We start from the raw sequence: 70,072 nt of genomic DNA on the forward strand, positions 1-70,072 counted from the left end.
CTCTTTATCACTACCTGGAGGAGTCTCAAAGCAGCCAACATTCTCCTTTCCCTTCCTCCCCCACAACAAACACTCTGTGAGGTGAGTGGGGCTGAGAGACTTCAGAGAAGTGTGACTGGCCCAAGGTCACCCAGCAGCTGCATGTGGAGGAGCGGGGAAGCGAACCCGGTTCACCAGATTACGAGTCTACCACTCTTAACCACTACACCACACTGGCTCTCAAGTTAATCCAGTATCAAGCTGATAAAGAACATGAACCTCTGTCAGGAATAAGAATGTAAGGATTGCATTGCTGGATTAGACCAAGGTCCATAGCTTATCATCTTTTGTTTCTGACTAAGCCACGCAGTTGGCGCTGTGGTCTAAACCACTGAGTCTAGGACTTGCTGATCAGAAGGTCGGCGGTTCGAATCCCCACGACAAAGTGAGCTCCCATTGCTCAGTCCCAGCTCCTGCCAACCTAGCAGTTCGAAAGCACATCATGTGCAAATAGATAAATAGGTACCACTCCAGCAGGAAGGTAAACAGCGTTTCCGTGCGCTGCTCTGGTTCGCCAGAAGCGGCTTAGTCATGCTGGCCACATGACCCAGAAGCTGTACGCCAGCTTCCTCAGCCCAGCTCCCTCAGCCCAGCACCGCAACCCCAGAGTCGTCCACCACTGGACTTAACGGTCAGGGGTCCATTTACCTTTACCTAAGCCCCATAGAAACTCACAAGCAGGACACTAGACACAGCAGCTAGCTTCCCAGCAGCCTGTGAAGAGTCTTTGGAATTAGAGTGACATGATCCTGCCCTGCCTGCTGGAGCTGGAGCATTTTTTGAGGGAATTCTTGAAATGTCATTTTGTGCTGCTTGTTTTGCAGCTTTTTTCAACTGCTCCGGGAAAGTTGAGGGAGGTGATTTTGTGGCCGACAGGCAGGACGATGTGAAACTCTTCTGAAAACCAAACAAAGATATTTTCCCTGAGTTTGAATCAAGAGGGAAGTCAGTATGAATGCTCAAAATGCAGTGAGAGCCCCTCCACAAAAGGCTCGTGGCTCCAATTATGCCTACCTGTGCATATACTTGAGTACATTCTAACATTCCCCACAGAGACCTTGTTAAGATAAAAGGGGAAGATCCTATGTGTGCAATTTTTGGAAGAAAATAATGATATGTGATAGATAAATACTTTTTTTTTAAAAAAAAGAAAGGTTTTATCATGTTTCCCTTTTTCACTGTATCTTTTGTGGCGTAGACTCTAGGTGGCAGTATGACCTTAGCAGAACTTTTATGGTGCTCAGAATCCATCAAAATTGCTCAGAAATCACACAACCAACACCTAAAACATGTGAAGTGTTTCTGCTGCTGTTACTATCAAACCAGGGTTTCGGTTATCAGCTGTGTGTCTGGGGTTAGGCCAATAATTTTCCACCTGCTGTCTTACCTTCTGATTTTCCTTCTTCAGCCTTAATAGGTAGGAAGGCTGCTAGGGTACCTATTAAGTAAATGGTCTCACTTAAGACAGCTAGAGAAAGAGAGGGGACTTGGGCCTGAGGCCAAACTAGATATGCAGAAGACACATTAACCATTTCCAAATATATGTACTGTATGTATATGTATCAATCAATCAATCAATCAATCCAAAAGACAGCCAGTTTGAGCAGAGTGGAAATGGAGCAGCTGTTTAAAACTTTGCCTTTCTGATTATTATTTTCTGGTTCAGATTATGTTCTTCAAACTTGGAAGCATAGAATTATAGAATTGGAAGGGACCCCAAGGGACATCTAGTCCAACCCCCTGCAATGCAGGATCCTGCCCACAGCCGTCCCTGGGTGGGCTTGAACCACCAACCTTGAGCTTGAAGGACATAATATGAAGCTTTCTATCCATCACCAAGCCTTGCCCCTGTGGTTGAGGGGGCCGGGGCCATGCAACATCATTCCGCCCACTATGTTCAATGCTCCCCATGCTCATAAGATGACAGGCTTATTGGTTGAGAGCTGAGTGCAAGTCATCCCCCAGCAGCTTCAGCACATGCCCATTTATTTATAGCATCTTTCACTGTCCACCCAGTGAATTATGGATATCATTACAGTAGGGGAGCTGTGTTAGTTTTTATTAATAAGCTTATTAAAAGAAGCCAGTTGCACCTCTAAGGCTAACTGAAATTACTTTATTGAAAGAGCATGAGCTTTTGTAGGCAATTACTTCAGCAAATGGAACTATGAGCTGCAAGGCAGGGAATAATAATATAACACTTAGGACTGATACAATTTTACTGAGGTTTTATTGAACCGAAGACATACCAAATTATAGCTTAGGCTGCAATCTTTACCATAGTTCGCATGAAGCAGGCCCCGAAGAATTCAACAGAATTTTCTTCTGATGAGACATAGTTCGGATTATGTTGCTAGTCTTGTTGCCGTGTTGCTACACCTGATTTTAATTGATATAACGTTTACATGCAGTCTTCCTCAATTTCTAAGGAAGTAGTTAGAGACATTTCAGAAAACATGCTTCTCTTTGCTTTTAGGTTGTGAGAAAAACTATACAGTGGTACCTCGGGTTACATACGCTTCAGGTTACAGACTCCGCTAACCCAGAAATAGTGCTTCAGGTTAAGAACTTTACTTCAGGATAAGAACAGAAATCGTGCTCCGGCGACACGGCAACAGCAGGAGGCCCCATTAGCTAAAGTGGTGCTTCAGGTTAAGAACAGTTTCAGGTTAAGAATGACCCTCCGGAACGAATTGAGTACTTAACCTGAGGTACACTGTACTCCCTCTTTTGGCTTTGAATGATGTAGATAAATATTTTAATTCAAAAATTATGGGGAGGAATCCAGTGTTGATCTACATCGCCATGTCAAACATTCCATCAGCTAGTTGGCATTCGTCTCTCTTGGGAGATAATGGAGGAATGTGCCTTTGGGGGTGAAGGCAAACCGTTGGAAAGTTACAGGGCCTGCTGTGGCTACAGAGACCAATACGGGAGAGACATGTTTTATTGCAGGTGGGGCAGATGGAGGTGTCTGGTTGTGCAGATGCAACCTGGCTTCTCTTCTCTCTGCACTCCTCCCAGCGGTCATTCCTTCTCTGGTCGTGAACCGACTGTCTTTCTCCAGGCACTGTGGTCATCTGCAAGGGATTCCCACATAGCAGGGTTGACGTTGCCAGTCTTTGTGTCTCATTTGCAGACATCTTTGTAACACGTGGGGCTACCTTTGAAGGTGACCCAGAAACTGCAATTAATCCAGAATGCGGCAGCTAGACTGGTGACTGGGAGCGGCTGCCGAGACCACATAACACCTGTCCTGAGAGATCTGCATTGGCTCCCAGTACGTTTCCGAGCTGTTGGTGCTGACCTTTCAAGCCCTAAATGGCCTCGGTCCTGCATACCTGAAGGAGCATCTCCACCCCCATTGTTCTGCCCGGACACTGAGGTCCACAGCCGAGGGCCTTCTGGCGGTTCCCTTATTGCGAGAAGTGAGGTTATAGGGAACCAGACAGAGGGCCTTCTTGGTGGTGGCACCCACTCTGTGGAATGCCCTCCCTTCAGATGTGAAGGAAATAAGCAGCTATCCTCTCTTTAAAAGACATCTGAAGGCAGCCCTGTTGAGGGAAGTTTTTAATATTTAATGCTGTATTGTTTTTAACACTTGATTGGAAGCCGCCCAGAGTGGCTGGGGAAACTCAGCCAGATGGGCGGGGTATAAATAATAAATTATTATTATTATTATTATTACACAGAGTTGGTCTGCCCACAGGCCTGGTGCCTCAGCCCAGCTCCCCACAGAGCACATCCTTGGGAACCTGCCATCTTCCATTCTTTGGACATGACCAAGCCATCACAAAGTGGCCGTCCTTGAACACATGGATGTCAAAGGGAGATTGCAACATAAAACTGCTGAATTACACTTGATCAAGAAGGTCAGTACCACCTCCTGTTGCTTAAATTAGGACACGCGTTTTGTTTTTGTTTTCATCACACTAAAGGTAAAGGTAAAGGTAAAGGTACCCCTGCCAGTCTTGACAGACTCTAGGGTTGTGTGCCCATCTCACTTAAGAGGCCGAGGGCCAGCGCTGTCCGGAGACACTTCCGGGTCACATGGCCAGCGTGACAAGCTGCATCTGGCGAGCCAGCGCAGCACACGGAAATGCCGTTTACCTTCCCACTAGTAAGCGGTCCCTATTTATCTACTTGCATCCGAGGGTGCTTTCGAACTGCTAGGTTGGCAGGCGCTGGGACCGAACGACGGGAGCGCACCCCGCCACGGGGATTCGAACCGCCGACCTTTCGATTGGCAAGCCCTAGGCGCTGAGGCTTTAACCCACAGCGCCACCCGCGTCCCATTTTCATCACACTACTTGTGTTAATTAGTTGACCAATGCCATGATCTCTGTGTAATAACCAATAGCTGTTTTTTGAATGGCCGTTGTTAATAACAGAATTATCACTGTCTGTAATTTCTGCATTTCATTTCCCTCTGAACCTTCCCCATGACCCCCATATGTGTGTGTGGGTGTTGGCCTCTAGACTTTTTGTTGATCATTTGTCATATTGACATGTCACACAAACTGAGATCATACTTAGCAAGAAACCATGGGAGTCTGCGGCTATCTGTGAACATTTCGATGGATCTCTGTGTAGCACGCCTTTAGTTAAAATAGCAGTGAAAAGTTAAAACAGGCAAAACAAAAACAAAGTCACGTAGGGAGGGAAAATGGATTTAAAAGTCAGTGTCTTCCTTTGAAGATGGAGAGGCCAGACATTTGAGATCATTTTATTGCCGCCTTTCTCATGGTGAAATCTCCTGTGCTGAGACCAGACATGATGTCAGTTTTGACAACATAGCTTGCTGTCAGCTTAAGGAAAGCTGCTACTGAAAGAAGTGTACACATGTATATAATGGGGAAGCAATGTATTAATGCAGAGGTGTTACAGCAAAAATGCAGCAGTTTCTCCTCCCACCCCCAAGAACAGGAGTTGTGATCTTGTGGAGGTTTTCTGTTCCCATGTTATGCTGCTCATGCAAATAAGCCACTTAGGAACAGCTATTTCCATTCATTCCCTTAAGGGCAGGTTTACACTGTAATTTTAAACCAATTTCAAACCTTTTAATTATGTAGGAAATAGATTGAGGATTAAATGTGTATCTGAACCTCCTATGCTACACATGTGGGAGAAACGCAAAAGAAATCTAGCTTTGGAGCTTTCTTAGCAGAGTAAAAACACTTTTTTGCTGCTTATTAAAGCTTAGGAATTAGGCAATTACACCTTTCTATCATTTTCACTTGTCTGCCTATCTTCCCATTCTCCACTCCCGTTGCAGAGAACGAACCACATGTTTTTAGTAAGATTAACTGAAAAAACGATTTACTTACATTTTAATGCGGGCAGCAAATATAGCAAAGTGGTATGCAGAAAAATATTTCTAAGTTACAGTAAAATAAAAGTTGGTAGTCTTGGCTAACATGACTGAAAGTAGGAGCTTTAGCCTTGGGTGTCTGGCCAGCTTGAAGGCATGGTGGAAAGAGAGAATTTCCTGACAGGCAGACGGAAATATCAAGGATTCCTTTGTTACATAGGGCATTGTTACATAGGACATAGTACATTGCCTCCAGAGGAGGCAAAGGAAGTGACCATACACAGAGGGTCCTTTGTAGGAAGCTCAAGAACTGTCTGTGCACTAGCCCTGTGCTTGTCTAGCAAAACATGCATTTGTGATTTTGGCTGCAAACCCCACCTTAGTGTTATTAATGTTTTTTATGATATACCCTGGGACCATTAAGGTATGTGCGGTACTCATTAGCAGCTTAAAACACAGTGAGGTCATTGAATGCATTTCAAATTGCACATCCACTTGCTGGACATACCAAAATGGTGGCAGGTGTTAGAATTCCTGCTCCATGATAGCAGTCATTGGATTCTTGTCTATCACATGACGGTGTATGTTTTGACTCCACAAAGTGGGAAGTGACGGGGACAGGATGTTTGTGTTACTGTGTTCCATGAAGTGGGACTATTGTCCTTTGTTCTTTTTCTCTTTGCTGTCTGATGCTAGAGAGAGAGGGAGCCATGGTGCAGTGCTCCGTTTGTGTTTATATGTAAATAAAGTAGATTAGCCAAAATGCTGAGTTGCTGAGGTCTGTCACGCATGATGTGCAAACTCTGCGGGTCCCTAAGTGTGCCGGTGTCGGTTGGCATTGGTCGCTGTGATGTTCTGGCTGAAGAAAGCTTTTGAAGCTACCGAATGAAAGCACAAGAGGGGGAGAACATGCCAGTCGGGCATGTGTCTCTGCCAGGGTCCTACTCGAGTGTAGGGTGAACTCCTGACAGCAGGGTGTCTTCACTTGATGCACATTACCCGATTTTATCCCCTGTGCCTGCCTGTACAAACCCTATTCAAGGAACCTGCACAACAATGTTCTGACCTGTACACAACCTAGCTTAACTGCAGCTTGCATTTCAAGTAGGAGGGAAGCTGGTTTGAGGGAAAACGCATAAAACAGGAATATTTTTCAAGAAGCTCTAGGATACAGGGGGATTGTGGCCAATGCCATGTGCACTTGGCTTCAAACACCATTGGTGGGAGTGCACTGGAGCCAGAATAGAGGGTATGCAGCCTTAGTGAAGAGGGGATTTATAAACTGAAATTATCAACCAGTCCTGCCAGTGGCATTAATTTTTCAGACAGGCTATATATCTCTAAGGAAGAAACCTCAGCACACTCATAAAAGTACTATTTCCCCTAGTTTTGTCATTTAAGCTGGTTTCAAACTGGTTTAGAATCTGTAGATAAGTCTTGAAACCACTGGCCTTCTGTTGAGAGTTCTTCTTTTAAAGTACTTGTAATTATACATAAGGTAAAGGTACCCCTGCCCATACGGGCCAGTCTTGACAGACTCTAGGGTTGTGCGCTCATCTCACTCTAGAGGCCGGGAGCCAGCGCTGTCCGCAGACACTTCCGGGTCACGTGGCCAGCGTGACATTGCTGCTCTGGCCAACCGGCACCAGCGCAGCACACGGAACGCCGTTTACCTTCCCGCTATAAAGCGGTACCTATTTATCTACTTGCACTTAAGGGTGCTTTCGAACTGCTAGGTGGGCAGGAGCTGGGACCGAACGACGGGAGCTCACCCCGCCGCAGGGATTTGAACTGCTGACCATGCGATCGGCAAGTCCTAGGCGCTGAGGTTTTACCCACAGCGCCACCCACGTCCCTTTGTAATTATACATATCTGGGATTATATCCTGTTTATGACAATTCTGCAATGCTTAGACACAGAAATTAGGGGCATTGCATCCCCCTGGGAGATCACCTGCGGGCATTCAGCAATAAGGGAATGAAAGGAGAAAGAAAATATAGATAGTGAAGGTAGCGGAAAGAAATTCCATCTTGCAGCAGTCATAGAGACACCCAGAGGCCAAACACTTAGGTTATTTTATTTTTTTAATCTTTTTTGCACGAAAAGAACATATGCAACATGCTTACAAGCCGCAAGGGCAGGCTAATAAAAGTATCTCAATGCAGACATGCCATCATTGCAAAGATGAAAATATTATTCAGTAACAAGCAAAAGGGGTATAATATCTAGAGTCAAGAGAGTCTTCTAGCCTCTCCAGTCATGCTGCTAGCCTTCAGTCTTTCGCCCCTTTTTTTCAAAATATGCCAAAGGGGGTCAGGAAGACACAACACAAGCAAGCAGAAACACTTAAATACACATAGGGTCCTGTCATCTCCCAAAGTGGTGTCTTTAAGAACCTCATAATCCCTCGTGTGCCCCCCCCCCCACCATATACAAACTACAAGGAAGAAGATTCCACCTAAACATTAGGAAGAACTTCCTGACAGTAAGAGCTGTTCGACAATGGAATTTGCTGCCAAGGAGTGTGGTGGAGTCTCCTTCTTTGGAGGTCTTTAAGCAGAGGCTTGGCAACCATATGTCCGGAGTGCTCTGATGGTGTTTCCTGCTTGGCAGGGGGTTGGACTCGATGGCCCTTGTGGTCTCTTCCAATTCCATGATTCTATGATTCTATGATTCTAGTATCTGGCTGAAGCTAAGCTTTTGATCTATGTCACACAAACAATTTGGCTTTGCCCTTCATGGAATCCTTTCCAACTTCTGGGCCCCCATGAACCCAGCACCCAACCGACCACCTGTGCCACTCACAGCAGAACATGCAGGGATCCATGTGTATATATATATATATATATATATATATTTGCTTTCGTAGATTTTCACGGGTACAGGAATGCAGGTTTTGGTGTCCTCGGGTGTCTTCCCGTGTAAAAGTTGGGGTGTCTAGGCGACGTTTCGACGAGGTCTCACTCGTCATCTTCAGGCTGGTGCTTTCGGCTTCTTGTTACTGGAACAGAGCAGGATCTCAGTGTTTGAGTTCCTATAAATACTGTTGAGGAGGTGTGGTGTATAGCCTCCAATGTTCTGGGCAGAGAGGAGGTTCCCAGGCTAGTGTGCCTTTTCTTCTTTTGTTCCTTAATTACTTAATTATTAATATCCCTCAAGTAATTAAGGAACAAAAGAAGAAAAGGCACACTAGCCTGGGAACCTCCTCTCTGCCCAGAACATTGGAGGCTATACACCACACCTCCTCAACAGTATTTATAGGAACTCAAACACTGAGATCCTGCTCTGTTCCAGTAACAAGAAGCCGAAAGCACCAGCCTGAAGATGACGAGTGAGACCTCGTCGAAACGTCGCCTAGACACCCCAACTTTTACACGGGAAGACACCCGAGGACACCAAAACCTGCATATATATATATATATATATATATATATGCAGGCCAGCTGATGCCCCGTGCAAAGGTCTGTGGAGCAGGCCACTAACAGGCGAAAGGGGAATAGAGCAAAACTCTCCTGCTCCTTTCTAAACCCACCACTAGGGGAAAGCTATGTTATAAGAATTCTAAGGTCTCAAATACATAACAAACGTACAGGGCAAAAACATACATAATTAGATAAACCACATGTCTGAAATAGAACAGGAGAGCAATCCTGAAGCCATTTTGACTCTCCCAAATTGACCTCAAATATTTCCCTGCAAGGAGGAAGGAAATGGAAAAAGCTTTCCAATTGTCACTGGACTGTAGGGACTTACACCTCCCTTTTCAAATACAGTCTGGCAAGTATCTGTTAAGCTGAGCGGAACTATCAATATGTGTAAGAGATTCAGAAACTACCATATCAAAGGAATGGCCAAGCTACCCCGAAAAGGCATTATCAGGTATCCTGGCAGACAGGAGAGAAGCAACACTCTCAAATTTCTGTGGGAGACCACCTCCTTCTATGATGTAGGTATGTTGGGTTTTTTTTGGGGGGGGTCTTGGGTTACAGGGGGGTCAATTTCAAAAGTCTTTATAGGGGCTTCCCACCACTACTGGGGTCTCTCCTACCTCCTTGCAAGGAGGGGAGGGAACTCTGTTAAACAGAAAAATAAAGATCTGCCTTGCTTTCTATGATCTTGCCTCCATCCTTTCATCTCTGATTGATCATGGACTTAGGGGACTCAGCCCCTTGGGGAGCTGGGCAGCAAAAGCAAAACCCCCTTTTTTTTCTGTAACAGCTACACACAGGGAGGGCAGCCCTTCTCATATCAGGTTGGTGGGACAACACAAATGGGGTGTGCATGCATGGAATCACCCTTGGAAAGTCCAACGTGCATCTTCTTGCCTTGTCTGGTATAGGGAGGAAGGCATGTTCCACGGGGGAGCCTTAAATCCCCCTTCCAAGTGTTTTACCTCATAGCTTGAGAACACCTGGGGTGAGCAAGCACTTGGCTGTCCCTATAAGCAGTCTTCACTTGATAGGACCATCAGGCTATCCTTGGGAGTTGCCCAGTAAGCAGCCTTCTTGCTTCTTTTAAATCTGCAGGCCCTTCTCCTGCTGGCCTTCATCCTTTACTTCTTTCCCCGGCAAAGCGGAAGCTAGCATCAGATCCAATGCTGGGAAGTTTCGGGAGCGGCTCTAAAAGGGGGGAGGGAAAGTAGTTGGCAACGGAGTTACTTCCTGTCTATTTCAATATCAAAAGGTTTCACGTCCCATCAGCTGTACAGCAGCAGAGCTTTTTGGAGGGGCGAAAGTCCATCAGAAAAACAAGCTCAACTGTTCATCATTTCACAATGTCCTGGTGAAGGCCTTTCCTTTCCCAGAGCCAGAGATAAAATGGTTGTTTCTGGGCTGTGAGATTTTCATGCTACCCTGCCATTGATCCATAGCTGTCAACTTACAGATCTGAAAATAAGGGACCAGCGGCCTCGAAAATAAGGGATCAGAAGCCAAAATAAGGGATTTCCCGGGCACAGGTATGTTCAACTTCTGAGCCCCTCCGAGCCAAAGGCAGAAAGCCCAGCCAGCAGCCAAATGAAGCCTCATCAATAAGGGACAGCAGCGGGACATGGCACGGGGATAAGGGACTGTCCCGCCAAATAAGGGACACTTGACAGCTATGCATTGATCTCAGGCAGAATTGCACCTGACTTTCTACAGGCCTTGCACTTTTTCTGTGTGTATGTTCTGTTTTGTTCCATTGACATTAGTGCGTGTGACTTAAACCTTCTACATGCATGAATTGCATGAAGGGGTATCATGCAATTATCAGGAACACTTAAACATGTTTGTCTGTTTGTTTTCCAGAGAACTGAAGGCTGCTTGCAAAATAGTGAATAAACAGACAAACAAACAATGTCTCATCTGTCCTCAGCCTTTTTTTTTTTTTAACTTAACATTTTAAAAGGTGCGTGGAATTTGAATGAGGAGAGTTATGTTACCCATCTCTAATGACATGATAGGCAATAACAGACAGATGCTATTGATTAACATTTGTGTGGCTTTGATCAGAACTGCTGCAGGGGCAAAGGATTACTCTCTGCCCGCCACATGATGGGTCAGATCCTGCTTCTTCCCTGCATCGGATATTGGTTAAAGAAAAATCAATGACCACAACAGCAAGCTACGTGGCAAACCTCATGTCTCGCTGTAGCAGCTTCTCCCTGCCCTAATGCCAGAGCAATGCTTTTCAAAGGCTTTTTGACATCTGTTTTCATTAAAACGATAAACAACACAACTGCGGGTATCTAGAAAAGATTTTAAATGGTGCAGTGTTAACCCCTCACCAACACTGTCCTGTGATCAAAAAATCTTTTTCTTACTTTTTAAACTATTTTGCAGTAGATGTGTTGTTAGTTTCTTTGGGGCATCCTTTTGTTTGTGAAAAGTGATGGCTGAATAAATACCGAATTATTTGCTCTATAAGACTCACTTTTTCCCTCCTAAAAAGTAAGGGGAAATGTGTGTGCGTCTTATGGAGCGAATGCAGGCTGCGCAGCTATCCCAGAAGCCAGAACAGCAAGAGGGATTGCTGCTTTCACTGTGCAGCGATCCCTCTTGCTGTTCTGGCTTCTGAGATTCAGAATATTTTTTTTCTTGTTTTCCTCCTCCAAAAACTAGGTGCGTCTTTGTGGTCTGGTGTGTCCTATAGAGAGAAAAATACGGTAGCTAGCATTCCTGGGCTGGTTCGTATTGCAACTTCAGCTGTTTAGGTAGGGCATGGCTTTGAAAATGTTACATCTGTCTCAAGCCTCATCCGGAGGAAAGGTCTGTTGGCATTGCTGGACGTTCAGGAATGACAGAGCGTAAAATTCTCTTTTGGGTCCCCACCCCACTCAAGCCTTGCTAGAATAAAATAAAACCAAACGCCCAGAGGAGCAGAGCAGGTGAGAACAGAAAGCAGATGGAGTGACTTACTCTTTGTTTCAGGCAGGTCAAAGCAAGGATGGAGACTAGAATAACAAGGAAGGCTATCAGCCCCAGAGTGATCTTCTCAGCTGCTCTGGGCTGCACAAGGGCGACCCGGGCACCTGCAAGGCAAGACTGCAATTAAATAATCTGGAGAGGATCAAAAGGACCAGAAAGCATCAAAACTTGGGTTTCACTTAGTTGCTGGAAACAGACAATATTTTTTTTAAAAGATGGAGGTGGAACAGAAGACCCTTTGTTTAACAGAGGGTACCTGCTTGTTTTTTTCTATCCAGCTATTGTCTCTGAGCAGAGGTTTTCAGAGGAATTTGAAGAACCATGAAAGCCTATTCATCAGAGGCAATAGTTGGATAATGAATATGTTCAGCAATGGTGGCTGGAGAAAAACTAACAGGAGATGGAAACTGAAGACTGGTTGTCGGTGGCTGCGCCACATTTTGTTCTGGAATCAATGGAGACAGACTACTTGCTTTTTTCCTGTGTAGTCCACACACAGTCTTGATCAATTACATATAGATCCTATATATGTAGAACGCGGGTGGTGCTGTGGTCTAAACCACTGAGCCTCTTGGGCTTGCCGATCAGAAGGTTGGCAGTTCGAATCCCTGTGACAGAGTGAGCTCCCGTTGCTCTGTCCCAGCTCCTGCCAACCTAGCAGTTCGAAAGCACGCCAGTGCAAGTAGATAAATAGGTACCACTGTGGTGGAAAGGTAAACGGTGTTTCCATGCGCTCTGGTTTCTGTCACTGTGTCCTGTTGCACCAGAAGCGCTGGCCACATGACCTGGAAAGCTGTCTGTGGACAAACACCGACTCCTTTGGCCTGAAAGCGAGATGAGCACCGCAACCCCATAGTTACCTTTGACCAGACTTAACCTACCTAGATCCTATATCATTTTCAGGCTGCTTTTATGGAGTTGCTGGGTTTAGCTTCTTTTTATGAGCACGTTATTTTATTGTCTTTAAAACAGTTTACTATAAGCTGCCCTGTTAATGTGATTGGAGTACACTGGTACCTTGGCTTACATACGCTTCAGGTTACAGACTCCGCTAACCTAGAAACTGTGCTTCAGGTTAAGAACTTTGCTTCAGGATAAGAACAGAAATCGTGCTCCAGTAGCGCGGCAGCAGCAGGAGGCCCCATTAGCTAAAGTGGTGCTTCAGGTTAAGAACAGTTTCAAGTTAAGAACGGATCTCCGGAACGAATTAAGTACCTAACCTGAGATACCACTGTACAGGGTACAAATTTCAGCAATGACAAATGAAAGAATTAATAGCGTAGAAGCAAATTAATAATGTACCTGTAATTTCAAGGTGGTACTGCACTGATCCTGACATCCCATCTGGGCCATGGACACTGCATTCCCAGGTACCTGTATCATTGGGCAACACCTGAGGAAACTCCAGGGTCGAGCCTTGGCTTAGGAGCCCAAAACTCGTGGAGGCAGCCTCAGGCCGAGACATGTTTGTGGGATTCAAACCGAGGTACTTCCATGTAAAAAGCTCCTTTCCTGTGCGGTAGGTGAGATTGCAGGTGAGAAGCAGGTGAGATCCCTCCATGATGATCGCCTCAGTGCTCGGGGTGACTGAATGGAAAGAAAGAAACAGAAGCCAGTCATTTCTCTATCCTCTATCACCTGCCTCTCTCATATCCTCCCTTGAAGCGGAGTCTATTCCTGGCCCCATTTGTTACACATGACATCTCTTACTTCTAGGGCTGTCAAATCAGTTTTCACCTGGCGAATCACCTGACTTTTAACCAATTAACTGATGAACATGAATCTAAATCATTTTTTCATGACCCCCAAAACCTCGCTGCCGATGCATTTTGGAAATGTGGAGCAAAAGGGAAGGTGAGTTTATTTCACCAAAGCTCTCCCTGGTTATTAGAAGTACAGTAAATGCCCTTTAAAATGTTTTCTTTCCTATTCTGTGTTGTTGCAACATGGCAAAATCAAAACAACATCGGAAACCACACAAGCCTGCCCTCAACTTGCAGAATTCCTGACATTACCTTCGCTACCACTCCAGATTCACCTACCAGAGCTTTGGTTGATTAATCTAGACTGAATGGCTATGATTTGAACGACATCTAGATGGGTTTCCTGCAACAAGAACATCATGGGACAACCTTTGAAGCTGCCTTTTCAGAAAGGACAAGCGCACTCCCCAGACAAGGAGATCACCCCTCACTTGCCTTCTCCCCACCAACCCATTGCCGGACTCCATAGTCATTTTTCTTTCAGAGATCTTAACATGTGGGACACAACTTTCCAACCTAGAAATCTACTTGGCTCTTTCTGTGTCTCCCTCTCCTCACAAAATAAAGAAACACAGTGGTACCTCGGGTTAAGAACTTAATTCGTTCCAGAGGTCCGTTCTTAACCTGAAACTGTTCTTAACCTGAAGCACCACTCTGGCTAATGGGGCCTCCAGCTGCTGCTGCACGATTTCTGTTCTCATCCTGAAGCAAAGTTCTTAACCCGAGGTACTATTTTTGGGTTAGTGGAGTCTGTAACCTGCAGCGTATGTAGCCTGAAGTGTATGTAACCCGAGGTACCACTGTAAATAAATTCTGGTGACGCCCCCGCTCCTCACCTGTCATTACTGCCAGTGTGATGTTCTTTGTGATGTTTGTTCCTTGAATGGCAATCTCACAGGTGTACCAACCCGCATCATCAAGACCCACCGCAGGAAGATGGAGGGTAAAATTTCTGTTGCTTCCATTACTGAGGGTGGTTATTGCCTTTGGTTCTCTCCTTGCTGCGTAGCTCCAGCGTACTGCCACCCTGGAAATGCCGTAGTCCGTGGGATTGTCGCTCAGGAGGCAGGGCAGGTGGGCATCAGATCCGGCCGCAGAATAGACTACAGATACGGCTGGCTCAGCAAATCCTGGGTTGGGGGGAGAGACATGATATTGTGTGAATCAGGCCCAGACAGAGGCGGGGGGGGGGCCATATGGGCCAGTTGGCCCAGGCCAATTCCAAAGGGGGCATCAGTCAGCATATTTATCTATATTTTCCATTTTGTCTTTATATGCAGATACGGTTCAAGCCTTGAAATAAAATTATTTGTCAGCATAACTTTTGTGAAAATTATTTCTATACTTATTTATAAGACTTCAGTTATCCCCAGGGTAAAAAAAAGAGGGGGCGCATTATCTACCTGGCCAGGGCCTCTGCTTGGCAGTGGCGTAGCGTGGGGGGTGCAGGGGGGGCCGCACCGGGCGCAACATCTGGGGGGGGCGCTCGCAGTCGCAGCTCTCTGTCCCTACCTGGCTCACTCACTCTCTCTCACTGCAGTGCTGGCTGTGCAAACCCGATCCAAGCCGCCGGGTCGCCGCCCACTGTGGAGGGGAGGGTGCCAGGCTTGCGGTGCGGTGCGGAGAGAGAGCAAGGGACTATCTGGGGAGGGACAGTGCAGCGGGGGGAGGGGCCACAAATTACTTGCCTTGCCCCGGGTTAGGGGGCGCAAATTACTTGCCTTGCCCCGGGTGCTGACAACCCACGCTACGCCACTGCTGCCTGGCTCTGCGAATCCCACAAAATACACCAGGGGCGGCAGGAATTTAGAATGGAAATGTGTTCTGATTCTTAAGAGAATATATATTTATTGTATTTTTTATTCTCAGAGGAAGCACTCTCTGGTTGGGGAAACAGGAAAAGCAAAAGGCAAATCTTACCTATGACTTTCAGGTTGTACGTGGCATAAATTCTCTCCCCATCTGCAAAGGTGAGTTCACAGACCCAGGGCCCAGAATCACTCCTGAATGATCTGGAGATAACCAGAGTCTGGTTCAGGGAACAGAACCGACCAGAGCTGGCGATGAGAAGACCTCCATGGAACCAGCGTATCTCTTGGGGGGTTTCTGGATGTGTGGAGTTGCAGGTTAACTGGATAGGTTCAGACTCAATCAGGGGACCGGGAGAATCTGGAGTCACTGAAGGAAAAGGAGAATCACACACTGATGTCCATATCACAAGATACGACTTTCATCATATAGCTAACATCTCCATCTGTTCCTTTCTGGAGAAAGCAGTCAAGTCCAAGGGGCAGAGCGGATGAAATGGTGCCATCACCTTTTCTTTGCAAGAGGGGGTGAATTCTGCCTCATTCACATATCAAGTGAGGATTGGTGAGGGGAGTCAAACCATTCTGCAAGGGCATTATTAAGGGGTAGCTGACAGGGCCTGATCCAGCTCCAGGACTCTCGTCATGTCCCTCTATTTTTAGAGACTTGAACAACAACAGATATTTGGTTTCAGGTAGGGATGGAACAGTTGTTAGATTCAGTTTGCATTCAAAGGTGAATTTATAAAAACCAACATTTTCCAAAATAATATGAGAACCGAAACACAGCCATCCTTTGAAGTTTGCCCTTATCTGAATTTTGTCAAGGAGTGTTTGCAAAATTCATTCTGTTAGGGGAAAGTTTGCATACAAATTAGTGAAGAAGACGTGCAAAAATGCATTCATCTGTCAAAACTGCATGCAAAAAAGACTTTTATTGGGAGAAACTCCCATGAAAATGCCAGTGGATTTCCATGAGGATTTTTTTTTTAATGCAAATTGCTGCAAAAAGGTAGAGAATTGAATCTAAGATTTGAAAATGAGAATCCAAGAGGACTGAAATTGACAGATCCTTCCATCCCTTACTTACCAACATGGGTAAGTGTAGTGCCAGTGACACTCGAGCCATCCACCATCTTAATTTGCCCAGAGCCACCTGCCAATTTATGCCAACTTGCCTCACAGGCCTGCACCACAAGTGGAGCAACGCCCCTGCCATTCCCTCCCCTCTTTACACTCCATCTCTTGAAGAACTTTTCTCCCAGCCCACCTCCAAGGCTGGAAGTGAGTAGGGCTTAGAAAAATGGCTTAAAGCTACTGAGGGCAGTGAGGGAAAGGTTTGGCTACCCTTGCCCATGCTCTCCCTTCCACGTTCCAAAGTAGCTCTTCAGATAGCTTGCTTGACAGAACCTGGCTACTGTCTTTCCTGCAGCTGCTGCCAGCTGTCAGATTCACCTACCTGACACCACGCCAAGCTCCACCTGGCAACGCAACACCTCTTTGGCAAACTTCACCACGGCCACGTAGGTCCCTGCGTCCTCTTTCCGCAGCGGCTCAATCCTGAGCGAAAAATTCCCACGGATGAAGCCAGGGTCCCAGACGGTTGCTCGGTGCATCGTGGAGCGGGCCATTTTCTTGATGCCGCTTGGCTCCACCATGAGCACCAAGTGGCGTTTCCTGTGGGAGCTGAGGAAAATGGAGGAGGGGGAAACTCAACTGTTAAGTGCTGGACGAGTGGGGCGGTAGCCCAGAAAGGGGATACAGGAGAGAGGTGGGGGTAGGTGGAATGGAGGGAGTTGAGGGGAAGGAAGAGAAAGTGGTAAATAAAAGTACCGTGTTTTTCGCTCTATAGGACGCACTTTTCCCCCTCCAAAAATGAAGGGGAAATGTGTGTGCGTCCTATGGAGCGAATGCAGGCTCCTTGGCTTCAGCGATAGCAACGCAAAACCTCCGAAGCGCAGAGGGAGTGCTCCCTCCGTGCTCCGGAGGCTTTGCGTTGCTTTCGCTGAAGCCTGGAGAGTGAGAGGCGTCGGTGCGCACCAACCCCTCTCGCTCTCCAGGCTTCAGGGATAGCCGCCTGAAGCCTTTGGAGTGCAGCGGGAACTCACGCTGCGCTCCAAAGGCTTCGGGTTCCTTTTGCTGAAGCCAGGAGAGCAAGACTCTCCTGGCTTCAGCAGAGAGGGAGAGCTGCGCAGCGCCCCTTCAGCCAAGCGGGAGGAGAAATGGAAGGGGCTCCGTTTCTCCTGCCGCTTCGCTGAAGGGGCGCTGAGCAGAGAGGGGGAGAATTTTTTTTTCTTGCTCTCCCCCTCTAAAACAAGGTGCATCCTATGGTCAGGTGTGTCCTATAGAGTGAAAAACACGGTGATTGAAAGCCCCCTCTCCCCCCCCAACCCCAAATGCATAGAAATGGGTGCCTTACCTGTCTCCATGATGCACCCAGCGAAGAGCTAATCCCTTGTACAGCTGCCTGAAGCTGCTCTTCATCCTCCGACGACTCAGGTGACAAGGAAGCAAAGCTCGTCCGCCGTCTTCAGCCCACACCCTACATACTTCTCCTGGTGCACAAGGAACATTTTGGGCTGCAAGAAGATTGTGCGACCAATCAAGGAAAAGATGAGGTTACAAACATGCCTGAGAGGATGATATCTCTCAGCCTAGCCTATGCCACCCAGGACTCTTGCCGTGATAAAACGGAGGGAGTGAAATTAGGGTCTGGAAGGGGTGGGTCTTTGTTGCTTAAGAGAATGGAGCAGAGATGGAGAGTGGACCTCCTGCAGGAGCTCAGATGCAAAAAAAGCTGAAGCAAAGCCTACAGCAGCCACTAACCCCACCCTGCCTTCAGGTATCCTGGGCCACTCTTCTCTTTCCTTACCAATAGTCAGCTGCAGACTGAGGACAATAGTCCAGAAGAAGAATAGTAAAGTCATAGTGGTGTCACAGGGACAAGTGGGTGAGTGCCCTCAAGCTTCTTCTTCTTCTTCTCCTCCTCCTCCCTCTGGCTGAAGAGGGAAGGGTTTGAAAGGGGAGCTGCAGACTGGACCACACAAGGACCTGAGGCTAAGGAAATGGAGGTGGATCTCTGATCAAAGACTTCCTTAGTCGCCCTTATATTGCAGGTGGGCTGCTGGTTTCCTGGCGGCGCTGCAGTGAGCGACGTCACAGCCAAGAAATCAGCCCCAGGCTGAGCCATGTGCAGGAAGGCAGCCGAGTGAGTTCTAGAAAGCAACTTGCAATGGAAACTGTTTCCATCTCATTCGGTCCACTCCGTAACCGTTGTTTTTCTTCACGGTTTTGCTTGCAGTGGAAAATGTACGTAGGGCCAGTTTCTCAGGAAGTGCCCTGGGTGTTTTTCTTTGATCTCTACCCTTTCATCGCACAGCTTCTTTGGTGCTCTTCTTTCATCTTTTCCCTTTTATGGTACGGTTTCTTTATCTTGGTTAAGTCAGAACGTGGCGGTGCTGGTGATGCTTTGAGAATGTGGAGATGCTGATGCTGCTGGACCACATGTAGGTGGACACCAAGGAGGTTCTGACCAGGTCTGGATCAGCTAACATCCCCCAACCTTGGGCCCACAAGATGGTCTGGACTACCAGTCCCATCAGCCCCTGACAGCACACCCTGCACTGCAGCCCAAAACACCTGGAGGGATCCAGGTTAGAGAAGGCCAGTCTTGAAGAACAATTCCTCAAGAGGCAGCTTGGCAGTGTCCATTAAGAATGTGCAGGAGAGGGCAATATAAGTGGAGTTGCATGAAAGGCACCATGTGCACTATACATTTACAGCAGTATCATGCCGTTTTAAACAGTCATGGCTTGCCCCAGAGAATCCTGGGAACTACAGGATGAGGGTTGTTAGGCGGGGCCAGCCCAAGAAATTTCGGCGTCTGAGGTGGACCGCAAAATGGCACCAGGGAAGAAAGGGTGAGGGAAGATCTATGCCAGGAACGGGGAGGGGGGTGGAGAGAAAGATGGACATCAGGATCTGATGTCCCTGTGGATCCTGCCGCCTGAGGCAGTCACCTCATCTTGCCTCCTGGGTGGGCTGGCCCTGTTCTTAGGAGATGCCTATTTCCCTTACAGAGCTACAACTCCCAAAGTTGTTCAACAAGCAATTTCTCTTCCCAGGGAACTCCGGAAATTGTAGCTCTCTGTGGGGAATAAAAGGTAAAGGTACCCCTGACTATTAGGTCCAGTCGTGACCGACTCTGGGGTTGTGGCGCTCATCTCGCTTTATTGGCCGAGGGAGCCGGTGTATAGCTGGGCCAGCATGACTTAGCCGTTTCTGGGCAACCAGAGTAGCACACGGAAACACCGTTTACCTTCCCACTGGAGTGGTACCTATTTATCTATTTGCACTTTGAGGTGCTTTTGAACTGCTAGGTTGGCAGTAGCAGGGACCAAGCAACGGGAGCTCACCCTGTCGCGGGGATTTGAACCGCTGATCGGCAAGTCCTAGGCTCTGTGGTTTAACCCACAGCGCCACCCACGTCCCTGTGTGGGGAATAGAGGTCTCCTAATATCTCTCAAAAGGGACACGGGTGGCGCTGTGGGTTAAAGCCTCAGCGCCTAGGGCTTGCCGATCGAAAGGTCGGCGGTTCGAATCCCCGTGGCGGGGTGCGCTCCTGTTGTTTGGTCCCAGCGCCTGCCAACCTAGCAGTTCGTAAGCACTCTCAGGTGCGAGTAGCTAAATAGGGACCGCTTACTAGCGGGAAGGTAAACGGTGTTTCCGTGTGCGGCTCTGGCTCGCCAGAGCAGCGATGTCACGCTGGCCACGTGACCCGGAAGTGTCTTCGGATAGCGCTGGCCCCCGGCCTCTTAAGTGAGATGGGCGCACAACCCTAGAGTCTGTCAAGACTGGCCCATACGGGCAGGGGTACCTTTACCTTTAATATCTCTCAACACCTGTAACACACTACAGTCCCCATGATTCTTTGGTAAAAGCCATGACTGTTTAAAGCAGTGGTTCCCAACCTTTTTTTGGCCATGCCCCACCTAAGTGTCTCTAAAATCCTGATGCCCGCCCCCCTTGTGACATATAATCCTTATTATTCAAAAAGTGAACTCCTATTCATGTGGAGGAAGCCTAAAAGGCCATTCCCTGTTAATAACTCATTCTTGAATTGCCCCCCCTTAAACATCAAATTGCCCCCCACATTGGGAACCACGGGTTTAAAGTGTCAGGATACTGTCCTAAATGTATAATGCAGATGGGGCCAAATACTCATGGAATCCTATTGCTTATGTTCTTTACAAGCGAAACTGTTCCCAGATGTAAATACATATCCTGATTTGGATTTTGCATGGCTATCAAGGGGGCCGGATCATCCTTGAACTAAGGAACTGTCTTGACACAGATCTTGCGGAGGGAAAGGAATCATGGAGAAGAGGAGGTTAAGGGGTGATATGATAGCCATGTTCAAATATATAAAAGGATGTCACATAGAGGAGGGAGAAAGGTTGTTTTCTGCTGCTCCAGAGAAGCGGACACGGAGCAATGGATCCAAACTACAAGAAAGAAGATTCCACCTAAACATTAGGAAGAACTTCCTGACAGTAAGAGCTGTTCGGCAGTGGAATTTGCTGCCAAGGAGTGTGGTGGAGTCTCCTTCTTTGGAGGTCTTTAAGCAGAGGCTTGACAACCATATGTCAGGAGTGCTCTGATGGTGTTTCCTGCTTGGCAGGGGGTTGGACTCGAGGGCCCTTGTGGTCTCTTCCAACTCTATGATTCTATGATTCTATGCCTTCTCTTCCTGTGGCAACATCTTCAAACAATGCAACTGGAAAAGGTGTTCATCAGAAAACTTTAAATGCAAATCTTTTTGAAGCTCGGATTTTGCCATTATGGGACATCGTGCTTATGGACAAGTTAACCATCTCATGAAAGGAACATCGATCTGCAATAAGTGGACTGACATCTTCCATACAACATTATCCTTTTATCCTGCTTGTTGAACGGACCTGGCAGCGTTACAGATCAGATCAGATAAATAGGTACCACTCCGGCGGGAAGGTAAATGGCGTTTCCGTGCGCTGCTCTGGTTCGTCAGAAGCAGCTTAGTCATGCTGGCCACATGACCCGGAAGCTGTATGCCGGCTCCCTTGGCCTATAGAGCGAGATGAGCGCTGCAATCCCAGAGTTGGCCACAACTGGACCTAATGGTCAGGGGTCCCTTTACCTTTAAGACAAACCATGCAAGTGAGTTGGAAGGACTAATGTAAAGTGGGAGTGAGATCATCAAGCTGGGAACTAAGGTTGAGGTGTCTGTCCTGAGGGAATGGGAGCTCTGGTTCAAGAGACATTTCTGGTCGAGGTGCTTTTGTGCTGAGTGAGCTTCTGTGAAATGATGGCTCCATCCGGAGGTTCTCTTTTACTCAGCATGTGCCTCTATCTTTAGATTTGACGTCTCTGTTGTCTCTGTTTCAGCCCATTCTAAACGCTGACTCTACTGTGGCTTCTTGTTTATAATCTCTAATGCTAACCCTGACCAGCAGCACATTGACGGCTGATGGAAGGTCACACAAAACCCATCTAGGGAGCCTTGGGTCAGAGGGTACCGAGAAAAGATCTCACAGAAAGGCATTTTCAGAGAAGAGAGATAAAGCTGTGTGAATGTGACGTAGCCTCTGGCCCAGGGAGCTCACAGCCATCAGAAATCTGCAAAGGTTTAACATGTCACAGGTTGTTCTTGCTACACCAGCCTGCCTACCTAACTTATTTGCAGTGCTGTTTTTCTGGAAAAAGAGGTGCCGGAACTCACCATGAACACCTCCCTTGTTCTTTTATAGTTGCAGTGGCGCCCACCATTCACCAAACCCTAAATTACTTAAATAGCTAACATCAATGTGGTTATTTACCATTACCTGCAAATTTTTGAATGTAGGAGGTCTACCAGTAGATACCAGCCAAGATGCCAGATTTATAGGCATATAATGCATGAAACATACCCTCCAACATTTCTCCAATGAAAATAGGGATACAGTGTTGTTGTTGTTGTTGTTGTTGTTGTTGTTGTTGTTGTTGTTGTTATTCCCTGCCCATCCGACTGGGTTACCCCAGCCACTCTTGGTGGCTTCCAACAAATATAAAAACATAATAAAACATTAAGCATTTTTAAAAAATCTTCCCTATACAGGGCTGCCTTCTGAAAGTTGCATAGCTACCGGTACTTATCTCCTTGGTTTGGGGGTCGCATAACTCCATACCCTCCAACATTTCTCCAATGAAAATAGGGACAGCCTAAGGAAAAGTGGGGACGCGGGTGGCACTGTGGGTTAAACCACAGAGCCTAGGACTTGCCGATCAGAAGGTCGGTGGTTCGAATCCCCGCGACGGGGTGAGCCGTTGCTCGGTCCCTGCTCCTGCAAACCCAGCAGTTCGAAAGCATGCCAGTGCAAGTAGATAAATAGGTACCACTCCGGCGGGAAGGTAAATGGCGTTTCCGTGCGCTGCTCTGGTTCGCCAGAAGCGGCTTAGTCATGCTGGCCACATGACCCGGAAGCTGTACGCCGGCTCCCTCGGCCAGTAAAGCGAGATGAGTGCCACAACCCCAGAGTCGGTCACGACTGGACCTAATGGTCAGGGGTCCCTTTACCTTTACTTTTAAGGAAAAGCGGGAAAATCCTGGATCAAATCAGAAACCAGAATGGCTTCTGTAAATCTGGGACTGTCCCTGGAAAATAGGACACTTGGACACTGGCGAAGGAAGAGGATCCCAGCGGGGTGCCATTGCGGCTGCCTCCCCGCCCGCACTGGGGCCCTGCCCCCACAGGCAATGAGCCCTGCCCCCCCGGACACGTGCCAGCCCTGCCCCCGCCTGCTCTCCGCCCCCCAGTGCCAGAGCATGAAGCTCTGCCACTGCACTTGGAGGGTCTGTATGAAATGGCCATAATTAATTAAAATCATGATCAGAGAAAGCAATAGATAGCTCTGTTCAATAGTCTATTCAAGTATTATTGTTGTTTTTAATTTAACTTGTAACAAAGCACCAGAGAGCATTCTACTTTAGCTTTTAGGATTTGCCAATAAAAATGGAAGAAAGTGAAATTAGAAAATGGAATAGACTAATAAAAAGGTTTTGTGGACCAAGAAATAAGCAAGAATTAAGGAAAAAGTGACGGCAGATAAGAAACATATAGGCGGCTTTCGTGTATCAAACCTGAGGTTATATTATTACAAAGTTGTATATAGTGAGTAATGGAATAATGGAGTAATGGAATTGTGAGCATATTTTTTAATAGACAATTTAAGAATTTAAGAAGGAGCTGTGATAAATATAGAAAAAGAATATCTTGATCAGCTATATCTGCAAGTAAAGAGAGTTTGAATTACCAGTTTTAGAAGGTTTGAAATTTTAAAAAGGCAGGGTAGTTACTCTATTCTTAGTATTCTCTATTTGCCGTGGTTTGAATATCTGCGGTTATGTAGCTTCCATAAGAAGCTATAAAGAAATGGATTTCAATTATGTGACTATACTATCTTAAAAAATTACATCTTTTAAACATATCACGATGACTTTATTGCAAGGAAATGGTATGATAAAATGGGGACAAGATTCATGAAACATTGTAACAGTTGATGTTGGAATATTTGTGGAAGGCAGTAATTAACATTACACTTTGTGTAAGTTATCAAGATAACTGTTTAAAAGGATGCTGTGCCAGCATGTATCACCTGTGCAATTATACAAGGTAAATTTTGGAAATGTCAAAAGGGAGATGGAATTATTTTCATGAACATACCTGAAAGCAGAAGAATGTTGGGTAAAGAAAAAGGTGTAAGTTAAAGCTAATAACACACACCTGTTTGAAAATGGTACTATTACCGTAGCTATTAAGATATGCAACAGATTTATGCCTGTAGATTTTCAGTAAATGTATATCTGGGTTTGTTACAGCAGTGTTTTTCAACCACTGTTCCGCGGCACACTAGTGTGCCACGAGATGTTGCCTGCTGTGCCGTGGGAAAAATTTAAAAATTTGAAAGATTTAAAAAAAAATTCAAATTTTTGCCCACTAGGCGGGCACCGGACTGTGTCCTGGGTATGGGGGGGTTGACCCCACCCTCAGCCAGCAGGGGCGCCGATTGGCGCTCCTCAGGGGGACACCCCCCATTACTTACATCATAGAAGCCTACACAACACAAAACACTGTTGCTGTATGTAGGCTTTATTTTATTTGTTTTTTATCTTATATTTTAGAAATGTACATCCAGGGGTTTTTTTTTCTTTAAATTATTTGGGGTCCCCCAAGAGAGTGGGGCCCTAAGCTATAGCTTGTTTAGCTTATACGTAAATCCGGCACTGACTACAGCCATGGTTTTCCCCCCGCCAAAACTCAACAGAACTCAGTTCTGGTACCTCTCAGGTGGGGGCCATTGCCATTCTAAGAGAACAAGGGGGGCTTCATGGCGAGTCCCAGAACCTCTTTCTCTAGAAAAATAGAACTGACTAAACTAACATTAACCCCAACCAGCACCAGCACCCCCATATTTTATGCAAGTTGGCACCCTTGCCAGTCCCATCTCCTTCCACAGAAGACGAGGTCCTGTTTCTCTAAGAAATAGAGTTTGGCGTTTTGCATAGACTGAGCTTAAAAGATCCTTCAACACAGCTGTATTCCTGGAAAGCTTTTTAAAGCCTCAAATACATATTTCAGCTAAACCAAAATTGCTGGTGACCCAAACAGGTCTTGTACTAGTTCTGTAAGTTCCCAGTCACTAGCTGGTAACCCATCACCCATGATTTGCTTTATTTTCCGTATTTGTGGGCAAATATAAGCTTCTATAGTCATTTTGCTTCTCAGCAGAAGCAAACTCTGGATACGAACTGGAGGGCAAGTCGGTTCATACAGTCAGAGACACTTACTGATTATTTTCCTCTTTCAGGTGTTTACTAGAGTAACCCATGTTTGTGTGATAACCCTCCATTTCCCCTCATTATATACCACAGGCAAATAGCATGGAGACCACAAAAAGCATGAATTTGTTCCTATGCCTTTAGGAGGATGTCATTGTCAGCTGGGAGCTGTGTGTGCACATTGTTTGTGTGTGTGAGAGAGAGGGAAAATAAGTACATAAGAAGCTGGTCAGATGACTTCGCTCCGTGTTGTCTTTTCCAGCACTCCCTGGGACCTGCTGGATGCAACCAGCTTCAGACCCTCCAAGTGTCTCTATTTTCCAGGGACAGTCCCGGATTTACAGAAGCTGTCCCAGTTTCTGATTTGATCCCAGAATGTCCCACTTTTCCTTAGCATGTCCCTGTTTTCTTTGGATAAATATTGGTGGGTATGGAGTTATGTGACTTCCGAGCCAAGAAGATAAGTAACTATACAACCTTTAGAAGACATCCTTTAGAAGGCAGCCCTGTATAGGGAAGTTTTTTTAAGAAAATGTTTAATGTTTTATAATTACGTTTTTATATATGTTGGTAGTTAGCCAGAGTGGCTGGGGAAACTCAATCAGATGGGCGGGGTAATAATAAGAATAAAGGAATAGGACATCTCTATTGCAAACATTGGGACGTGGGTGGCGCTGTGGGTTAAACCACAGAGCCTAGGACTTGCCGATCAGAAGGTCGGTGGTTCGAATCCCCGTGACGGGGTGAGCTCCTGTTGTTCGGTCCCTGCTCCTGCCAACCCGCAGTTCGAAAGCACGTCAAAGTGCAAGTAGATAAATAGGTACCGCTCCAGCGGGAAGGTAAACGGTGTTTCCATGCACTGCTCTAGTTCGCCAGAAGTGGCTTAGTCATGCTGGCCACATGACCCGGAAGCTGTACGCCGGCTCCCTCAGCCAATAAAGCGAGATGAGTGCCGCAACCCCAGAGTCGGCCACGACTGGGCCTAATGGTCAGGGGTCCCTTTACCTTTACCTTTATTGCAAAAATTGGAGAAATGTTGGAGGGTATGCAACCTTATTGCCACATCCCTGGGTGATAAGGAAGGTCATTTTGACTAACAATTCATTATCCTCATCTAGGGTGTATTTGGGTTTTTTTGGGGGGGGGATGGCCCCTAGCATGAGTCATGATCACCTAAACATTAGGAAGAACTTCCTGACAGTAAGAGCTGTTGGACAGTGGAATTTGCTGCCAAGGAGTGTGGTGGAGTCTCCTTCTTTGGAGGTCTTTAAGCAGAGGCTTGACAACCATATGTCAGGAGTGCTCTGATGGTGTTTCCTGCTTGGCAGGGGGTTGGACTCGATGGCCCTTGTGGTCTCTTCCAACTCTATGATTCTATGATCAGTTAAACTCTGTAGATGGTGACTATGGCTGTCATTAAAAGCAGCAGACAGACAATTCTGACCTATTATGGGGCACAATTCACCATTTTAGCCACTTCCTCACGGACTGCTTTCCTACCAAGTGAGAACAACTAAGCATCGCTTTTCTGGAATCCATTAGTAGATTTTAAAGGGTGATTTCCCACAAAACTTCAAATAGAAATCCTTCATAAAAATTCAGAAATGTCTGTCCGAATAAGCCAGAGCCCACCATATGTTTACTCAAGAGTAAATCCCATTCGGCAAAGTTTCCCATCTCCCTTCAACTGCCCCTTTAATAAATTGGTTCCTCCTTGCCTCTTTATTTTAAAGCAGATAATTGATTGCTTCCTGTGGCTACCTAGGCCTCAACATGCCTGAATAAATCCTTAATTGGCTCCTCTTTCCCACTTGGGGGGGGGGGCAGGTTTAATTAACTTTTTTTGCTGTTTGCAGCTAGAGCAGTTGCTCATTAATTTCCCAGTAGCAAAATTGCACTACCCCAAAAGAAAACAAAATTTAAAAATAATGAGCAGTTTCTCTGGCTGCAAAGAGGAGTTCTTAACCCCCACCCAAAAACAGGGATTAATTGCGGGTCAGGAAAAAGCAAACTAGCCACTTTAAAAGAAAGCAACAAGGTGGAAATCACTAATTAAAGGAACAGTAACCCTGAAAAATCCTTAGTATTTTGCTGGTTTACCGTGGACAGGCTAGTACAGCAACCATGCTTGAAGATGGGACTGCAAATTAGATCTGGACAAAAATCAGTTTGCACAGAAAATAAGTAAGCAGCAATAACAACACAGTTGTTATAATGAGTGAATTATATCCATTGCGAAATAAAAGGCTGCTGTGGAAGAAGTGGAATCTTTGGATGAGGGGGCAGAATATTTTCAGTTTCGCTCCCCCTACTCGTGTAAAGTGAAGTCAGATTAATTTGCTTAAAACCGTGAGTCACTGCGAACATAGGAAAGGATACGTGCTTTCAAAAAAAAAATCCTTACATTTATATCTCCCTTTTCTTCCATCTGGCAACCCAAAGCAGCATAAACATCCCTAAAAGTCTCCCATCCGTACATTGGCCAGACTTGGAGCTGCTTAGCTTCAAGGACAGCAGTGGCCTCATGTGCCTTCAGACCATATGGTGAGACAAAGGTTAGCCTAAAAAGCAAAGCGTGATATTATAGCAGGTGATAAATGGTCCCTGGTGGATCATAACATTTCATGCAACTAAAGTATATCCAGTTGTTTGAGCACCCATGTCTATGTCGCACAGGGAGACTTGCCACCCTTTGCACTCACCCACCCAGTGGGTGCTACCAGCCCCATTCTCTACTTAGTCCTGAGTTCTAGAATCATAGAATCATAGAGTTGGAAGAGACCACAAGGGCCATCGAGTCCAACCCCCTGCCAAGCAGGAAACACCATCAGAGCACTCCTGACATATGGTTGTCAAGCCTCTGCTTAAAGACCTCCAAAGAAGGAGACTTCACCACACTCCTTGGCAGCAAATTCCACTGTCGAACAGCTCTTACTGTCAGGAAGTTCTTCCTAATGTTTAGGTGGAATCTTCTTTCTTGTAGTTTGGATCCATTGCTCTGTGTCCGCTTCTCTGGAGCAGCAGAAAACAACTTTTCTCCCTCCTCTATGTGACATCCTATCATCCTATCTGTCCCCTATCACCGCATTCCACACATTTAAAGCACTATGATACCATTTTAAACACTTCTGGCTTCTCCCAAAGGTTTCTGGACATGGCCTACAGCTTAGAATCTGAGACTTAGAAGCAGCCTTGGCAACCATCAAAACAAATGGGAGCTGTATGCATATAATTGCACATCTCATTAGCTCAGTGATGCTGTTGTTGTTTAGTTGTTTAGTTGTGTCCGCCTCTTCGTGACCCCCTGGACCAGAGCACGCCAGGCCCTCCTGTCTTCCGCTGCCTCCCGCAGTTTGGTCAAACTCATGCTGGTAGCTTCGAGGACACTGTCCCACCATCTCGTCCTCTGTCGTCCCCTTCTGTACATTTCTGAAATGACTTTGTGCTCGGCCTGACTGACTGCTTGTGGCTACCATATTTATCTTCACATTGCATCACCATGAGCAATGTTTCGTGGGATTCCCTTGCAGGAAAAAAGAAATAAAAACAAAACATTTGGGGTTGTTTTTTTAAAAAAAAAACCCGCCCTTTGAAACAACAACAATGAGCCATCTTCGGTTACATTTTCCTAGTGTGACACCAAAAGTAAAACCAACAGAAGTATTGTTATGAGCAGGCACGAGGGCGAGAACAGGGAGTTTTCCACCGCTGGTAACTGCTAAACATGCATGTCTGCACAAAACCAGAGTTTTGTTTTTTCGAATCTGGCAAAAACAGGAGCGTTGTTCCAGGTCGGAGACCAGCAGGGTCAGATCTCAGGAGTCCCAGGAGCCACAGGCAATTGTTGCAGCCTACGGCAGACACAGAGCACATTTCGAAGGCAGCAAGAGCAGTGCAATGGAAGACACGGAATGCCTGAAGCAAAGAATCTGAATCCTATTTCTCTTCCCTACCAGTTTCTACGGACCGAGTGCGCAAGTGACCCAGAAATTTTTCCTCACTAGCCATGGTTTTCCCAGTAATGATGTATGGAAGTGAGAGTTGGACCATAAATAAGGCTGATCACTTAAGAATTGATGCTTTTGAATTCTGGTGCTGGAGGAGACTCTTGAGTGTCCCATGGACTGCAAGAAGATCAAACCTCTCCATTCTGAAGGAAATCAGCCCTGAGTGCTCACTGGAAGGACAGATTCTGAAGCTGAGGCTCCAAGACTTTGGCCACCTCAAGAGAAGAGAAGACTCCCTGGAAAAGACCCTGATGTTGAGAAAGATGGAGGGCACAAGGAGAAGGGGACGACAGAGGACAAGATGGTGGGACAGTGTTCTCGAAGCTACCAGCATGAGTCTGACCAAACTGCGGGAGGCAGTGGAAGACAGGAGGGCCTGGCGTGCTCTGGTCCAGGGGGTCACGAAGAGGCGGACATGACTAAATGACTAAACAACAACATCAACTTTACATGTCTCTCTGAAGAATGTTGCATGGACTAAAAGATGATGGTGTGGCGTTGAAAAGTTAGAGGAGGAAGGGTGGGTTGCAAGGTAAAGACCCAAAAAAACTTGGAATAGATTTTTACTCCCAGGAAGTATTCAAAGAAATTATCTTCCACATGCATTCTGAGGCAACACATCGATCCACACCATACATTCAAAACCCCTGACTTCTCCTTCCTCACGAATCCTGGGGACAGTAGACAGAAATAGGAATGTCCTAAGGAAGAGTGGGAAATTCCAGGATCCAATAAAAAATCAGGGCAGCTTCTATAAATCCAGGACTCTCCCTGGAAGATAGAGGCACTTGGGGGTTCTGCTTTAAAACATATATGCAGAGTTTCTCATGAAAAATGGCTCTCAGGCACTGACAGAACCGGCATCGCCTCTGCTGGGCTGCTTGCATGGCACACAGTTTTCTTTAGTTCATTTGTCAAGGAAAGCCAGAAATCAGCCTGAGATTTAGAGCATAGCTGTCAACCTTCCCTTTTTGTGCAGGAAATTCCCTTATTCCAGCGCTGCTTCCCGCTGCTAATCCTGGATCGTTAGATATCCCGTAGACTGTCCCCGGGACAGGTGAGGCTGCTGATCCTTTATTTTCGAGGCTGCTGATCCCTTATTTTCAAATCTGAAAGTTGACAGCTATGATTTAGAGGTGTCTGTAGTTCCCACCCTGAAAAAAAATGCGAAATCCTGGCAGGAGCTGGTGTCACAAAGTTGGAAGCAGTGTTATGTGTGGCCACCAGAGGGAGCAGAGAAACCATCTCCAGATTTTCCTGTTATATACCCTTCCCACACTGGGAATATTTGGGTGTGTTTGATGTACAGTACTGGAAGGAAATCCTTCCAGTGATAACTGGATATACCTGCTGTAAGGTGTAGCCGCTGATGGCCTTATGGACCATTAACTTGTCTAATCCTCTTTTTAAACAACCTGTTGCACATTAAGTTTCCACTAGTGCAACTGTTGAGTTTGGGTTTTACCGTATTTTTTGCTCTATAAGACTCACTTTTTCCCTCCTAAAAAGTAAGGGGAAATGTGTGTGCGTATTATGGAGCGAATGCAGGCTGCACAGCTATCCCAGAAGGGATTGCTGCTTTCACTGCGCAGCGATCCCTCCTGCTGTTCTGGCTTCTGAGGTTCAGAATATTTTTTTCTTGTTTTCCTCCTCCAAAAACTAGGTGCGTCTTGTGGTCTGGTGCGTCTTATAGAGCCAAAAATATGGTATATTGGGCAGCCATTATTTTCACCAGGCCTTCATTCTTCAAGCTTTCTTCTTCATTTTCACTGCAACTGTTACAGCCACCCTCTGAAATTATTTGCTGGGAAAGAGGTTCTCTGAGTCAGCTGGGATAGCTCTGTTGGTAGAGCATCAGACTTTGAATCCAAGTTTGCATTGCAGGGAGTTGGACTAGAAGATGAGCCTTGCGGTCCCTTCCAACTCTACAATTCTATGATCTATGAATCTGAAGGCTGTGTTTCTGTAAGAACTCCTGAAGCTTTCTTACCTTGAATCAGGCCAATGGTCCATATAAGCCCATCTGCTGCAGCCTAGTCCAGAAACTTTGGACTACACCAGGGGTCAGCAAGGCTTACCGGGCACGGGCTGGATCACTCCTGCGGAGATCCTCTGTGGGCCAGACTGACGCATCGTGATGCCAGAAATCGCATCTGCACATGTCCGCAGCAACGAAAATAACTTCTGTGCATGCCCAGATGCTGAAAATTGCACCTGTGCAGAAGTGATTTTCGGCATCTGGGCATGTGCAGAAGCGATTTCTGGTGCCGCAGGCTTGCGCAGAAGCGATTTCTGGCATCTGGGCATGCGCAGAAGCGATTTCTGGCATCTGGGCATGCGCAGAAGTGATTTCCGGAGCCAGGGGGGAGATTTAGCACAGCGCGCGGGGACTCACCGAGTGGGTGGCTTGGTTCAAGCGCAGCTCAGGGGCCAGTTAAACGGCCTCCGTGAACCACTTCCAGCCCATGGGCTTTAGGTTGCTGACCCCTGGACTACACCTCCCATCCTCCGGTCTACTGTGGCTTGTAGTCAAGTCTCAAGCAAAGACTGATTTTCAAGCTGCAGACCTTTAAGTGGAATTCTGCAGACTGAACCTTGTGAGATAGCAGGACCACAGTAATTCCTGCTCCTCCAAAGCAACAGGCAGGCCTCACTTGTCTCTACTCTGCCAGGCAATATTCTGATAGAACATTCTAACAACCATGAGCCTTTTTCCAGAAATATGTCCAAATCCCAGGAGGCGTGTCAGTCAGAGAACAATTTAACAAACAGTAGACAGTAGATAAATAGGTACCGCTCCGGTGGGAAGGTAAACGGCGTTTCCGTGTGCTGCTCTGGTTTGCCAGAAGTGGCTTAGCCTGCTGGCCACATGACCCAGAAGCTGTACGCCGGCTCCCTCGGCCAGTAAAGCGAGATGAGCGCCTCAACCCCAGAGTCGGCCACGACTGGACCTAATGGTCAGGGGTCCCTTTACCTTTACCTCGGGTTACAGACGCTTTAGGTTACAGACTCTGCTAACCCAGAAATAGTACCTCTGGTTAAGAACTTTGCTTCAGGATGAGAACAGAAATTGTGTGGCGGTGGCAGCGGGAGGCCCCATTAGCTAAAGTGGTACCTCAGGTTAAGAACAGTTTCAGGTTAAGAATGGACCTCCAGGATGAATTAAGTTCTTAACCTGAGGTACCACTGTACTTTTATCATGAAAATGGAACCTGTACTCTACTATGCAGCATCTCTCCTTTTCATTTATTTTTTTAGTGAAAATGGTTGAATAGTCTTGGGAACACCGGATGTTGTAGCACTGGTGTTCCATTTCATGGGTAGGACACCCACTGCAAGAGCCACGAGACCATTGTTTACCTTTTTAAAACAAATAAATCAGTTTATATTGTTGGCTACATAAGTGTGATAGGTGAGCTGCCGTGTTCTGACTTGCGCTAGAGGCAGATGTGCGTCAGAATTAACCAGCACCCCAAGACACGTATGGACTGTTTGAAATCTTTTTGAAAGGTTTTTATTTACAGTGCTAAACAATATATATATTTATATTTCTCATCCTCATAATGTCTGTGCCATAGAAAATACTGCAGATGGGTCTGCGTTAATTTACAAACAAAAACAACTAAAGACCCTGAAAGGAACAAGGGAGAAATCAAAATTTGGTCCCTAATTTTTTTTTAATTTAAAAACAACCCGAAATGAGGAAACACACACACTGAGTCACATTATTACTTTACACATTTAAAAACAAGCTTCGCCTTCTGGAAGAAGAAAAAAATGTCAACCAGATCCAGCTTGTTGCCTGCCTTGTAAATTTGTACAAAAATGTATCAATAATGAAAATCTTGTCTATGTTTTACTTAAAAACACATTTAAATTGTGTATATATATGTATATATATATTTATATATCTGCCTTTTCCCAGCAATGGAAAGGGAACCAGGCACAGGACACAGGAACAAATCACTGCAAGGTTCCCCGCCCCTTTTAACATCCCAGGCTCTGGACCCAATTGAACATTTCAGCACCATAAAATTTCCACACCGCATTTGTGGAATTCTGTAAGGGGCCAAAGAAAAGAAGGGGGAAGGTTGGGGGGGGGAGGCGGGAATTTGTCCAGGGCAGAAGAAGTTTACAGAAGATGTATCAAAAAGCAGAGGCATGTGAGGATCTCTAGTTAGGCAGCAATTTTGAGAGGGTGATTGGGAAGAAATAGGGGGGTAATGTTTCTGGATATTGGGGATATTCGAATGGGGGGGAGGAAGAAATCAGCAGCTGTAGGGAGCACTGTAATATGGAACAGATCTCGGGGCTAGGAAAGAGCCATCTTCAGCTTCCTCTGTCCTCGTTGGAAAGCCTTTTGTGACCCCTTCTTGTCCTCTGTGGCTACAGCACAGAAGTGGGGGCCTGCACAGGGGGAGGAAGGAAGATGGGGGGGACAGATAGTGGAGAAGAGGGTGGGCGGGAGGGGATCAGGCAGAAGAGCCGTTTTCTGTTTTCTTTCTCTTTGGGTCCACTTCGTCCTGTAAATAACAATAACAACAAAAACATGGATGCATTTAGTCCTAAGCCATAAACCACATGTCTCTAAGAGTTCAGAGAATCCTAAAAAATTCATTGCTGCCTGGTGGAACTTTTATTTCATGCACCCAGGGTTGCCGTGAGGATAAAATAGAGAGACGAACCACGTGCGCCATCTTGAGCCTCTTGGAGGAACGGCAGGACACAAACGAACAAGTACGGTGGTACCTTGGTTTACGAACTTAATCCGTTTCGTTCTTAAACCGAGGTGCTAACGAGGCCTCCCGCCACCGGTGCCCTTCCAACGTTCGGATTCTATTCTTAGACCGAGGTAAAGTTCTCAAACCGGGACACTACTTCCGGTTTTGCGGAGTTCGTAAACCAAATCGTTCTTAAACTGGACTGTTCTTAAACTGAGCTACCACTGTATGCTTGTGAAGGATGTCACATAGAGGAGGGAGAAAGGTTGTTTTCTGCTGCTCCAGAGAAGCGGACACGGAGCAATGGATCCAAACTACAAGAAAGAAGATTCCACCTAAACATTAGGAAGAACTTCCTGACAGTAAGAGCTGTTCGACAGTGGAATTTGCTGCCAAGGAGTGTGGTGGAGTCTCCTTCTTTGGAGGTCTTTAAGCAGAGGCTTGACAACCATATGTCAGGAGTGCTCTGATGGTGTTTCCTGCTTGGCAGGGGGTTGGACTCGATGGCCCTTGTGGTCTCTTCCAACTCTATGATTCTATGATTCTAAGTTGTTGTGCAAGTTCAATTCCACCCACTTTGAAGATTTCAGAAGGTACTCCACCAGGTCCACTGGCTTTGTTGCTTTTCATTTGGTTAATACCTGTACACAACTCTCCCAGATTTGGGGATACTGCAAGCTCATCTCTAACTTGTTTTTGTGGAATTTGTGAGAGGACCTCAGCAGCTATGGGGGAGTTGCGGTTAAGGAGATGTTGGTAGTGTTCTTTCCAGTATGCAATGAAGAGGCAGGGACACACTTGTAGCCTGCACTGTCTGTAGCGGACTAGCTATTTGAGCTGTTTTCTGCCCCGAAACCCTAGCATGTGGTGCAATGCAAATGCAGGGCTGAGAGTAGATGTGGAACTCTGAAGCTATCTTCTGCAGTGTGGGCATCTCCTGTTTTATCTCTAATCACAAAGGACTCGAATGAGGCAGTAGTATTTCCCGAGCTTTGCACGTTTGCACGTTACCAGCAGCTTTGCACGTTGACACACCAGTGTGTGCAGCACTGAGGTGCAGAGATGTGATCTGTAGGAAAGCGTGCAGGGAGTTTGTGGGTGAATTGAGGATGAGGAAAAGCACTGAAGCACAGCGCAAAGCCCCCCAAATTTGGTTTCAGGGGGGATGGGTTCAGCTTCCAGGGAGGGGCTGCTGTTCTTCCGGACAGCCAGAATATGCCTAGACAGAACAGCTTTATAAGAATGACAGCTTTAAGACCCAGTATCTAAGGAAGCTTGTCCACCGCCTCCCCGGCAATCATTTCCCCTAGTATGTCATGCCTTTCTAGATTGCCAGTCTGCTATCGATCTTCCCCAGCCACTCTGGGAGCCTGCTCGGCTCAAGGGTGGGGTCTAAAAGCTTCACATAAATAAATGATAGATGTGCCGTTACCTCACTTCCACCAAATGGGAGTGAGCAATTCACGTTTCACAGGCGGCCGTGCCTTTGGCTTGCCGCAACATGCTTAATGGCTGACTTCGCATTACAAATTGCCTAGAGCTGTTCTGTCGTCTACCTGTGAGTAGCCGCTGGGAGGGCAAGGCCTCAGCCCTTCGAAGAAGCGCCCAGCTTTGACCTAGAAAAAGCCTTCAAGGACTCAGGACCACAATACCTCAAGGATCGCCTCGCCCCACATGAACCCACCCAGACCCGGCAATCATCATCTCAGGCCCTGCTTTGGGTGCCTCTCCCAAGAGAAGTTGGGGGGGGGGCAACGTGAGAACCAGCCTTTTCTACAGCGGTTCCCCATCTGTGGGATGCTCTGCCCAGGGAAGCTCGCCTGGCGCATTCATTATCTTTAGGCGCCAGGTGAAAGTGTTCCTTTTCAGCCAGGTCTTGGGCTGATTGACCATTCCATGGCCTTTTAAATCCATCCGTGGGAGTGGCGGTGTTATCGGTATGTTTTAGTTTCATGGTGCATTTTGTCTTCTCATTTTGCGTTTTTGTGTTGCGAACCGCCTTGCGATTTTCAAAAGCATGCGGATTTAATAAATAAATAAATGGAGAGCAGAGGAAACCCGTTCTCCATTTACAGTGGTACCTCGGGTTACATACGCTTCAGGTTACATACGCTTCAGGCTACAGACTCCGCTAACCCAGAAATATTACCTCGGGTTAAAAACTTTGCTTCAGGATGAGAACAGAAATCGTGCTCCGGCGGCACGGCGGCAGCAGGAGGCCCTGTTAGCTAAAGTGGTGCTTCAGGTTAAGTACAGTTTCAGGTTAAGAACGGACCTCCGGAACAAATTAAGTACTTAACCTGAGGTACCACTGTATTTATTCACCCCACCCCACAGCTGCAATTGTGAGCTTAACCAGCTTTGAGACATGGCCAGAGCTCTCACGCTACAGGATAAGCAGCCCTCCACCTTGGGGTGGGGTTGTTCGGGGGGGGGAGGTTTCCTGCCTTTATGCGTTTACACGTGGACCCCCCCCCCCCCGCAACCAAACCCCAGCACAAGATGAGAGTTATGCGTTGTTCAGGGTCATCTATCAATCCAGCTGGGTTGTGTACTTGGAACTGGGGGGCAGCCTTAGGAAGCCAAGTGCCCTGGGGTGGACTTGTTCCTCATACGTCCCCTTAGTTCTTCGGCGGAACAGAACTCTCCCCCCTCCTGCATTCCTTGGCATCATTTCTACTAACCTCTTCCTGCTTCTTCTCCGCAGATCGCTTCACTGCATGTGAATCTGGCTCCTGTTCGTTCTCATCGTCTTGGAATTGAGAAGGGGAGGGGGAAAACACACGTTAGATCAGTCAAGCAGCCACGGAAGGCAGCATTCACTTATAGCACAGCTCACAAGAGGTTTGCTGACTCTCACCTTCATCCTCGTCCTCGTCGTCATCCACATCCTCAGGATTTGCGTCTTCCTCCTCGTCCTCTTCCTCGGCTCCATTCTCATCGTCCTGTAGAATGCAAAGCCACAGAAGGCAGCAGTTGTGTCAGTGTCTCCGGCACATGCTCTGCCTTCCCAAAAGCTCATCCCCGTCTTAATTTCCACTTTCCAGAGCCCAACAATTCTAATAATAATAATAATAATAATAATAATAATAATTTTATTATTTATACCCCACCCATCTGGCTGGGTTTCCCCAGCCACTCTGGGCGGCTTCCAAGAAAATATTAAAATACATCAAACATTAAAAGCTTCCCTAAACAGGGCTGCCTTCAGATGTCTTCTAAAAGTCTGGTAGTTGTTGCTCTCTTTGACATCTGATGGGAGGGTGTTCCACAGGACGGGTGCCACCACCGAGAAGGCCCTCTGCCTGGTTCCCTGTAACTTGGCTTCTCGCAATGAGGGAACCGCCAGAAGGCCCTCAGAGCTGGACCTCAGTGTCCGGGTAGAACGATGGGAGTGGAGACGCTCCTTCAGATATACTGGACTGATTCTGCTCAATTTATATTTATTTCATTTACTGTCACACTGATACCCTACTCCTCTTCAGAGGAGCTGGTTGTGGCTTAAGCAACTCCCTGCACTGTCCCCTTTACACTTTGAGTCTCTGTTCTTTACAGAGGATGACGAGAATTCTGTTTCATTTCTGGCCATATTCGCCTCTTGCCAGTTTTCCTTACACGGCCACTGCTTGTATTCAAAACACAGCTCTCCTCTCGGGGTGAACTTCCACGTTGGTTCTTGTCGGGGCATGAGAAAGGCTGACACTAGGATGTGTGGCAAATCTGACTCTGATCAGGAGACAGCAATATCTGCGCATAAGACACATGGACTCTTAGCTGAGAGCCTTCTCCTAACCAAGGCTGTGCTCACCCAGCAGCTATGGAGAACAGGACCAGCAACAGCTGTGGTCTTCAAATTAGATGTGATGCAGAAGATCAGTGACTGGGATTTTCCTTGATTTTAGTCTTTCTGCAGAGCTATTTTGAGGATGAGGAAAGCAGTACTCTGGGAGAGGGTCCGAACCTTTTGCCAACCCCCATCTCCTGAAGCTTATTAGCTCTGTGAGGGAGGGTGGGAAGTAGGGGAGAGGCAAGGAAAATCCATAGGTATGTCTGTACCTATCTCCCAGAAGCAACTGCTTGGCCACAGAATGCAACATTGATTGGAACATGGGTCTTCTCAAGCTAGGTACTAAAGCATGGCTAGGCAAACTAAGGCCCGGGGGCCGGATCTGGCCCAATTGCCTTCTAAATCCGGCCCACAGACAGTCCAGGAAACGTGTTATTACATGAGTAGAATGTGTGCTTTTATTTAAAATCCATCTCTGGGTTATTTGTGGGGCATAGGAATTCGTTCATTCCCCCCCCCCAAAAAAATATATAGTCTGGCCCCCCACAGGGTCTGAGGGACAGTGGACTGGCCCCCTGCTGAAAATGTTTGCTGACCCCTGTACTAAAGAAACCGCCACCCCACATTAAGACTTATTTTTTTCATTTAGGGACTTCTTCAGAGAGCCAGTGTGGTGTAGTGGTTAAGAGCGGTAGTCTTGTAATCTGGGGAACCGGGTTCGAGTCTCCGCTCCTCCACATGCAGCTGCTGGGTGACCTTGGGCCAGTCACACTTCCTTGAAGTCTCTCAGCCCCACTCACCTCGCAGAGTGTTTGTTGTGGGGGAGGAAGGGAAAGGAGAATGTGAGCCGCTTTGAGACTCCTTAAAGGGAGTGAAAGGCGGGATATCAAATCCAAACTCTTCTTCTTCTTCTTCTTCTTCTTCTTCTTCTTCTTCTTCTTCTTCTTCTTCTTCTCATCTTATTGTGGTTGATGCAGAGAGCACAAGAAACTCTTGCAGTCGTGCAAACCCAGCTCATCATCTTGGGACTGACTATATAGCCACCCACTCACTGCAGTGGCACACTTTGGGCTTTCAAATTTCAGCAGCGCCCTGGGAGACGCTAAAAGTTGGCGCTCCCGTACCTCTCACGCTACATTCTACAGCACTGTTGTGGCACCCCCTGCAGCGTGGCACCCAGGGAGGCTGGACTACCCTAAAACCGCCTTTGGTTCTTGCTCTCCCCACCGCCCTCCACAAGAGGTATTTTTGCATCCTAGAGAAGTCAGCATGAACCCCCCTTTCTAATTCTGAGCACCTAAACCTCTCCAGTAGGTCTCAGAATACCTGTCTAAGGAGCAGGATGCAGTGCTAGACAGCAGCACTGCCTGGTGGCCCCTCACTTTCGAATTCTCCAGGGCAGATAAGATTGCCACCTTTCCCCTCCTACCTCAGCGGAGGCTCTGCTGGATGGCAGATTCCTCTGCCCCCGCCCCTGCCCCCCAAATTAAGTGACCCTCTTCGCCCAGTGGATGCAGTTTCCCGGCAGATCTCCATCCCAAGAAAAGCTACACTTGTTGGCATGTCTGCCCACCACAGAGTTGTCCACAGTCTTCAGGGAGCAGGGTTGATAACCTGGTGCAGCAAACAGATAGCCCTTTTCTCTTCCGCTGATTTGATGGATCAGGAGAGAAGAAAGAGCAGTTCCTGTTCCCCTTTCCAACTTCCTCTGCAAGTTGGAGCCCCAAAGTGGCAGAACTTGGAAATCCTTCAATCCAACCGTATATCCTGATAGGCACTCCTTTGCCTATTCTGCTTTTCCCCAGCCTGCACCCCTAGATAATCTGTTGCCTCTAGATGGTACTAATTTTTCCAGTTTTTCTTAGGAAAAGTCTATATGGGCGCGAAAAAAAGGCACATGTGCAGAGAGCTGCTCAGTTTGGCACTTTTGGCATCACGAAGAAGCCTACCCTCTCTCCCCAGAAGCATTTTGCAGGCTAAAAAAATCTAAAAACGTCAGGCACCATAGGATCTTTTCAATTACAGCTGTACAAATGGTGCTATAAACAAGACCATCAGGGGTGGCGCAAGATACATGGCAAGAGGAAACCAGCACTCATGGCTGAGGCAACTATGTGAAGAGTCAGAAGAGGCAAAACCAAAACCCTGGTGGCTCTTTTTTTAAGCCTTTGCCTATGCACACCCTCATTTTGCTGTCTTCCTTGCCATGCTCTCCCATCTCTCTCTGCTTCTCAACCAAATACAGGCATAGGCAAGGGACTACAACTCCCATCATCCCTAGCTAACAGGACCAGTGGTCAAGGATGGTGGGAGTTGTAGTCCCAAAACATCTGGAGGGCCGAGTTTGCCTACGCCTGACCAAATATCTGCCCAGTTACCTCTATTATCTCCTTCTTTTCCTTGCGGGCAGACTTCTCCTCATGCTTCTCCTTCTCCTTCTTTTCTTTCAGGTCCTGGAAGACAGGAAGAGAAATACATGTGCTTAATACTAGAGGGGCTGTAGAGAAGGGCTAATATGAAGAAGCAGGAATTGCGTAATAATAAGACAGAAATAATGAAATCGGCGAAGAGGAGGGCGTGGCTCGATTACCGGCAATAGGAGAGCAGATAGCTGAATACCAAAGGCAACATGTTTAAGCGTTTCAAAAAGGAAAGGTTGCTTTTAGAATTGCCCACAGTGTATCACTGAGATTAAGAGCCTTATCACTGTGACAAATAGGGAAACCTAGGCAACGTTTTTCAAGCTGTAGAAGCCTCACAGTGGAAGACCATCTAAAGGCTTGCCAACATTCGGTGGTCATGGTGTGATTTAACTGTGGCCCATGACGTTTTGGTGCCCAAGACTGATAATCCAAATGGGCGCTTCCTCCCACTAATTAACATGTGTCGCAATCTGCCAGCCTACTGCCACGCGGATCCCATTCATTCCACTGGAGCTTGCACAAAATTACTTCCAAGTCATTTATTATTACGCATGAAATCTGTCAGCCACCTCACAGCACCTCGTTTTAGGGCTGCCTATGCCCGGGGTTTGTTGTTTGTTTGTTTGTTTATATGCCACTATGAACATCATTAAGATCCTTCAGAGAGCATTTTTGGAAGTTAAAAATTTAGCTCTTTCTAAAAAGGAACTCGTTTTGTTTTTTTAAAACTTCTGGGGAAGCCGTCCCATCGCATATGGTGTTGGACTGCAATTCTCATCATGCCCTGAACAATTGCCCATGCCGGCTGAGACTGATTGGGATTTAAATTCAACACCCACTTCACCCGGCCGTTTAGAGAGACTAGCATGAGATGTCTAATCAGAAATGTCTACACTGCTGGTCAATGCACTTATGATGTAGACCTGACTTTCATGGGCAACAACTTATTTGACTTTAGTTATTAATACATCTATCAGCAACCTCCCATCTGGTGTTGCTCCTGAGTGCTAAGAAACCCAGAGAATCAGCACAGCTTTTAAAGCAGTGCAGTTAAGGTTCGGTTCATCATCTTGATTCAAAATGGTGTCCAACTGCATCCAAACACAGGTGAAAACCTGCTCCTTTATCTCAGGAACCAACATGCAAAATTTGGCTATGATGTCTCAAGAGGTGTACAGCAAACAAGCAATTCTCTGAAATAGATAGCAGATGTTGTGCTAGTAACTGTCCTTAGGAGGGAGAAATATAAGATTTTTGCTTGGCTATTGACTGTTTATAGGTAAGAACAGCAGTATGTTTATGCAGTCTGTTCCCTCTAAGTGTTCCGATATTTCATATTTATCTCCAAAATTCTTCTGACAGAGCCTTGTAAGATAGGATAAGCCAATATTATCTGCATGTTGTGGCTGAAGAGTTGTATCTGAGAGAAGAGTGGTTTTGTTCTTGGGTGAAACGAGATAAGAACCTGGGGCCTTAATTACTATACTACACTAAGCTGCTTTCTTTAAAACACACACACACACGGGGGAATGTGCAATTTAACATACTGAAACATCATCCCATTAGTTATTTGTGCAGATAACAAGCAAGAAACTTACATACCAGGTTTAAAATAGGATTGCTAAACATGCACCGCCCTCTGAGAAAGGAGAATAGGCAAAGACAGTAGGACATAAGGCAGGGAACGTATCCCAGGGTTACTCTAGAATTTTTATTTTGCTCTCCATAAAGGGTTTTATAGGGTGGAAACGTGCACCTTTTTGCACACTTTTTGATTTGTGCCAACACTGAGCCCTTGCACCAGTTCCGGTGAAAACCCAGCTATGCACTAAAACAACTTCACCTTTGTGCAGGACTACAAAGTAGAAAAACCTTAATTAGATGGTGCGAGAGGTAAGCCTTTGTAAGGAGGCATCCGTGGTAAGAAACGTTGCCATATAGGACAACTGATCCCATAAATGTTCCACTAGAGGGCATAATACGCTTTCAAAACTCAGGCATGAGGCTTCTAAAACCTGCTACTGAGGAAGATGGAACACTGGCCTAGATATGAGGTAGTCTAACCCAGATTGATCATTTCAGGGTCAAGCCAGCATCAGAGATTTCCATAGCTAATCCTCTAACCAGAACCATTTTTCTATGCATTCAGAATCAAAAGTAGCTTCTTCCTTTTGCACACAGACAAACGGCAAACATTTTCCATGGCCACTCCCAAAGCCTGGGGCATAATGAATAGTAACTGACAGGGGTTCTGGGGTTTCTCTTATAAAAACAGACAGATTTTCCTCCCGCTGGTCATTTTTTGAACTCGCAGCTGGAAGGGTTGTGTTCTTAGGAAGGGTATGTAAGGACAATAGCCCATAAAACCTTCCATAAGTGATGTAGTATGCAAGACCCGTCACTGACCATCTCACAGGGCCATAATTTGTATGATGTAAAACAACAACAAAACTGACTGAAGTGTTGTGATCCAACCACTGCTACCAAAGATAAGGCAAACCTGGGAACAAGGCGCCCCAAGGCTTTGCTTCTGCAAAGATTGCACACAATTAGATACCTGGTTTTGTACGTTAACTAAAATCTGGGGAAAGGCTATTCTGTCTTGTGTGGAAGACTATTTTCAAAGCTGTGGAACTATCTTTAGCTTTCTCATGCAAATCGAGAAAGAGGTGTACAGTACTGTAGAAGCAAGTCTGAGCAGCATGTAACTTTGATTTATGGCCATGTCCCTGGCTGCCCTTAAGGTTGTTTTAATCAATGACTATCTCTACAGTGCAGGAGAGGAGACTGCCTGACTATCAAAAAATATTGTGCAAGTCCCAATCCCTGGAACACAGTTTGAGTACTGTTTGCCTTTGCCTTTTATCTTTTTCTCCCTTTTTTTCTGGCAGGCCAGAGAATCCTATGCCCTGGTATGCCCTGCAGTGAAATTGCATGTTTACTCAGAATTGCTGCCAGGTACACGTGCGTAGGATTGCAGCTTTACACGTTCCTGCTTCCATTCTGCTACAACGGAGCGAAGAAGCTGGACGGAGACCTATTAATGGCATGGCGGCACTGAATTCCTACTGCTTCCCTCGTTTAATCTTTCCCTTCTCTCCCCACCCCCTCTTCAATTAACGTTTCCAATCCAGCATTCGTAAATATACCAGGAGCAAATCCCACGCGGCGCTAACCGCCCCCCCCCCCCCGCTCTTAGGGAGTCACGTGGCTTCCCGAGGGTTGTGTTGTCTTACTCTTCGGGGTGACCTTGCCCCGCAACCTACTTTCCCGCTTCACCCGCAGCAGGCAGCCTTCTTGCAAGACCCAAGCTACAGTTCCCACGACGCGGAGATAACACGTGTCTCCGCAGCTTGCGCGCACATGGGCACAAAACAAAGTCAGGAACGCCAAAGCAAGCGAAGGCATAAGGTCCGATGCCTTCGCAGACAAGAAACATGGTTGCGGGGAAAACGACCCATATGTTGGCAAGCAAGCAGGCAGGCGGGCGCACGCACATCCCGGCGCGCGCGCGCTCTTTAATTGCCTTCCATCTTTTCCTGGCTTTGTGCTGCGCGTCTCCGCTTCACTGTTTTTGTTTCCTAATAAAGCGAAGCGGTTTAGGCGTCTGTTTTCGTAGTCCGCCGGATGGGAGGTTCGGCGTCCTCGTTGAAAACTGTGCCCCCCTTTCTTAACACTAAGGGATCACCAACCCAGGTGGGCGCATGGTTTGAAAGGTGACCGCCCCCTCCTCCCCGCCCGGTCTCCATGATGATTAATGGCACCAGGATGAAAAGAAAAGCTCTCCGCCTTTGGCACAGCTTAGGGGCACCCAACTGACACGTGCATTCTTCCCCGGTTCTCACAAACCCTAGAGACTTTGGGCAGAAAGCAAACGCGCCCCAGATAGCCAAGCGCACCGTATTGGCCGCGAAGGTGACGGGCACGAGAGGGCGGCGAGAGCGCGATGCCCGCACGCCGCTCTCCGCCCGTCGAAGGGCGTGCGTTTTCTTTTCCTGACCCGGATCCCAGCCGACAGCTCGTTTGCAAGGGGATCAGGAAAAAAGGAAACGCGGGTCGTTCGGGAGACGCGTGGAAAGGCGTCGTCGGAATAAAGGCGGGCGCGGGGGCGCGGGGAGCAAGGCGCACGCACGCCACCCTCCTCGAGTCTTCTCTTCCCTCCGTAACTGTTTCCCCACAACCAGCTTGCGCCCTCTCTGCCCTCGATCCCGAGCGCACCAGGGCAAGGGCGAGCTCCGCCACCAGCACCTATCCGCCTGCTTCGTTGCAATCGAGCATCGGGCGCCCTCGCCCCGGGGTCTTGATCCCAGCTTGGTCCTCACCTTGGCCGCCAGCTCCACCGGAGCCTCCTCGGCGGGCTTCTCCGACATCCTGGAAAGCGGGAGCGAAACAAAACAAAAGGCGCAAGGCTAGAAAGGGCGAGGGCGCGCGGGAGAGGCGCTTGGCCGGAGGGACCAGGTGCAGCTCGGGTTAAGCTCTCGGGAAGCCGACGGGCACTTCTCGGCTCGCCCCGGCGCCACAGCCACAGGGTTCTCCGCTGCCGCGATGAGGCTGTGCCAGAAAAAGGGATTTATACGGCGCTCGGCGGCGAGGGAGGGACCTGCGCAAAGGAGGGGAGGATGGGAGGGATGAGCGGGAAGGAGGGAGGGCTAAATGGAAGAGCGAAGGCGCAAGCAGGCTGCCCAGCAGCAGGAGGAGGAGGAGGAGGAATATAAATGGCCCGGCAAGAGGGGACAACGCTGCGCTTTGCGAAACAAAAGAAAACAAAACCATTAACTGCGGAAGGAGGGTTAGGGGAGCTTGCGTGGTCCTGAAGGCCGGGAGCCCCAGCCAGAGCTATGCCCTTGGGGAAGCTTCCCTTCCGCGCTTTGTCTCCGCTCCTTTGTTCGAGTCGCGCTCGCTTCTCCTGCGCCGCGCGCCCTTCGCAAGACCGCGCGTGCCCTTTATACTACCCCGTGTTAACGGAGCCAGAATAACCAGAACCTAAATCGCCAGCTGCTGGCTCCGTTGCGTCAGGCAGGGCTGCAAGGGATCTGCTGTCTGCGTAGTTGCGAGGCTTGAGATAGCTGCCTTTAGCCACCCCCGGCTGTGGCAGAAAGCAGGAAGCGAGTTGTGCCCCACAGTTGGAATCCGATCCAGAACCCCGGGGTTCCTGTTGTGGTGGAAAGATCTCCAGGTTATACCCAGGACTCCTCGCATTCCAGTGAATTCTGGTGTAAAAACGGTATCGTTCAGCCCAGGCCATGCTGTGTCCTGGGGGTGCGTATCATTCTGTGGCTCCCTGCACATGTCTGGAGAATCCTCTCCAGATTCCATACCATTTGGCATAGGACGGATTCATCCTTTTTCATTCCCTAGATAGAAACTTGACACGGGGTGACCAAGCCATGTTAGTCACCTTCCCTATCCCAATTCATTCACCTGTGAAAAATCAGCTACATGCATGTGAGAAGCAGTCCCAAGAGACTTGCACTACTTGGATCAAGCTAAGGCATCCAGAGAAAAGGAATGGGGGTGTTTTACCAAGTCTCTCTCCCCCCCCCCCCAGTCCCCTGCCTGTAAACTTGAACTGGGCAATTAATTTTTGAGGAAACATGAACCCCCTGCTTACCTGATCACCTGTCCTCTTCCAGTGTTCCCCTTTGCCAACACCATATAACACACTTCTTCACTCATTCTGTTCACAAGAATCACATTTTACCTAAGAAAATTCCCCTGAACTAGAGTAAATTCCCTCTGAGTCACTGATGTACTGACTCAGGGTTATCTTCACAGTCACATTTTATTTATTGAAAACCTTCCCTTTAACAGGTTCTCAAGGTGGCTTACAAGACTTTACGGCAAAACAAAAGCATTAAAACACTAGTATAAAAGCAGTCAAAGGGACGCGGGTGGCGCTGTGGGTTAAAGCCTCAGCGCCTAGGGCTTGCCGATCGTAAGGTCGGCAGTTCGAATCCCCGCGGCGGGGTGCGCTCCCGCTGTTCGGTCCCAGCGCCTGCCAACCTAGCAGTTCGAAAGCACTCTCAGGTGCAAGTAGATAAATAGGGACCGCTTACTAGTGGGAAGGTAAACGGCGTTTCCGTGTGCGGCTCTGGCTCGCCAGAGCAGCGATGTCACGCTGGCCACATGACCCGGAAGTGTCTTCGGACAGCGCTGGCCCCCGGCCTCTTGAGTGAGATGGGCGCACAACCCTAGAGTCTGGCAAGACTGGCCCGTATGGGCAGGGGTACCTTTACCTTATAAAAGCAGTCAGCGGAATTAAAAGCAAACACCAACAGCAAAGAAACAAAACACAGAGAGTGAAAAAGCCTGGGAGAATGAAGAGGCCTTTGCCAGTGCCAAAATGACATCAAGGTAGGTGCCATGAAACCTCCTTTTGGAGAGCATGCCATAGTTGAGATGCCACCATCAGATAGTCAGCAACCTTTCCCCTGCAGCCACCTGTCATACCTCAGATGGAGGGGCACCTAAAGAAAGGCCTCTGCTGAAGATCTCATTGTATGGGTGGATGAGCAGGCACAAGTGGAGACCAGCAGTCTTTCAGGCATCCTGGTCTCAAGCCATAAAGGCTTTTAAAGGTCAAAATCCACACACTGAACTGAGCCCAGACACAGACTGAAAGTCAGCTAAGTTGGTGAAGCATAGGAGTAATGGGATCACAATGCCTAGATTCAGTTAATAGACTCACAGTTGTACTTTGGAAGCTTCTGAACAGACTTGAAAGGCATCCCTATATACATTGCATTACAGTACAGTGGTACCTCGGGTTACGAGCTTAATTCGTTTCGGAGGTCCGTTCTTAACCCGAAACCATTCTTAACCTGAGGTACCACTTTAGCTAATGGGGCCTCCCACTGCTGCCTCGCCACCGCCACGCGATTTCCGTTCTCATCCTGGGGCAAAGTTCTCAGCTCGAGGTACTACTTTTGGGTTAGCGGAGTTTGTAACCCAAAGTGTTTGTTACCTGAAGCATTTGTAACTAGAGATACCACTGTAGTATAATTTGGAAGTTACCAAGATATGGATCACAGAGACCAAGGTATCTGTCTAGATACAGTTGCAGCTGGTGCACCAGTCTCAACTGGTATAACATGCTCAGCACCACAGAGGCAAACTATACCTCAGGTGGCAACGATGGATCAGTAGGCAATCCCTCTTCAGAGGGGTTGCACTCCAGCACAGGGTGAACATAAGTAACATGGGGAGATGAATCATCTCTGTCCTGTCTTGTCTAGGCTGAGCTTCATGTTCTTTGCCTTCATCTAGTTAATTACTGAACCCATCTAGTCCTGGTTTATCACCATCATCACTTAATATGAGTTGGGTGAAAAAGAGAAACAGAGCTGTCATCTGCATATAGATACAATTAATTTCAACTTCCCTGATGATTACCTCACTCAGTAGTTTCATTTGTATGGAGGACAAAGATGCCAGGAAGTCAAGCAGGGGTTTGCCCTGCACCACCTTCTGAAATTGGCTGCCCAAGAAGGTGTGCACACTTTATTGTGCAAAAGACCCCCCCCCCTTTTTTTTTTTTTTTTTTTTTTTTGCTTTCCCTATTTCAAGCCTTGCCCTCTTCTATCATATCTCCATAGCACAGATGGGGCTACCTGCCTATATCACACAACTGAGTCATACTATCAAGTCCTCCGCTACTGGTCAGTTGGTTTGGACTCCCCATTATGTTTTCATACCAGTGTCACAAAATCCAGTGCTATGGGAAGAGAACAGTAAGTAGGCAAATCGCTCCTTTGAATTAAGTGGCATTAACACCCCCCTCCCCCAATGAATATTTCTGTTCTTCCTTCTGCATCTACCAATATCTCAAGACTGAAAGACAAACATGGATTGGCTTCTATTGTGAAATAGGGCACATTCCATTATTTAATTGGTCCAAATGTCTTGCGGTATGACATGCTTCCTAAGGAAGCATAGGTAGTCCACTTGTTGAGCACATCTGGCCCCTCACAGCACACACGTTGTGGTAACACCATGGCTGCTCAGTTTGGTATTAAGGAGGCAAGGCACAAGCCTTTCTTCTATCTGTGTCAGTACTGGCTTCTTCACTTGAGAGAATGTAACAAATCATTTTGACTCTTTCCTGTTATTTCTGCCAATTGGATCAGGCAGTATTCCTCATTACGTTCATTGGGTCTAAATACTTCTTCTTCTTTTTTTTAGCTAGAAAAGTGGAAGTTTCAGCACAGAAACCCAAGAAGAGTTGTGCAGCTGAAATAATGCAGTTTCCAGTCTTCTGTATTCAACTACCCCCATTTGTGTGTAGCAAGTGCCACAAGCAGAGGATTAATCAGGGCACAGCTTGTCATAAGTATTCCTATTCTGAAAGAGGAATATTTTTTTTAAAACTAAGCTGGTTTTCCAGAATGGAATAAAACCGCCACAATGCAGCGTGCACAATTCCCAACTTAAGAGAACATATCCAGATAAACACAATTGCTGATATCGACGACTACTAGGAGGTCCAGCAGAATCAACAAGGTCCTGCTCCTTCTGTTTTCTGGTGTAGACCAGCTATCGGGATGGCCAAGACAGTTGCTGCATCAAATGTAGGCCTAAAGTCCAACTGAAATGGATCCTGATAATTGGTCTCATCCAAGACGTAATGAAGTTGGCACAGCCACCACTCACTCAAAACACTTTACTCAGAAAGTGGCCAATAGTGGTTCTAACAGCAACCACACATATGCTTCCTTCAAACAACTTTGATGACCTTGGAACAGTTTTGTCTTGAGACGTAGAAAGAGTGCTGTCTGGTGGAGCTCTGAGGGTTCCTTAACACCTTCCAGTGGCAGACTGTGGCGGCTCCAGTTTCAGTGGTGTCCTGTGCAACACCAAAATCCAGTGCCCCCTGCCTCTTGCCTTCCATTGGACTTCATAGTTGTGGTGCCTGCTGTGGCACTCCAGAAGCTCTGCGCCCAGTGCAATTGAACCAGTTGTGCTCTCCTAGATCTGTATCTGCAGCATCTGCTGGCTCACAATAAAGATGATCCAGGATCACTCAGAAAAACTCTGCTGGGAACACAATGATGGCCAAGAGCATTCTAATATTTCCAACCACTCCTGCAGAAGAAAGTAGGTGCTGGCTCTGTAAACCTCAACAGGAACTGATTTGACCATGGTGAGATTCATATCCTCAGCTATGATCCTAGCACCTATCTCCTACCCTGGAAATGCCTTCAAAGGCTGGTGCTACATGTCCAAAGTACTGGAGCTTTCCTCAGTTGACAGCTAGAAGTTAGTTTCTCTGCTCCTGGATAGCTCCTCTTCTTCCATCAGCAACTGGGGAACAGGAGCTGTGTAGAAAGTTTCTCTCATTGCTCTTCTGCTGGTCCAGCTGCCTTTTCCATCTTCTTGGGAAACACTCAGTATCTGGAACTACCTTGGCCTTTGGTAAAGATCAAGTAAAAAAGTCCTCCTTTTATTAGGAAAGCCACAGAAAAAATATATCAAATTAATATCTGATAACATAAATCCAAAATTATATCCATCGCTTTTAAAATGTTCAACCCACAACCAGTTTTATTCTTGCCTCCACTCATAACTCCATGAGCTGCAACTCTTTAAAACAGGATCCAGAGCATGTGGTCCCACAGCCCTGTCAACTAGCTTTTCTATCGGTGCCCTCACAATTAAAGCCAAATACTGTGAGGCAATTACCTTCGAATAGCATGCTAATTTTTATTGTGGGAATCTTTTGTCAGTTGACTTGAGAGCCTCCCAGGAATAAAAAACAGGACATAAGCCTTCAAAATAAATAAATCCCATTTATTCTTGCACACAAAAAGTTGCCACAAATAATAGGTTAAAACACATTCATTCTTTGTAAATTCTCCAATTGGTCTTCTAGCTTGTGACTGATCGCTGCAGAAAACACTCATAGGGCTGGGTAATAGTACAATGGGAGCCATCATGAGATGCTGAGCACTTCATTTAAATAGGGGCCTTTAACAGTCTTTAAAATATAAATATAATAATGGGATGGTAGGCTATGTGTATTTTTAACAAAAAAAGGAGTGCTTATGTTCAATAGGCTTTGAATGCAGAACAGGCAAATTCTGTTGAATCTTTTATGTTTTGCGCTTTGAATAAGAGCTGGGTAGCAAAAGTTGGGGCAAGTGCCTACAGTAATGGCCTGTGTGTGTGTGAGTAGAAGCAAGCTTTATCAAATTTGTATGGACTGATTTCTTGCAATGTGTTTCTAGGCTCCTAAATTGCAGAGATCGCGGCTGCTACCCTGTGCCATTACTTGGGGGGCAGCGCGTGTCACTTCAGAGCAGCCATCCTGCTGTTAGTTGAGGCAGCAAGCCTGTGTTTCCAGGGTAGAACACTTCATACTTCCTGTGTAGCTGAACGCTCCGCCACACATAAACAAGATCCTTCTGAATACTGGAAGAAGAAATCAAGAAAACAGCATGTCAAGAATTGAGTTCCTGTCAAGGCTTCCCGTTAACACCTATTCCACCTCCCCCCAGTTTAGGTGTATTAAAAGCAGAGATATCACCTTGCCAACAAAGGTCTGTATAGTTAAAGCTATAGTTTTCCCAATACAGTGATACCTCGGATTAAGTACTTAATTCGTTCCGGAGGTCTGTTCTTAATCTGAAACTGTTCTTGACCTGAAGCACCACTTTAGCTGATGGGGCCTCCTGCTGCCACCGCGTCGGCGCTGCACGATTTCTGTTCTCATCCTGAAGCAAAGTTCTTAACCCGAGGTACTATTTCTGGGTTAGTGGAGTCTGTAACCTGAAGTGTCTGTAACCTGAAGCGTATGTAACCCGAGGTACCACTGTAGTGATGTATGGAAGCGAGAGCTGGACCATAAAGAAGGCTGATCACCAAAGAATGGATGCTTTTGAATTCTGGTGCTGGAGGAGACTCTTGAGAGTCCCATGGACTGCAAGAAGATCAAACCTCTCCATTCTGAAGGAAATCAGCCCTGAGTGCTCACTGGAAGGACAGATCCTGAAGCTGAGGCTCCAAGACTTTGGTCGCCTCATGAGAAGAGAATATCCCTGGAAAAGACCCTGATGTTGGGAAAGATGGAGGGCACAAGGAGAAGGGGATGGCAGAGGAAGAGATGGTGGGACAGTGTTCTCGAAGCTACGAACATGAGTTTGACCAAACTGCGGGAGGCAGTGGAAGACAGGAGGGCCTGGCGTGCTCTGGTCCAGGGGGTCACGAAGAGCCGGACACGACTCAACAACAACATTCTCATGGACACGCGAGCCCACACCCGCGATCCTTCTATAGCGAGGACCGAGGGTCTTTTGTCTTTCCTCCTCGTGGCATTTATTACCACGACCTTTATGGCACTGAAGCACCGAAGGATCTCGCTCGGGAAAGCAAACGCAGCTCGAGCTCGAACAAGATGGCGAGGAGCTATTAGTCTGGAGCCGGAGCCTCGCGCAGGTTCCCTCCCACTCCTGCTTTCCCCTGACTGGAATTTTCCACTCCAGCTGCCTTCGCTCGCAGCCCGCCTCCCTCCCGTCTTGTCCACACCCAGTTCCAGAATAATTCCCGGCTTCGCACATTTTATTCCCTCAGAACTCCTCCCCAGGCCAATATTATTAATACGGGGCGGGGCTAATTCGCTTGTCCGCGGGAGAGGGCGGGAAAAGACGGTGTTGTGTTGTGTTGTGTTGCGTTGTGCTGTGTCGTGTTGTGTTGTGTGTGTGTGCTTTGCCGTTGTTTTTCCCCTCCCTCCCTTTTCCCGCGCTCTAATCGGGAGCTCAGGGAGCTCGTGTGGTTGAAAGACGGAGACGCAGCGCTTTTTGCTCCCCTTATAAGGCGAGGACAGGGACGGGGACTGCGATTGGGCGATTCAAATGAGCAGGAGGCTTAGCAACAGGCTTCCTATTGGCTGCCGGGCGGGGAAGGAAAGGGAGGGAGGGGGAAGAACCCACACAGCGCCCCGCGCGATGGAAGAAATGGAGGGAATGGGAATGAGGCCATGGGGGAGGGAGCTGGGTTTGGGGCGACAGTTTCCGTGGCAACAAACGGGAGGATTTCGCTTCACGAAAGCCGTGGGGTGGAATGTCCCCTGGAGGGGTGGGAATGAGGGGAGTGGGTCTTCCCATCGTGGCTTGAAGGAGGGGAGGTGCAATTTAGCTTGTTGGTTACCTCAGAATATTATTTCAGAAGCAAATTAGCCTGATAACACATTTGAAAAACGACGACGAGGAGGAGAAAAAAAAAACAGGGCAGCACACCTGAGTGACTTCTATTTGGTGTATCTATAGGACCATAATTCCCTCTTATTAAAAGCACCAGAATAGTTTCAGCTTTCAATAATATACAGCACAATCTGTTACTAGTATTGTACTGGCCTTAGGTGAGAGTTAACCGCTCCCATCATGAAAGGTTGCCATGTAAAAGAAGCCCTCAGGCAGATAGGAAAGATTCCTGGGATGTTGTGTGTGTTTGGCAGCTAACAAATCATTTATTTATATGTGTTAATGGATGCATAATATATCTGTTATTAATTATGTTTGTGTGTTGCGATTTCATATATAAGAAAAAAAAATAGTGTCTGTAGCAATACAAAAACACAGATCAGAGAAACACCTAGCAAAAGATCGGAGGGAATCCTGGAATCTTTTTGGAAAAGTAAAACTAGTGTCTGAACACAAACAGGGAAGTGGGGTGGGGTGTCTGAAACCAACTTTTGAAAGGTAGGAACTATTATGGGTTATATTATAATTCACATAGTGAGGGGATCCAGATAAGAGCTTCTAAGGAATAGGTTTATGTGAGAAAAAGCAGTCCTACTCATATCCAGTTAGGGCTTTAAGAAGTTTAACGCCAGCACTTTGAACTGGGCTCAGAAACCAACTGAGAGCCAATGAAGTATTAAAATTGGCATAATATGACCCCTGCAACCTGCCCCATTCAACCATCTAGCAGCTGCATCTTGAACCAGTTGTAGTTTCCAAGTTCATTTTGAAGGCAGCTCACATAAAAGTGCTTAGATTAGCACTGTCCCAATATATCAGGTCAAGCAGTGTGGACAGAACAGACTGGTATGAAATAACAGAAAAACATGGTATTCCAGGAAATGTTTTCATATCAATAAGGAAATGCAGGCAGACCGTGTAATACATGTTCATCACTGTTCACAAGTACCATTAAAGCACAAAGCTGCCATAGGTTTTAATGTTTTGATAGGCACTTTATTAAACAGAACCTCAGATTAGTTAGTACAAGACAGAAAGGGGCAGACATCCACTGGAAGGAGATTTTGCAAATTGGCAATCCCCTTACATTCCACCTTTTCTTTTCTCGAGTGATTCCATTAAATCTCTTATTTCGACTCTGGCTGCAAATGGTGCTGCAAATTAAGGGCCCCTCAAGATGTGCCTTTTTATGGTGCATTCATGATGATTTATGCTCATGATGGGGCAGCCATACCCGATCCCACTTGCAATACTATTTGTGCATGCAGTAGTTTCAATGTGGACACACATGGCTTTATTTCCAATAGATGTGTGTCCAAAACTTCCTGCTGAAATCCTGTAACTTTTTATAGCACACATGTTCCGGTGTGTGGGTGTATCTATAGGGCAAGTGTGCCGCTCCAGAAAGCAATAATACAACAATAGGGAAGCATCAAACCAATAAAATGGAACAATGTGTAGACGATCCAGTATAAATCCACCACTAAGGCACTGTTACTGTGCCTGTTAAATGTTGCAAAATGCACCTGTAAAAAAAACCACCAGTCAAGCGGGACCCTAAATGATTTAAAAGGGGGAAAATGGACAGGGTTATGGAATGAATTTGCTATTGTTGCAAGTCAGGAAAAAGATCTCTGAATTTTGAAAAATGGTCACATTGGGTTACAGCAGCAATTCCAATTTTGCAAAGATATTTAATTCTACATCAGTCAAATGATAAAAGAAATCTGCCCTGGGACTTACCCTGGCTTTTAATACACAGGGCTCAAGTGTGGCCACCTTTTCAAACAAGATATCAGTAAAATGCATTGAGGTTTAAAAGGCCAATAAAGGCTCAGCTGAATGTTTTTCCATACCAAATTAAAGGTAAAGGGACCCCTGACCATTAGGTCTAGTTGTGACCGACTCTGGGGTTCTATACTAAATTGGTGGGCCCCAAAAGAGAAAATAAAGATACAGAAGAACACCTCAGAGCCTGAGGCTGAACTATTCCCTGCCCCACCACAGGGCCTTTCTATCACCATTAGGAAAGTGCATCATACATTCTTTTCCCTGTGCTTTAATTTCAAATCATGCAGACAAACTTGGGTCACCTGGCTTCATATATTTGTGCGGCAGGTACAGGTGGGTTTGGGACAAAAGGTGCCTGCAAAGTTGCTTGTGCTGCTGCGTGTTATCCCTGTGCACAGTGCTATCCACGTGCCAACAATCAGCAGATGGCCTCTGCTTAGAAAGTGTTGCACAAGGCCCTTTGCCGTTCCCACCTTTACCTGCCCCACACCTGATGTCATATAGAAAGTCAAGTGTAGGACTGGTGGGCATGATTTGGCCGAAATGGCCTCATGCATCAAGTGAGGAGGCCTAACTAGGCCCATGGAGTGGAAGATCTCTCCCTTGTGTTAGGGTGTGCTCAGGTGGGGAGCAAACAGAAGTAGGGGTGCAATGCCTGAACTCAGTCACTGAACATCATCGCACTTGTGTCATTGAATGATGCACTTAATGAGGTTCCACACCAGTAGTGACTGTATAAGGGGTTATGTTAAGATATTGGATTTACTATGGTAAGGAGAAATCTGGATTATATGTAAAAAGAAAAAGTATGGGCTGGCATTTTAATGATATTATTGTGTGGATGCTGCAAAAAACAAACGTATGAGCAGCGCTGATTCCACAATACACTGAAAGTACCCTTAAATAATTTTACTGTCATTTGTGGATTGCGTTGCTGCTCCTCCATTATAAAGTTCTATTTTATTAATTGTATTTTAATATCATAATTTATTATGTGCTGTTTTACATTGTTGTGAGCTGCCTTGGGGGCCTTTCTGAAAGATTTTTTTTAAAAAAATAAGTAAGATGGAAGTTATGGATGCTGATAGAAATCCATTCCAGTACAAATGGATTTTGAATGGCTATTCCTACCTGGCTGGGAGTAAAGTCATTGTTCTGATGGATGGCCTTATGTTAAATTGGAAGCTCTTACATTAGCACACAAGGTCCCCAAAATTACATGCACATTTATAAAGGGTAAGGTGCTGCATGCTGCAGTTTTATACACATGTGGGAGTAAGCCCCATTCAACTCATTGGGACTATCTTATTAGTAGATACAAGATTGCATGTTGGACTAGCAAAATGTGAAGTAGCAAGTCTTCCTCGCAACTTTTGCATGAAATAGAGATAGGGTTTATGGGTCAAATTCATTTCTGATACAATGGCATGCATGCCTATCCAGAAGTAAATTTAATTACGTTTGAAGGGACTTGCTCCCAGGTGAGTGTGTATTGGATTGCAGCCTGAGTAGACCAGTATAGGACTATGCTATAACAGATTTATTATGTCATGAGATTTCATGGACTAGAGAAGTCCATTTAATCAGAAGCATGAAGTGTTATTTTAGACATGGCCAAAGGAGTAGGGAATAAACAATGAAGACAACTTGTTGTTGTTTTTAATCCCTTTATGGGCAATTCATTTGTAATAGTGCAATTCTATATCTACTCAGAAGTAAGTCTCCTTCATTTCAGTGGGGCCTATTCCTGCCAACTATTCTGAGCAAAATATTGAGATTTGGTGATTCTGCTCTTTTATTATTTGGAAGCTTTTAAGTCTCTCTCAGGCCTCCCTGTTTGCTCAGAGGTGTCCTATTGAGTTTCCTTTTTCAAATCACTTCAGCCTTACCTTCACTTTTTGTACTTCCCATTACTTTCATTCATTTCACACATTACTGAATGATAATTTAGAAGATCCAATCAGTGTACAGCAACAATGCAAAAGAGATAAGCTAGATCCAGAAGTCATTACCGAAAGTTAAACATTTGTATGTCCCATTGATGCCAGTGGAAGATATCTGAACCCTGAACTTAACTATTTACTCAGCAGCAAGTTCTATTGAATTCAGTTTGGAGGCTATTGCCAAGAAACTGTGACTAGAATTGTAGCTTTAAGCGCATGCTTAATTTTCCCACTGAAATCAGTGGTACTTGAAAGCATTTGGCTGAATCATGTCCCGAAACTATAACAGAATCCCAAATTAATTAGGCAAAGCTGCTTTTTGTACTTATAAAAATTGTAGGTGGCTGGCACAGCGTGAAAAGAGACAATATCCCTTTATTCTCTTCTGAAGTGGCACCTGGTAAATAGTACAGATAACAGAAATGTACAGAGAAGCATTTTTCTTTATATCTATAAATGAAGTAGTTTTCGGGCCAAACATGACATAACAAATCAGTCTCAGGGGCCTGTAGTTTGTGTTGGGAGCATAGTGCAAAGGAAGGGGCAGTTTGACCCTTTCCTCTCCTCCCGCATTACCTAACCTGCTCTTAGCCTTGGAAGGGAAAACTCCATCAGAGCTAATGGAGCCTTCCCTTCTGGAGTTAACAGCAGCACAGGGATTATTTTTGTCAGGACCACAGCAGAGGAAGAAAGGGTTAAACCATTCCCTCATCAGGCGAAATATTCCCTACACCTCCTTTTTAAAAAACCTATTGATGGGATGGTTCCTAATGACACACTTGGCATCACATCTAGTTTTCCTCTTACAAAGATAATTAAAAGGTGGAGCTGGCTAGGGCTCATCTCATACCCAGCATAATTCTTGGGCAACTCCACATGCTGCTGGATTACAACTCTCATCATCCTTGATCATGTTGGGTGGTGTTGATGGGAATTGGAGTTGTGTTTTAATGCTGTAATCTACCCTAGGTCCTTAGGGTAAAGGCCAGGCAGGCAGGCAATCAATGCAATGCCTATTATTATTATTATTATTATTATTATGCCACCCTGAGCAGCTTCCAAAAAATTAAAACATCAAACACAGTAAAACATCAAACATTAAAAACTTCCTAATACAGGGCTGCCTTCAGATGTTTTCTAAAAGTCAGAGAGTTACTTATCTCCTTGACATCTGACAGGAGGACGTTCACAGGGTGGGTGTGACTACCAATATGGCCCTCTGCCTGGTTCCCTGTAACCTCACTTCTTGTAGGGAAGGAACCGCCAGAAAACCCTTGGAGCTGGACCTCAGTGTCCAGGCAGAACGATGGGGATGTAGACGCTCCTTCCGGTACATTACTACTACTACTTAAACTTGCATATTGCCCCTCATACAGGGCCGAAGCTATTTAGGGCTTTAAAGTTCAGCACCAACACTTTGAATTATGCTCAGAAATGTACTGGGAGCCAATGTAGATCTTTTAGGACCAGTGTTAAACGGTCCTGTTGGCCGATCCCAGTCACCAGTCTGGCAGCCCCATTCTGGATGAGCTGTACTTTCCGCGTCACCTTCAAAGGTAGTCCCACCGTAGAGCACATTGCAGTACTCCAAGCGGGAGCTAACCAGAGCATGTTTCACTCTGGGGAGACAGTGTGCCGGCAGGTAGGGGATCACAGGTCTCACCTCTGACCTGGAGGAAGGTGTGTGGTGGGCGGCTTGCAGGATTCCAAGAAGCACAACACAGCGCCATCATGGGGTCTCTAGCCTGCAGCTCCCAGAAACCAGAGATGGGGAATCTGACAGAAAGAGGGTGGATTTGTACGCGAGCGAGCAAGAGAATGTTTTTTATCCATAAGATTACACTTAATAGGTTTCCCTCCGTCTTATTACATGTTTAAATGTCAAGTACATTGAGGCCAAAATACCATTTCCCCCCATGTTCCTCCAATGTACCAATGTCCTTAATAATGCCCTGTAGTTATTTGCTGAGCTTTCTGTCTAAGATGCATATGTATGCATCTTGTATTCAGATTAGGATAAAATTATCGCCACAATATTCACTACCTTTCAAATATGCAAATGAGCGCTGTGTATTCAATTTTAATGTATGAGTAGAAACTAAACTGGTTAGTTCAGCTGGGCCAGACCTTAAGCAGGCTGAAGCGGAATGAAATTACAGCAACTTTAGTCACGGCTGAATCCAAAACAAAACTGAGTCAAAGACATCTAATGCATTCATTTCCTGACATTTTGTCTCGACTAAACACGTACACACACACACTTCAAAGAAAGAGACACAGAGAAAAAATTATCCAAATATTTTTGCTAGTTTTAATTTTTTTCACCTTTCCTTTTTTCCTGCTTTGTATTATGATAAAAAGTTCACAAGAGGAGGTTTTTGTATTTTCGTTTGTAACGTCCATCCTTTCTTCTCTCTTCCTCAGCCTCCTTCCCTTTTACACCTGTGTCCATGGGGCAACCAGGTGGAAGTCAGAAGTGCAGGAATATCACCTGTTTGATGAGCTGCTTTTCTGCCACGTCCTCTAGAGGTCAAAGGCAGCGACTCTGTTCCTCGACATTTGCAAAACTGAATTTGGGTACCTCGGACTGCTGCCTCTGTGGGTGCTATTTACCTATGCAGATTTCAAATGCGATGCATGGAGGCGAACGAATTGTGTGGGTGGATGAAATCTGGTCTTGTGACACTGTCAACGCATGCATTAAGGCTGTCAGTTCTGACAGCTGAAAGAGAACGGGAGACATTTGCCTTGCCGGTAACTTAGAATCATAGGATTTATTTATTTTTAAAGTTGGAAAGGACTCTGAGCATCATCTAGTCCAACCCCCTGCAATACAGGAATATGCAGCTGTCTCATACGGGGATCGAACCTGCAATCTTAAGCGTTATCAGCACCAGGCTTTTAACCAACTGAGCTATGCTATGTTTCCCGTTGATTTGAAATACTGCACACACCTGCTTTGAAACGCATTGCCTTCCACACAATGCCATATGCACTCACGGCGTTCACACGTCCCAAGCAAGCAAGCGAGAGGCTCAAGAGTACCTTAGAATGATTTACACGTGCGCTGGCTGGAACCCGCAAAACCAGCTACAGGTTTATTGCTTTGCAGACGCGCTCAGCTGCCGTTCTGTGATGGTAGAGCGACCTCTACTGTTCACACGGGCGCGTTGCAGCTTCGGCGACTACTGGCAGGAGCGGGGCATTCTCTCCCCATTCATATGAATGAAGTTGAAGCTGGACTGTAAGCAACCATTTCCTTGGCATCCAAAGAATTTATGTGGATGCATTTATTTTTGAATGTTCATTCGCCTGCATTGCAAGCCCCTCGGAATCCTGCACTTTCCCTTGTTGCAATCCCTACAAACGACAGCCATGCAGGGGGGGGGGGGATATTTGCAAGCCCCTGGCTATTGCACTACAAGGCAAAGACCCACCATCGTGCAGCGGACTTCGCCCCAGATCCGGCTATGTAACTCCTTTCTCGAGGGTGGGGCTTTGAGGCTTTTGAGGGGGCGGGGTTTCTGACATCACATCCTGCTTGGGCCTTGTTGTGGGTTTTCTTTGAAAAGGAAAAATATCCTTTTGCTTGCAAAGGGGGATGCTAGCAGCATTGGTATTTTCCTAAAAGAAGGTGGGGGGAAAGAGGGGTGCAAACTCGGGCGGCCTTGCTGGTGGCCCCGCGGGTGGCTTGCTTGGTGGCGGGGGTGGAAGATTTGGAACAAAGAAGCTTGTCTTCCCCCCACCCCCCAACACACCAGCCTATTTGCAACAAAGAACATCTAGTGGGGGGGAGGCAGGCAGGAAGGAAGGAAGGAAGGGGAAAAAAGGGATGCAGCATTAATCTTCCCCTTTAGGACTCGTGGCTGGAATAAATTCCGGGAGAGCAAGAAGCAGGAGACGACGACAGCAACAAAGGAGCTGGCCAGAGATGTGAGCAGTCCCCTTGGGGAGTCTTCCGTGGGGCTTGCAAGGATGGAGAGGGAGGGCGGGCGAGAGTTGTCCTGACAGCTTGGGAAAGGAGATGGGGACTTAGCTCACAAAGCTCAGCCCCCAGAACCTTCCCCCCAGCACCACCACTCCGGATTTTCGGCCTGGGGCATCTTGGAGACGGATACACGATCCGGAATTGGGAAAGGAAGGTGTTTTTGGAGAGAGAAGTTGGTCCTTGCCTTAGGCCTGCTTCTGTCCCTCTGCCTCCCTCTCTCTGTTTAGACTACAGGGGCAAGCAGGTGTTATTGATGATGCTATGCACTGCAATAAGTGGATTTTGATGGAATTGCATTAATTGTACTGTCCTGTGCAAATAGTACTTTTTGCAGGTGTTGGTTCCTGATGTGAAATAACAATGTGATGTTGTATTCTGTATTGCTAAACGTGTTAAGGGTGGGTTTATTTATTTTTGCATTTGTTTGCAGCTGACAAGAGTTGTGGTTGGAATTAAGAGTGGAGGAGTTTGTGCAAGGGTTTTCGGGTGGGAAGGGGGATAGTACTGGGCTACGAGTTGCATCCGCGCTGGGATAGGAGTTGAGTATTTGTAGAGTAAGCAGAAGGTCTAGGACCTGAGCACTGCATTTGGAGGTGATGCAACTGCAAAGAGATGATGGATTGGCGTGCAGCAGCCTGGGCAGGTTTTTCTCTGCTGTGTCCTTACATGCACTGTTTGTTCATTCTGCTATTTAAATAGTTGGATTCCTCACAGCTAGTGGCAGGGTGGCTCGGTGTAAAGGGTGACCCTAGAGCCCTGTGCTTCTAGTGCAGGGGTAACAAACATGATGTTTTGGACTACAACTCCCATCGTCCAGCTGGCTGGGTTGATGGGAGTTGTAGTCTGTAACATCTGGAGGGTACCACATTTGCTTCCTCACCTTTATTCTAAAGATGAGGGGATTTTGGGCAAGTGCGTCTAGCTGTGCAGTGATGAGAAGAGTGCCTATATACCTGCTAAGGTTCTCTCTCTTCTTCATGGTTGTTAAAAAGCGCAGGAGCCCTGTTCTCCCTTGCAATTGGTTACCCCAATACTTATATACACACAGAGAGAGATTGTGAGTGAGTAGTTGCAGTTTATGTGTATGAGGGAGAACAAAGATTGGGTGGCTTAGTGCAAAGGTAATTTCTCAGTACCTTTTGAGAGTAAAGAGCAGTGATGGGGTATGTTGTCTAGAATGAATGAGGGCAGGCACATGTTCTTTACGATTCCTTGTATTAATGGGGAAGGACTTGGGACTTGCATTGTATAACAACTTTGAAAATATACACAAACCCTTAACTAATGTCTAAAAATCATACAATGCCCTTTTTAAATGTGTTGGGGCGGGTTATTGGGTTGCTTTTGTTTTAATTTTGACTACAGTGGTGCCCCGCAAGACGAAATTAATTCGTTCTGCGAGTTTGTTCGTTCTACGAGTTTTTTTGTCTTGCGAAGCACCACTGTGTATTGACGGTTTCCCATAGGAATGCAATGGTGGTTTTTTTAAAAAAGGCGCAAGACGTTCCGTCTTGCAAAGGAAGCCCATAGGGAAATCCGTCTTGCGAAGCACCTCAGAAAACAGAAAACTCTTTCGTCTTGCGAGTTTTTCGTCTTCCGAGGCATTCGTCTTGCGGGGCACCACTGTATGTGTTTTGTGTTTTTGCATTGTGATTTTATCTTGTGAACCTCCCTGAGACTTGCAGGTATAGGGCGGTATATAAATTTAATATAATAATAATAATAATAATAATATAGGACTGCATGCAAAGGGGGAGACTGGCCTTCATATAGATTCATATTCCTCTTTTGTTTCCAAATGAATAGCCCACCCTGCATTTGAGGGAATTATGTTCCGGTTCATGAGAGATGGAGAGCCAGAGGACCCGATGTTTGTGATGTGAGTACTCTAGTTCTGCCTCCTGGAGGGAAGCAGTGGGCAGAGGGGAGGGATAGGTTTGATGTGAACTGCTCCAATACCCAACTCCCTTGTGTATCATCTCCTCTTCCTTCAGGGACCCTCTTGCCATCCACCACCAGCATGTGAACCGTGTGCTCTCAGGTGGCTTTGGGTATAGCCCCTTCCTCAGCATTGGCAACGGGACTGTCCCTGCAACACGCCAGGCTAGCCGAAGAATGCAGGTAATGGAAATCTGGAGACTTTGACTAGGTCTGTTTTTCCTCCTTTGGTACGAATGCAAGTAAAGAAAGACAGCCATAGCCCTGTGCCATTTTTCTATCTAAATAATAATCAGCATTTTGAACATAGGAAACTATACTGAGTCAAGTTGTTGATCTAACTACCCTGATTTGGCTACTCTGAGTAGCAGAGGCTTTCCCAAAATTTCAGGGAGAGATAATCTCCCTCACTTCTCTGCCTCTCAACTTGAGACTAGCAGAGATTTTCTGAAAAACATGTTGTGCCACTGCACTTCAGCCTTGATGTTTTCCTCGCAGCTGTAGTACACAGGGTTGATGTTTCACCTTGCTTCCTATTACGACCCCAGGGACATGTCTTGTAAGTCATAGCCTTATGAAGTTCATCAGTATGTCAGGTTCAAACCCTGAAGCACAGGCCCAAAGGAGTGGTTGGGTACAGGGATACCAAAGAAGGATGTCAAAAACATCAGAATGGCCAGTTCTAGTGCTTTATTAAAGAAAGGTGTCAACTTACAGCAAATTAGCCTGCCAGGTCTCCCAGCCTTTACAGACACGGGACGGACATGGCAGCAAGGAGATGGCTTGTCCACGCCCAAGAAACACTCATGCCTTCTTTATTCGCAAAGCAGCATTCACCACTTGGGCCACGACTTCCTTTCAGATGAGGGCATAGGTGGCAAATACCCAAATCTTACAGATAGTTCCCCTGTCTGCGCTCAGAGCCCAGCACCCCAAGCCCACAGATCAGGATAATGTCAAAGCAAGCCAATTGCCGTATTTTCCGCTCTATAAGACGCACCAGACCAGAAGACGCACCTAGTTTTTGGAGGAGGGAAACAAGAAAAAAAATATTCTGAATCTCAGAAGCCAGAACAGCAAGAGGGATCGCTGCGCAGTGAAAGCAGCAATCCCTCTTGCTGTTCTGGCTTCTGGGATAGCTGCGCAGCCTACATTCGCTCCATAAGACGCACGCACATTTCCCCTTACTTTTTAGGAGGGAAAAAGTGAGTCTTATAGAGGAAAAAATACGGTAGCTTATAGCAACGCAAGTGAATAAAAACATATATGAGCTCATTGCTGCAACAGCTACCAATTAATTGTGGGGTTATCTTGACTACCAAGATGGCACTTGCAGAGCTTTCTGAACAGTTCACCTTGGGTTCAACACAAGAGAGATCCTATTGAACACATCACAAATTTGTTTGGGCATTCAGTATCCTTAGTAAGTTGGTGTTATCCACAAACCTGGTTAATTTATTGTCTCCATGGGTGAACTGATGAGAAAAATAAATAGCAGAACAAGAACAGAGTAGCTGAGGGTGGGCAAACAGTTCAGTTCCTCCAGCTTTCCCTCCTGCTTTCTGTTCTTCACTCAGTTGCCAGTTTATAAGAAGCCGGGCAGTTTTACCACATGACTGATAAGGAGATTTAGGAGTATTTAGTGTGGGGGTGAGGAAACAAAGGCCCCCCAGATGTTATGGGACACTAACTTCCATCAGCCCTCCCTGCAGGGCCAGTGTTCAGGTATGATTCCCCAACCCTGCTAGTGAGGTATTGTTCAAAAGCATTTTGCAAGTCCATCGGGTTTCCTCTTTAAAATGCCAAAGGATTTTTAAAGTGGAAAATGTTCACTTTCAAATAATTTTTGTTGAAATAGGACCGGACATTTTCTTGGTCTTCCTTTCGCTCACCCACTTACACCTCTTCTTTTAATAGTCCTACGTTCTCTTCCTGGTTCACTGCTGGATTAGGGTTTTTGTGTAGGGTTTGTTTGTTTGTTTAAATCTTCATTTGGGCATTGCTTCCAGTTCTTAAATGAAGCGTCCTTGCCTTTTATAATTATAATAATTTTTTTTTTTTACTTATTACTAACCTTTCTAATCTGTAGGATGTGTTTTATTTGGCTTTCTATTATATGACATTATATAACCTGCAAGCTTCTTAAAGAGATTTGACCTTGCTTTTAAATTTCTTTTTAAATGCTTGTTCCACTTTTGAGAGATTCTCTGTTTTGAAATTAAATTACTTGGATGATAGACTTGAGGAGCTGATGTCAGGCTATAGCTCCCCCTCTTGAATCTCTTAACTGAGTGAGTGAGCCCCTTTGTTATTCTAAGATGTGGGTAGGAGAGATGTTTATTACAGAAGGGTAGCTTGTCATTGTTCTTTATGCCTCTGTCCTTTTACAGGCAGGAACTGTTTCGCCCTTTGGGATGCTAGGAATGGTAAGCCCTGCTGTTCTTCTCCCCACACAAGCGTAGTTCTCTGAATCTTTTCCTCTGAGTAACATTCCAGATTTCTTCTGCTGCAGAGTGTAATCTCGAAATCATGAAAGCAATGATACTTGTAAATTCCTCGACAGAAAAGGAGAATGTGGATGCTTACTCTGTTCTGATAGGAAAATTATAAAGGCCATGATAAAGGGGGGAAGGAATCCCCTTCTGCCTTTCAAGAGAAAAATAAAAGAAGTCAGAAGGGGAGAAAATTTTGAATAATAGATTAGAGTTTTGCAGAATGGCTGTACCTGTATGTCACTGTAAGCCATAGGTAAGGTTTACTGTGGTTTAAAGGCTTTTTCTGCATCTTGGTGCATTAGAAGAAAATAGAATAATATAGAATCAGAGTTGGAAGGGATCTTGAGGATCATCTAGTCCAACCCTCTGCAATGCAGGAATATCCAGCTGTCTCTTACGGGGATCAAACCCCCAACCTTGCTGTTGTCAGCACCGTGCTCTAACCAACTGAACTATGCAATAACAGAGTAAGTAATGCAAAGAGGAAACTTTTGTGATGGTTTTGCTCCTCCCCCACTCCTGCTGCTGTTGCACTGCCAGGAGCTAAGGTTTGGTTTTGCTTGGCATTATGCCTGAAGCCAGGGACGCAGGTGGCGCTGTGGGTAAAAGCCTCAGTGCCTAGGGCTTGCCGATCGAAAGGTCGGCGGTTCGAATCCCTGCGGCGGGGTGCGCTCCTGTTGTTCGGTCCCAGCGCCTGCCAACCTAGCAGTTCAAAAGCATTCCCGGGTGCAAGCAGATAAATAGGGACCGCTTACTAGCGGGAAGGTAAACGGTGTTTCCGTGTGCTGCGCTGGTGCTGGCTCGCCAGAGCAGCGATGTCACGCTGGCCACGTGACCCGGAAGTGTCTCCGGACAGCGCTGGCCCCCGGCCTCTTGAGTGAGATGGGCGCACAACCCTAGAGTCTGTCAAGACTGGCCTGTACGGGCAGGGGTACTTTTACCTTTACCTTTATGTCCGAACCCAAGCTTGTGGTTTGCGTCCCCCAAACAAACCATGAGAGAATGGTAAGTCAATAGCAATCCTTGGTTACAGCTCATAGTTTATTTGGAGAGAGACAAACCATAGCCCTGGGTTTGGACATCACGAAACCACGACTTCGCTCCCGGTAGTGCAGCAGGATTCTGAGCAGGGAGAGGAATGAAGGGGTTGTGATTTGCTCCCTGTTCACCGTTACATTGCACGTTCACTTTTAAACCATAACTTAGCTATAGTTTTAAGTGATGTGTGAATGTGAAAAATCTCTCAGGAGATTTTCCAGTCCAGATCATGGGGGGAAATGGACTGCTTATTTGGATAATGAGGGCACTCAGGGAGGTTAGCTGGAGAGAGCTGGTAAGTGGGGAGAATCAACTTGCTCATTGTGGGAGCACAAACCATTTCCAAATGGCATTGGAATTTGACGAAACCAAATTGGACATTGGGCCATAGCCATGAGGCCAAAGAGATATCCAGGAGTCCACACATTTTTGGCTTGGAAACTAAGTTTCTGGCGTGTGCTAAGAACTTGAAAGGGAGTTTTGCTTATTGTGCTGCTTCTACCCGGTTGAAAGCTTAGCAGCATGACAGAGGAGCCGCTCCCTCCTCTTCCTCACTGGGGAGGATGGGTGTCTCATGTGGTGCTGCTGATCTGTGGCTTTCTCAGGTGACCAGTGGATTTCCTGGATATATTGTTTTCTACCTTGAATAACTTGGTGCCGGCTGCTTAGTTTCAGAGTAATTGATAGTGTGCAGATCTTGCTGTGCTGACTGATATTCCAAATAATATTTAGCCTAAATGTGAATATGTCCAAAATTGAGATGGAGTCTGATGCACTTAGAACATGTACTGATGTAGATTTAATTTAAATTTCCGACTCTAAAAATGGTGGCTTTCCCGATTCCTTCCTTTGTATGCTTTTGTGTGTACGAAGTAACAACTTGCAACTTTAGCACTGTAAATATAGAACGTGTGTGTGTGTGTGTGGCAATGTTGTGTATTGACCAGAGTTAGGACTAGGTAGCCCTAGATTCAAATCAGTGTTCAGACATGAGTGACCCTAAGCCACTCAGTCTCTGTCCTAATTTAGTAAATCTTTCTCTTAAATTAGACTGAGCAAACAGGAGGGATTGTGAGGACAAAAAGAGTACAGTGCCTTCAGTTTTACAGAGAAAAGGCTGGAGCTGGTAGTTGCTCTTGAGTGTAATCCAGAGTATGTCCCTTGGGTTTTGGGCAGAGGTGGGGAGCTGGATCTCACCAGGGGGCAGATCCTTTTATCGACACACCCCTTTACACAGTGGGCAGCATTCCAGCCATGCAAAAGTCAGAGGTTTCTACATGCATGCACGTCCACAATCACACTCCATCCAGGAAAGCAAAAGGCATTGGCATAGTTCAAAGGCAAAAGTGCTCCGTGAGGGTGCAGGCCAGGCCTGTGAGTCCTGTAGCCCAAAGAGAGAAGTTCCCCATTCCTGATTTGGAGCATAATCACCCTTGCAGCGGTACTATGCACTCAAGAGGGTCTGGCAACAGTCTAGACTTAGTCAGCGGTGGCAATCCTTGATATTTGCAGGTGTTCATGTAAACAATAATAAAAAGGAGTAGAAACTCTGTTCATTCTATCTGAGCATCATTTGCCTTCATTGACTGATCACTCTTCACCAAACCTCAGCTCTTTTCCTATGCTCTTTCCTTCAGGCAGGTGGTTTTATGGACATGTTCGGAATGATGAACGATATGATTGGGAACATGGTAAGACCCCCTGTGTGCATTCCTCTTGCATGGTATGATCCCTGTGTTTGCATCTTTCCATTCAGTTGCACCACGGTCATCCCCGACAACTGATCCCATGACAGAAGTGACACAGCTGGGTTTGTGGTGCGCTTCTGCATGACACCCGCTGCACGGCTTGGGTGCCTTTTAGACGTGGCTGTGACTTTGCTGCCCCGGAAGACAGATTCTTGCTTATGCCCAGGGCTCTGTGTACGTGGCAGTTCTGTTGTAGAGTGCCGTGCGCACAAATACCCCTGCAAAAAATGCAAATCAGAGCGTAATATTGGAAACAGAATTCTTGAGGATCTTGGTTATCACTGTGAGAAGATATGCTTGAAATCAATACCTGCTGGAATCTCAGCCGAACTTATAGTTGTGGATTCCAGTGCCCTGCTTAGATCATTATCCCGCCTTCCCTGACCCACAAACCCAGAGTAGATTTTGCAAAGTGGCAACAGCTGCAGAGCAAGACTCATAAAAAAAATCTATAAATTTCTGGCCTAGTTTATACAAGTTACAGAACTCTGATTGCTTGTAAGCAGAATTTTATTTGTTTAAATTTTTATTCCCCAATGTGGGGTGTACACTGCCCTCTTGTGGGTGATGTGGTGGCAAATTAGCTTTTAAGCATGTGCAGAGTTAGTTAATATTTTCTCCTAGTTCCAAACAAGTTGTGGCCCATTCTTGCTCCTTGAATAGTGTAGGAGGGGAGGTACCCCCTTTCAATACATTTTTCAAAACGTCAAGAAAAACCCAGAAAATCAAAGGAGGGGAGACTTGTTTGCAGAAATGGTGGTTTTCATTCTGTAGTCACAAAAGTTCTGTGGATGACTCCAGTAACGCTGCTCACCTTCTTTGATCTTTTGCGTGTCCAGGAGCACATGACTAGTGGTTCCAACTGCCAGACGTTTACCTCTTCAACTGTCATATCCTACTCGAATCTGGGGGAGGGCCCCAAAGTCTATCAGGAGACCTCGGAGACACGCTCTGCACCTGGTGGGGTAAGAAAGAGACTGTTTTCTTCTACTAGAATTTTCAACAAGTACATGGATTGCTGGTCCCACAGGGTGTATAGGGATTGTTATAAGAAAAAAACCTGCTCCTTCTCCCTTATGGAGTACCCAAGAGCCCATATAGAGTCCTTATGTAGGTTCTCTATCGGTAGGAGAAACTAACAGAGGCCAACCAGAGAATATAGAGAATATAGTAAGCCTGATCTTTCTTAAACTGTTGCAACAGGGTCCTCACTCACCACATGCAGGAGGGAGGAGGAACCCAGAACAGTGGTGCACAAGCCCATATATACTTTTGAAATTGCCACCCTGTAGCTCAAGGCCACCCCCCAATACATCATACATACATCACTGGAGGGGCGGTCTACAGCAGAATCTTGTCTGGCAGGAAACCTGTTGATGGGCTTACCTGGAGAGCCTGGCCATTCGTTTGTGATGATATATACTTAATTCCTCACAGGCCCTATTAATACCCAAATGTGCCCTTAAGGCAGGATTTGTGAGCACAGAGACAATGGAGAGGCTTTTCCCATTTCCATCCAAACTGCAGAGGAATATTTGAGGTCACTGTAAGAGTCAAAATGGCTTTAGGACTGTTTTCCTGTACTGTTTCAGACATGTGGTTTATATATTTATGTATGTGTTTGCCTGGTACATTTATGAACATGTATTTTATATCTTAGACCTTATAATTCTCATAACAGCATCAATGCAGACTGGGTGTGCTGAGGGTCAACATACAAGATTCGGAATCTCTGGTGGGTTTATGTTTTCCGGTGCAGGATGAATTCTTATGTAGGGCCAACAGATTTGATGCCTAAAATTACCTGCTGTGAAATTGGAGGCAAACCACTTGGCTTCCATTTGGGGACTTAAAAGGGTAGCAAAATAGTTCCACAACCCCAAATTGCGACAATTTGTTCTCTTGTCCTTAGATCCGGGAGACCAGGCGGACGGTGCGAGATTCTGACAGCGGTCTGGAGCAGATGTCTATTGGGCACCACATCCGGGAACGCGCGCACATCATGCAGCGCTCGCGCAATCACCGCACGGGGGACCAAGAGGAGAGGCAAGACTACATCAACCTGGATGAGAGTGAGTGTTTCCCTCTGGCTCCTCCCCTTCCTCGTGACAGTCTGCTCAGCCTCACCCTCCCACTCAGTGGCCTCCTCTCCCCCCTTCCTCTTTTCAGTACGTTTTGAATTGTGCTCCCAGTAAGTTTCCGAGCACAATTCAAAGTGTTGGTGCTGACCTTTAAAGCCCTAAACGGCCTTGGTCCAGTATACCTGAATGAGCATCTCCACCCCCATCGTTCTGCCCGGACACTGAAGTCCAGCTCTGAGGGCCTTCTGGCGGTTCCCTCATTGCGAGAAGCCAAGTTACAGGGAACCAGGCAGAGGGCCTTCTCGGTAGTGGCGCCCTCCCTGTGGAACGCCCTCCCACCAGATGTCAAAGAGAACAACTACCAGACTTTTAGAAGACATCTGAAGGCAGCCCTGTTTAGGGAAGCTTTTAATGTTTGATGTATTACAGTGTTTTAATATTTTCTTGGAAGCTGCCCAGAGTGGTTGGGGAAGCCCAGCCAGATGGGCGGGGTATAAATAATAAATTATTATTATTATTATTTCAGGTGATGCCGCTGCGTTTGACGACGAATGGAGGCGAGAAACCTCCCGCTTCCGGACGCAAAGAGGGCTGGAATACAGGCGCCACGAGGGAAGCAATGGCCGCCGGGCCGAAGGGGCCCGCCTTGCTATTCAGGGACCTGAAGATTCTCCAACCAGACAGTCGCGCCGGTACGACTGGTGAACCCAGAGCAGACTTAAGGGGGGTGTGATGC

At 46.5% G+C, this 70,072-nt stretch overlaps 3 protein-coding genes and 2 long non-coding RNA genes across 6 annotated transcripts in view; 1 reads left to right on the forward strand and 4 right to left on the reverse strand.

The window, feature by feature from the left end:
* Nucleotides 1-2,252: 2,252 nt before the first annotated feature.
* LOC310668068 lies at nt 2,253-5,498 on the reverse strand. The gene is made up of 2 exons (XR_014506598.1): nt 5,367-5,498; nt 2,253-2,463 (listed from the first exon to the last, which is right to left on the reverse strand). It is a non-coding gene; the product is annotated as an uncharacterized lncRNA (long non-coding RNA).
* A 3,278-nt stretch (nt 5,499-8,776) lies between these two features.
* LAG3 (lymphocyte activating 3) lies at nt 8,777-31,247 on the reverse strand. Of its 2 annotated transcripts, none has more exons than XM_083420230.1 (8): nt 31,180-31,247; nt 17,749-17,908; nt 16,789-17,015; nt 15,442-15,699; nt 14,358-14,651; nt 13,061-13,345; nt 11,750-11,862; nt 8,777-9,970 (listed from the first exon to the last, which is right to left on the reverse strand). In XM_083420230.1, exons 2-8 carry the CDS (start codon nt 17,811-17,813, stop codon nt 9,866-9,868), a joined length of 1,347 nt encoding a protein of 448 aa, XP_083276356.1. In that variant the 5' UTR covers nt 17,814-17,908; nt 31,180-31,247; the 3' UTR covers nt 8,777-9,865. The 2 variants fall into 2 exon arrangements, with proteins under 2 accessions (XP_083276356.1, XP_083276355.1); XM_083420229.1 differs by lacking the exon at nt 31,180-31,247 and adding an exon at nt 18,202-18,577.
* Nucleotides 31,248-32,675: 1,428 nt separating this feature from the next.
* Nucleotides 32,676-44,682, reverse strand: PTMS (parathymosin). The gene is made up of 5 exons (XM_083420907.1): nt 44,443-44,682; nt 40,076-40,150; nt 36,771-36,855; nt 36,595-36,662; nt 32,676-33,712 (listed from the first exon to the last, which is right to left on the reverse strand). The coding sequence occupies exons 1-5, from the start codon at nt 44,488-44,490 to the stop codon at nt 33,662-33,664; spliced, it is 327 nt and encodes a 108-aa protein (XP_083277033.1). The 5' UTR covers nt 44,491-44,682; the 3' UTR covers nt 32,676-33,661.
* Nucleotides 44,683-49,892: 5,210 nt separating this feature from the next.
* Nucleotides 49,893-52,085, reverse strand: LOC310668065. Its single transcript, XR_014506595.1, has 2 exons — nt 51,375-52,085; nt 49,893-50,527 (listed from the first exon to the last, which is right to left on the reverse strand). It is a non-coding gene; the product is annotated as an uncharacterized lncRNA (long non-coding RNA).
* Nucleotides 52,086-55,040: 2,955 nt separating this feature from the next.
* Nucleotides 55,041-70,072, forward strand: part of MLF2 (myeloid leukemia factor 2) — a 17,459-nt gene continuing 2,427 nt past the window's right edge. The window contains exons 1-8 of the mRNA XM_083420710.1: nt 55,041-59,981; nt 61,843-61,915; nt 62,031-62,157; nt 64,365-64,400; nt 67,145-67,198; nt 68,095-68,220; nt 69,168-69,327; nt 69,863-70,072. The exon at nt 69,863-70,072 is cut by the window's right edge and continues 30 nt beyond it. Of these exons, the coding sequence (XP_083276836.1) occupies nt 61,866-61,915; nt 62,031-62,157; nt 64,365-64,400; nt 67,145-67,198; nt 68,095-68,220; nt 69,168-69,327; nt 69,863-70,041 (732 nt within the window). The 5' untranslated portion in view covers nt 55,041-59,981; nt 61,843-61,865 and the 3' untranslated portion in view covers nt 70,042-70,072. The remainder of the gene's footprint in view (nt 59,982-61,842; nt 61,916-62,030; nt 62,158-64,364; nt 64,401-67,144; nt 67,199-68,094; nt 68,221-69,167; nt 69,328-69,862) is intronic.

This window comes from Podarcis tiliguerta (genome assembly GCF_965153285.1).
Source record: "Podarcis tiliguerta genome assembly, chromosome: 17".
In the NCBI taxonomy this organism is placed as follows: domain Eukaryota; kingdom Metazoa; phylum Chordata; class Lepidosauria; order Squamata; family Lacertidae; genus Podarcis; species Podarcis tiliguerta.

Coding starts and splice junctions, on each gene's coding strand:
- LAG3 (XM_083420229.1), bottom strand. CDS start 18,256: ATGACTTTACTATTCTTCTTCTGGACTATTGTCCTCAGTCTGCAGCTG. Junction 15,700..16,788: donor GGAGCTTGGCGTGGTGTCAG/GTAGGTGAATCT, acceptor CTTTTCCTTCAG/TGACTCCAGATTCTCCCGGT. Junction 13,346..14,357: donor CACACTGGCAGTAATGACAG/GTGAGGAGCGGG, acceptor CTTTCCATTCAG/TCACCCCGAGCACTGAGGCG.
- PTMS (XM_083420907.1), bottom strand. CDS start 44,490: ATGTCGGAGAAGCCCGCCGAGGAGGCTCCGGTGGAGCTGGCGGCCAAG. Junction 36,856..40,075: donor AAAAGAAGGAGATAATAGAG/GTAACTGGGCAG, acceptor TGCATTCTACAG/GACGATGAGAATGGAGCCGA. Junction 33,713..36,594: donor CGGAGAAGAAGCAGGAAGAG/GTTAGTAGAAAT, acceptor TGTTATTTACAG/GACGAAGTGGACCCAAAGAG.